The 72,089-nt window shown below is 39.0% G+C and overlaps 1 protein-coding gene across 4 annotated transcripts; it reads left to right on the top strand.

The window, feature by feature from the left end:
* The first annotated feature begins 18,896 nt into the window (after nucleotides 1-18,896).
* Nucleotides 18,897-70,553, top strand: MAEA (macrophage erythroblast attacher, E3 ubiquitin ligase). 4 transcript variants are annotated; one of them, XM_065633651.1, is made up of 10 exons: nucleotides 19,069-19,175; nucleotides 36,242-36,424; nucleotides 39,864-40,067; nucleotides 55,211-55,333; nucleotides 56,206-56,319; nucleotides 58,295-58,371; nucleotides 64,220-64,328; nucleotides 67,947-68,080; nucleotides 68,782-68,977; nucleotides 69,382-70,553. In XM_065633651.1, exons 1-10 carry the CDS (start codon nucleotides 19,107-19,109, stop codon nucleotides 69,475-69,477), a joined length of 1,305 nt encoding a protein of 434 aa, XP_065489723.1. In that variant the 5' UTR covers nucleotides 19,069-19,106; the 3' UTR covers nucleotides 69,478-70,553. The 4 variants fall into 4 exon arrangements, with proteins under 4 accessions (XP_065489721.1, XP_065489723.1, XP_065489720.1 ...); XM_065633650.1 differs by lacking the exon at nucleotides 56,206-56,319 and adding an exon at nucleotides 26,495-26,592 and having other exon boundaries at nucleotides 19,125-19,175; XM_065633649.1 differs by lacking the exons at nucleotides 19,069-19,175; nucleotides 56,206-56,319 and adding an exon at nucleotides 18,897-19,034.
* The last annotated feature ends 1,536 nt before the right edge of the window (nucleotides 70,554-72,089 follow it).

Here is a 72,089-nt window from a genome sequence, read left to right as displayed (position 1 = left end):
CCACGTCTCGTATCTTTAGAGCCCAATGGCAGAATAGGAAAAGCTGGCACGTTCCAAAAAGAGATTTTTCAAAAGTGACAAAAAACAAAACACAGACCACACCAACTCATTGACTGGTGCTCCTAAACAGCTGCATACTAATGTCCTTGCATACATTAGAAAGTATTAAAGAACACTCAGAAACGAACAGACAACTGGAATCTTAGCGAACTAACCCATAGCATATAGTTCTTATAGCTTCGTACCGGGAAGTAGTTAAATGTACTAGTTATTGCTGACAGCAAACTGCCCAAGAATACCTGTGCCAAACAAACAAAAATATGACTTGAAGTTACATTGTTCTCATTAAAAAACACGATGTTAAAAAAAAAAAAAAGTGAGAGGTACTGAAGCTTTTCATGGTTGCCCTATTTTATTCTTGGGTTCATAGAAAAAGAACTGGAAGGGAGAGCTCCAGAGGTCTCTGGCCCCCTCCTTTCCCTACGCTTCCCTGGTTTCTGACAGAAGTTGTCTAAACTGGAGCTTAAGGTCTCAGATAACAGAGACTGTGCAGGATTTCCAGGCAGCTGATCCCAGAGTTTCTGCATCATTCTGCTAAAAAAAAAAAAAAAAAAAAAAAAAAAAAAAAGAGGAGGTTTGATTTAATTAAGTTCCACCCGACTATCTCTTGCTGTGATCTAAGTTCCTTATTTCTTGTACTCTCCACCATGATTCTATAAAAACTTCTTGCACACCTGAAAGTTACGTCCATCCTTAGCAACCTTCTCTTCAGATTAAACTCTCATTAGTCCTTTTATTCCCCCTTCCAAGTCAGGTTTTCCAAGACTTAGATCTATGTGGCAATTTAATACAATTTAAAGTTTAGTACTATTTAATAATCTTGCTACTTGCAATGAAATCCAGAGTAAAATGGAGTACCATGAAACAAAAAATAAAATCTTGAAAGAATCCTAGAACAACCCCTAGTCAAACAAACATTTTATAAAGGCGAACATGAGAGATTAAAGGGCCTCTTGCTCTCAATATTTTAGCCAACCTCGAAAACATCACAGGTGGAATAATTTGTCACAATCTTATCAGTAACTTTCACGGATAAAATCATGAGCAAAGTGACAAGCCAGATGCTTTTTCTCGTATAACTATCACATTGGCAAGCGCCCTCTTACTTTCATTGCTCACCTTCCCTTACCCTAAAGTACTTGCACTGATGCTATATTACTCGATGTCATTTCACAGAAAGACATTTCTTCAAGTACAGATTAATTTCCTTTATTTTGTCTCGACATCAAACACGCTGTATTAGAAAAGCATCTGACCCAAATCAAAACAGAAAGCAGCTGTTATTTTTGAAGATAATTCTTCAAGTAATCCATCACACGGTGATAGAAAAAGCTACCAAGTTTCTTTAAAGCAAAAATGAAAACTTTTTTGGTAGATAATTTCCAAATCTTAGGTCACTAAAACTGAAAATCTGGTCTCTAAATAACAGGTCTAATTATTGTCTGTTCTAGCTGAGAAAAGTACTTTATGTCAGCTAGACATTGAAAACAACTTGCTTCAACACCTCAGTTGATTTCTTAGCAGTATTCAGCCCTGTATTTTTGGACACTAACAGGCAATACCAGAAAACACATCAGAAGGCAAAGTGCACAATTTCTTTCTAGTTGTTAAAAAAAAATATATATAAATATATAGTAAAATTAAACTGAGAAGGAATACAAAGGAATCCTAAAGGCATTATGTTAATTTTGTCCCAGTGATCGCTTGGCCATACCATGACTCACAACGCCACGTTTCCAGATCACCGAGATGATCCCCCACACATTGCAATGCAAGGACAAGGACGAAGCAACGTGCAGCTTTAAAAGGAATGAGCCATTACAGTACCAGTGATATGTTTTAATACCAGACAGATGTTAACAATGTTTTATATTGCCCGGCAGAGTTTTACTGTGCTGTAAAGCTGCCTAAGACATAAGACAGAGGTGGCAGTTACTGCTTTACCTTTCAGGTCTACGTCATCTTTGGAGTTCATCGACTATAATCCAAACCCATTAAAGCCACACAGAATGCAAGAAACAGCCTATAAATGTGACCATCAACTTAACCTATGACTTGATCAGCATCAGATATGACAATAGTTTTATATAACAAACTGAATCCAGCAGAAAAAACTTGGATGTCGTCTTTAAATCCTGCATTTTCTTACTGCTCTCTTAAAGTACAGAGATTTATACCGTACAAAAGCAGCAACCACTTCAGCCTGGAGCTCCAAGCCCTTTCTGGGATATCAGAGTCTTGTTTTAACATAAACTTCTGAAACATCTAAGAGTTCATCTGATGGGGTTTTTTTCAGTGACCAAAGAAGAATCTAAGTATCTTCAGCATCAATTTCTCACCAAAAAAGCACTTTCTCCTGCAGAAGTGTATATCTGTCTAAAGCACACACCCACAACCAACCATCTTCCTAAATTTGATCTAGAATTAGAACTAAATAATGGTTGCTCCAATGTTATAAAATCAAGTATGAACCTCATCCTCCAAAACCAGATGGGGGAGGGAACAAATGCCCTTTCTCCTCCTGTTCCAGAGCTCACTCAAACACTCAGAGCAATAAGTTATGTTGCTTAATAATTTGGATATCATAGCATAATTCTTAACACAACCTCCATGGATGCAGTGACCCACAATGAAGACTGTCTACATTAGGAACCCAGAGAACTGAAAACCGACAGCATCCCTTTTTGGGTTATTTTGCTTTTACACAGGAAGTATATTATAGGGTTTAACAAGGTTGACTAAGTTCAGTCTTCTTTCTATTCCCTTTCCTCTCTGACCTCTCCCTGCTAAATTAAAAATGCTTTATTATTATACATTATTGATCTTATACAACATTCATCTCCAAACAATCTACACCATGAAGTCTTTCTCTATAGGCATGTGTCTAGAAAGCAAAAATAGGAAAATACAAGTGATCGGTAATTTATTTCAAATCTTCTTGCAATAGTAAATCCTCAGTCTAAAAAGAACAGTAAAAGTGAATCATACCTAGTTTGATAAATAGCAGCCGCAAAAATAGGGTGGCACTTTCAGGCTGCCTCCTGCTCTGCGAAATAAAGAACTCTCCCATATCCTCCCCAGATAAGGGACTTCCAAATATCAAAGAACCTTCACTAACTAGAGAAAAGTCATGCAAAGAATGAATAGAGAAGACTTCTCACTGGGGAGGACGCGAGGCACCAACTCTCACTGTTTCAATGCATAATTGTATTTCCAGGCTCAGTGAATTTTCTGCTCTCCTTGAATAGGTATTAGGTCGCAACAAACAATCCATCCACACACCACACGGAAGGGAAAAGACAAAGACTGGAAAGTTTAGAGCTCTGGCACTAAAAGCAGTTGGTGAAGAGATGCCAGATGTTTTCTCTGGAGAAGAGGAAAGGTCCTATAGACCATCACCTGACTATGCAACTTGCTATAGGGCACTCTTTGCTCTGAAAAAGCAGAAAGATCCATTGAAACATTCCTCCCTAAGCCTCCGTGGGGTACACAGACATCAACAAGGCTGAATCTTCTTTCTTACCAGTATGACAAAAAGAAAGGTAGATGTTTTGGACACTACAGTCTATCATCATCTTACCTGCACTCTCTCTTTCAGTCCCCAGAGCCCATGGAAGACAGCCCCTCACTGCCAGTCAGCCCAGCACACCCACGGCACGTTCGCTGTACCTCTAAGTGTCACCACAGCTCATCTGCACCACACAGCAGGCTTGCGGAGAACTTTATGGTAATTGTCAGTTACTTAACTGCTGCTTGTGTGAATCCATCTTCTGTTTCCTGTTTCATACTCTGAAAGACTCTTCAGGGATACACTTTTTTTTTCCCAATGTCCAATAGAACAAAAAAGTGGTTTATAACTAGGTTTAATAGTTGTCTGGAGCATCTTTCTTATGAGGAGAGACTGAGAGAGCTGGGTCTGTTCAGCCTGGAGAAGAGAAGCTGAGAGGGGATCTCATCGATGTTTATAAATATCTCAAGGGTGGGTGTCAGAGGATGGACCAGACTCCTTTCAGTGGTGCCCAACGACAGGATGAGGGGCAATGGGCACAGACTGAAGCACGGGAGGTTCCATCTGAATATGAGGAGAAACTTCTTTACTTTGAGGTCCCAAAGCCCTGGAACAGGCTGCCCAGAGAGGCTGTGGAGTCTCCTTATCTGGAGACATTCAAACCCACCTGGACACATTCCTGTGTGATCTGCTCTGGTGAACCTGCTTTAGCAGGGGGGTTGGACTGGATGATCTCCAGAGGTCCCTTCCAACCCCAACCAGTCTGGGATTCTGTAATAAGGCATTATAACCAGGCTAAACATACATTCCGGATAGGTTAATCTCACACGGGATTTAGCACACATTTCTGAAAACATAAAACTCTCAAGTCCCTTTTTGGGTTGTACCAGGTTCTGTGAAACCTCAAACAATGGAAGCTTTTGGCCCGTCAATTCAAATTCCAGATTCTTGTTAGATCTGGGGTTTGCAATTGGCAATACGGCAAATTCTTTTCCCACACAAGAACTGTAGTAGAAATTCCCCCTGATGCTTACTTAGCATAACGTTCCTAATTACTCAAGAGTCAATGCTGAAGATGGAAACCTTCACCACAAAGTCTGCTCTGAGACAAGCGACTGCCCATTGCTGTGGCATGTCTGCTTTCGACAATGTAAAATATTTTTGGTTGAATGCAATGCCATATATTTTGGTAGCAAGACTAAAGAGGGACAGGGTGTTTGCTTATTCTGCTGACATGCTGCACCCATAAAGCTTAATAGACACATGGGTATTTGACAAGAAAATACTGCTGGAAATCACCTTCTTTGATCCATCACTTATTTGTTAGAACCCAATATATTACTCACTTTCTACAAATACCAGTTTCATTACTCATAATGGTTTTACGAAAGAACTATAGTCTTCCTTAGAGGATTAGCATACATATGATAAAAGACAGTTTCTTTGTTACTGTATAGTGATAGTTAATGTGCCAAAATTTTATTCTACTTAAAATCTAAACTGAATTTAGTTTTAATTTAATCTCAAGTTAACTATCCTACTCAGAGGTACGTATCCGGATTTTGAACAACTAACAAAAGCGGAATGTTGAATTATAATCTAATGCCTTATCCTAGTCTTTTTATAAAACCTATTTTTACTGTCAGTCTTGACATCCATGTGAACACCAACTCTAAAAAATACTGAATCAGACTTCAAATTGTGTAAAACTTTCACAGTGGTGAAACTAAATAACGTGGCCATTAGTATAAAGAGAAATCGATTATCTTGACAAGTAGGTGGGCATAACACTTTCTAAATTAAAATTTTACAGCAATCCCAAGCTTATGAAATACATATAATTTTTGCTATCAAAGTGCACCAAGTCTAAGCCAGAATTCTACAAATCCCTCTTAAAAAATCATATTAAAATTATCTGATCTTTATAATACCTACTGTTTACATCATGCCTTTCATTTCAAGGCTCTAAAGCATGAAGAGTGCTAATAGCAAAAAAACCCCAAGCAAACAAAACACAACACATCACCAGATAGGTTCCATACTGTAGGATCAACTTCTCGAGTTGACAGGACAAATTAATATCTGCACTTCATATTTTTAGCCGCTTCGCAGTTAATAGTCTGATTTGGATGTTTTTATTGCATATTCAATAATTACTGTTTGCAACAATAGTGATTGTCATTTTAAATTAGCATTTGGTAACAGCCTACTAACATAAAAGGCTTTCTATACTTACAATAAATAACCATTGGCTCAAAAAAAGCCTTCATAGCAACTTCAGGTACACGTTGGCTTCATTGACTTCAACGCATACACACAATTACTTCTTCCAGAACTACACAAACTTGATTATTGACAACTAAGACCAATTTTATACCAATTACAAATTTGGGAAAGAAAGCAGTGGGCATACTCTTAGAAATTAAGGCTTACGCCTCTAAAAAAGCCCCATGTGAATCGATTTACAAAGATGATAAAAGGTAACCTGTTTTAGTAATTAAAGGTTAAAGACAAGTGATGAAATTAGGACCTTTCAGGATACAAAGTTATCCCAGTCTGAACACTACAGTTAAGAGTCTGCACAAAATCCTTCACTTTTTATAACACAAAGCTACTAAATGTATCATGAAGGACAGGTACTCTAAGGAAGAGTTGAAAAATTGACACTGGATATTAAACAAGTTATTGTTCCACATCTAGATTATTTCTTCTCAAATATTAATTTCTAACTGTGACGTTGTCAGAATCCACAGTAAATCACGTCATGGAAATGGCTGTCACTCATACAAGTGGCTTCTAAAAAATGACACTAGTCCAACTGTTCATGCTGCTCCAAAACATACGGAAAAAATCCACAGTATGGTGCTCTGCACCCTTCAGCCTTGGCTTTCAATGGTCAGAATAGGTCACTGCATCTTCTCAAACCACTAGAAAGGATTTTGGACTCTACCTCCATCAATATAATTTGAGGATCTCCAGCTGAAAATACTGTATCTGATTATTATTATTATTATTATTATGGAAAAAGTCTACAAAATCAAAGCTTAGGGATAGAAAACAGCTGACAAAAGGTTGTTTCTTGAGACCGAAGTGAACATAAACACACCAAGGAACTTTCAAGACTGTACTCACAATTTTCATTAGAACATGCTGCCCTTATGCCAGGAGAAGGCTCAGTTCAGCATTTTATCCTATATAGCCCAATAACCAGAAAACACCCGCTTACATCTCCAGGCTTGCTAACTAAGTTATTTCGCCCAGGATGGATTTGGACAATGACAACCCATGAATCACCTCAAGACCAGACTGCTGTGCCTTTTCTTACCTAATTCAGACATTGTTCCATCTATAAGCACAAAGGAACAGAAAATCTTATTGGCATTTCTGGGAAACTCATGACTAGCAGGCAAAGGTATCAACAATGGGCTCTAAATCAGAGAAGAAAAAAAAAAAACAACGAAACACACACATACATATATGTATATATAAACATTTAGAATATACTACTGCAGGGCAAAACACTATTGAACAACCATAAACACTGAAAAAAATAATGAGGAATAGAGGTAAAGGAATAGTCAAATACAGAATAAAATAGCCAAAAATCAAATGCAAGCATCCAAAGCTTAGAATGACATAGAAGAGTGCTTAAAATACCTGCCATATTTACCTATGTATCTACTAATTTTGCTGCGCGATGCTAATTACAAACTTGAAACTGTTGTTACAACTTGTGCACTCTGCTGGTAGCTTCTTGTCCTCTCCAGGTTTCTACTGCTTCCCCAGTCACAGCAGGAACAGGCAATCTTGTCCATGTAAGTTTTTAGCGATGTGACATAGATTTAATTAAGCCTTATTCCAAATAAGTATCGATAAGGTCCAGAAACTTTGATATATGATCAGGATGCAAGTGTGTTTATTTTGATATAGTCACGTCAGGATAAGAAAAGTTAAATTTTTAATTGATCCCACAGAGATCAAGACATCACCTTGTTTTTGATGTCTTCACCAATATAACAACGTAGGGCTGAAAGAAATACAGTATATCTTAAATAGATCAAAGGACTTAATCTGCTTAGCTTTTATGGTGCAATGACTCTACCACAATCTTTACTTTCTTCAATCTGACTTCCCAGGAGGTAAAAATCCGCAAAACCAAGTTCCTGTCCCACAGTTATTGAGTAGAATGGGAAATGGCAGTTTTTTCTCCAGAGAATCTTTCCCAGAGACTTTGACCCTAAAAAGTAAACAGGATCTTTCATTTCTGTGCCAGCATTAGGGGAAAACACACCGACCGTGTCCCATGGCCTGAACTCCACTGGTCACCTTCTCTCTCAGCTCACATTGAAGGATCTCATGGACTTTGTTCTTCATATTTATTTCTACCAGCCAGCCTGAGGAATGATACACTGGCTGCATTGGATGAAATGCACATCATTTACACAGAAAAGCAGGAATTACTATGACACTGATTTCACTTCCTCCCTGCAGAAATGGAGGACGAAAGAAGAGTGGATGTTCACAAAAAGATACTATGCTTTAAAGTACTTGGAATAATATATTATTTAAATACCAAGTTCTATCTCTGTTTGTCTGTCACAGTGCAGCATAAAGAAAGTACCAATAAAGAAGAGGGCGGACACATACATTTGACAGTTTAAGAGGAGATACGAGACAACGCCATGCCGTACTCTTTCTGGAGACACATCAAGAACCGAAGCAGGGAAATGATGAAGGATCTACAAAAAAAGGCACAAAAAGCTTCCAATCCATCATTATTTCCTTGCAAAAGGCAGGGAAGATATTCCCATTTGCACAGGCATTACCAGTTCACACAAGTCTCACTGGTCAGCTTTCCTCTACAAAGCCCAAGCACAGTTATCTGAGAAAGGCAGAGAAATACATTAGCAAGTAGCATCAGTTATAACGATTACCACAGAAATCCACCTAATCTTTACTGTTCTAAAGGGAAACTGTCATGTAGCTGATGCTCTAAGATTTACCAAGCTAACAGATGACATAATTCACTAGATAAATCATGCACTCAGTTTCTCATAGTTAAAGGAATTCTTCACACGCACACACATTTCTTACTGAGAAACATAAACAGAAGCTGTTTGGATACAAAAACTTTTATTTATCCTATTATTTATGTGCTAAGACACATTCCGGGCAGTGTGTAGACAGAAAATACCACTGTATAAACAAATTTTACAAACTAAGCCATATTGGCTTGTTCTCCAGATGAAGAAAAATATTCCTGTCAAATGGAAAACTGTAGGAGAAATTTGTTCTTACGATTCTAAAGTTCTTTTTAGAATCAAATCTTTGAACAACGAAGTATATTTTTAGAAGTGTTTGGGGCTGTTTCAGCTATATCCAAGAACAGAAAACACCAAATGGCCATTTTCGGTAAAAAAATACTGACTCTTCTGTCTACAAAGATAAAGGTACCAGTAGATAATTGAAGCAGAGTAACACATGAAGGAAACTGTAGACATTTAAGATGCAACTTGTACTTCAAATTACGATTTCTTAAATTTTACCATCAAATGTAATATTTAAGTGTTCCTCTCTGCAACTGCTTAAACTGATCAGTCCTTGGCAAGTCACAAATGATAAGTGTTATTGTGAACTGTGATGAATAACTTGTACAGGCTGACAGTTCACCCTAATTCTTTTTAAACTTAGTTTCACACTTTTTCAGCATTAAGCTATTCCTATACCCTACATTGCACCTCAAACCAATTTACACAGCTTCATACGACGCGCGCATTGCAATGGAGAATTGCCATGACCACGCACAAAAAAACCAAAATAAATGCTGTAAACTTGAATCCAGCTGGTAGACCCAGTGACTTCAGTGAAACTACTCAGCTGTTTGAGATGGAGCACAAACAGAGCTGTTTGCACTGGAATTCTCAATCTTGAATTTCTTGATTTTGCAATCTACAAATATAATCAAGAAGGCCAGAGGTTCTCCAATACTAATGTAAATAGTTTCACTGGGGAAAAGGAGATATTTTTTTTTCCCCCAACATCCTAAGGTGCTGCTAAAATCGCACGTCTGGCTCAGTCAACAGAACAGCTGGAGAAGTCCATCCAAGGTCCATCTTTTGTTCAAAATTTTACAACAGAGATTGATAATCTGTCAATATTCAATATCAAGGTACTAAGCAGCCAGTTGATATTCAGCAACCTCGAAAACTTCTAAATTAGCAACAACAGTCTGGAAATACCTCATCAGTGCTATTCCTCAGCTTTTTTTTCTGGAAACGTTTTGTTATCAAATCACTAGTGATTTAAGTTTTTTTAATGCTTAATGACTTCTGATGCAAATATCACGTGAGTATCCACCATCCATTGGTCATGTCTGCTGCTGTAAGACAAATATTGCTTGTCTCAAAATCTCATCAGTAGGTATTGAGATACTTTAAAAAGGAATTACCATTATACCCCTTCTGTAGTTGGAAAACAGACACAGGAAGGTGAATTAATTTGCCCTAATCCAATAGCAAGGCGAGGAAAATACTATTTGCTCTGATTTCACTGTCCTATCCATTAGGTTGTACAGTGTCCTGTGCCTGAAATATCAAGTATATCGCTCTTAAACATAGTACATCCTAATAAAGGAGGATGATAAAACAATTTCAAAATACACTGAACAATGAAATGAATCGTCACGCATCAACAGCTATATCTGAAATTTGCTCTAGTTTATGGAAGCTTTCTGCTTCAATCTAAAATAGCAATCTTTATATAAACAAAAAATTTCACCTGAAATAATAATCCATTATTAATGTAATAACAATGTACCATTCCATTCAAAAGTCAACTCTAGCAACATGAAAAAAAAGGCAAAATATTGTCCACTGACAGCAGCAAAGGAATTAATTTTCCTGTTCTTCCTCCCTATTAGGGCAGAATACAATTAGTGAGTTTTTACAACTTTACAAGAAATGGCAATTTAAAAACAATCATCAATGAAATTTGAGTTGATCATTTCTACTGTGAGAACCACTTGTAACAAATGTGAATTACGTTGCTGTTGGATCTATTATTTACCATTTTGCCTTAAGTCCAAAAGAGCCCATTCCATCCACAGCTTTATCCCACACCATTGCACCGCAGAGTCAACGCCGTCTCTAAACAGGTGTCTGATAACGCACTCGAAATACTTGAGAAAGGCAAGTGTGGGATTATGACGCACAAAAAGCTAAAAGTGTTTCCCAGCAAATCCATAAACACCTTAAAACTTCTAACACCAAGTGTCCAGACTGTGCTGGACTATGGGTTGTTCCCCTGTGGACTTCTCATAAGACAAGTGTTTTCAACCCCTATGTTGGGCAGGGGAACAGGGAGGAGGGGAAGCTCAGAACTCAAAAGTATTTTATTGAAGATGTTTCTAATATGTCAAAAACCCAGTACACTTTATCTTCTAGAACTAGAAAGCTGAACATACCTCATATCCCCAATATGTCTCTGCACTGTCACAGTGAATGTACTTTTCGCTATTATAGGGGAATGATCCCTCTATACTGGAAACTAAACCTGACCTCTCCCCTTTCTCCTTCTTAAGCATGCCAAATAGCTAATCACTAATTAGTATCTCTGGTGGTTCTCTCAGAACATAAGATTTCCATGTGCAAGCAGGACAATCCTTCCCATAACCCTGTGAGCTGAGCATCATCTGAAGTTCTTCCCTGAAAAGCTCAGGGTAACACTGAACCCTCTCAACTCAGGGAAAATCAGAAACAGGGTCAAAGTCTCTCTGGCTGCAGTTCAAACTCTCCCAATATTTACCAGTGAAAACACTAAGCTCTCATTTTATTTTCCACTTGATATGACCACCATTTTTGAAGTTTTACAAAAATAAATCCTAAATACATATTGTATGCATGCTTAAAAATAGGAATGCTATGCAATCCAAATAAATCAACATTGCTTAATACTGCAAGAACCTAATTAATAATATCTGACTTTACCTGATTTTATGCTGTCACTTGGCAATGTAAAAATCTATGCTGGGTTCTGGTTTTGTTTCATTGGAGCAGGTGGATTATTTTAATATGGAGAGGATTGATTTCATTCCTGTGTGCATGAGCTACTGTTGATATCCCCAACCAGAAAGATTCCTTTCTAGAATTATCATTAATATATATTACAAGAGAGTGTTTACTTCCATTCTGCCTCTGTTCTAAAAGCCTTCCCAGTGTTAATTCCCAGAGCAAGGCTACAGGTCTCCTGCTCAAAATTTCTCTTTAGATTTTCTAATCCTTTTCTCCTTAATCTCCATTATACAAAAAGAAATCCACATATGCATGGTCTGTGAGGAGCTAAGTAACTTTACCTCTCACCATAGTTACCACATCTGATTTAACCACTGGCTCTGGACATTGAATCATTGTCCTTTAAGATCTCACATTTTATTTGTGTCTGCCTCAATGCATTCAACAAGCATAAAAATCCTAAAACCAGGCTGATTTTAATATCATTAGTAGACAATTACTTTTCAATTTATGCAAGTGTAAGATAACATATCCTCCACCTCTGCTATTTCTGTCCTGTGTGTGTTGTTTTCCAAGTAAAATGTTTAAACGTGTTACTATGCCTGTTATGAAAAAGATTTTCAGTCTAATTCAATTCTTCGAATGATTCTGAAACAATTTTACATTCAGATTTTCATTAGTGTGTGCTCAACTATTCCATTAGACTTTTTTTGTTTCTCATGGTAACCAATTTTATTTGACTTAACAGAAGCTGTTCAAATATTTAAAGGCACTCCGAGATGGCAGGAGTTTATCTAGGAGCATACATGTTGTGTCACAGATATTCCTTTCCTTGCTCTTACTCGCCTGGTTTTTTTCTTCTTTTTTTGCCTTCCTCCAAAACCAGCAGCAAACAAATGAGATCTCGACCAGCCACATTGCACCGGGAACGTGCTCACTTCATCTGTTTATGTTAATATTCAAGTTACAATGGGCACATTTCGAAATTACAAGCTGGGTAGTTAAAACAGATGCTTCTTACGTCCCTTCATCTGCGCTGGATCCCTTTGCCAGTATCGTCAGGCGCAAGAACTAAAGTATAAACATCTGCAACACCTCTCTGTTTTGTTAACATTCTTTCACACATTTTCTTGCTAACTCCAAAAAGGCTCAACGGTGTGGGGGGGGAAAAAAAAAAAAAAAGAAAAGAAAAAAAACCCCACAACAGTGAAATTGGAAACATCTGCGAGATAGCGACGGAAAACGGAATGAAACATGAATAAACAAAAACATGGCGAAAGTGGCCTGGGGTTGTTACACTGTCAGATCATTTTTCCAAGCCCAACATCAAGGCTTTTGTTACAACCAAAGCGGTCATTTGCATGGAGAACCAACAGGGTTTCTTCTTCTTCAGCGGTTCCCCGATCGTAACACACACACACACACACACTCGCTCTCTCCGGCACAGACAGAGGCAAAATCTCCCTCCTGCAAACACCCCCCGCGGCCAAACGCACCAGATCCGCAACTACGGCACCTCCAGATCCCCGACATGCCGAATACTTCGCTACCGAGACGTAATTTAGGGATAAAAATAACAGACAAACCTTTGGAGCGCTGCCCCAGCCCGGAGTTCCTCTCCCTCTGCTTCTGCTGTTACTGACAAGATCAGGCTGAGATTAACAAGTCCGAGCTCCTCTGACAGCCTAACTGCTCCGGCTTGGGCACACACACACCCCCGGGGGCTTGAAATCATGGGCAAAACTTTCCGAAAGTTAAAAATGGAATGAATTAAAGGAATGTTAAAAAAAAAAAAAAAAAAAGGCACAATGGCAGGAAAGGAGAAAACACCGCCTGGGCAATTATTGCAGCAGCACGCAGGGCACTGCTCAGGAGTTCAGGCTGTGTCAGCACTTTCTGCCTAAACCCCCCATTTTTCAGGGGGCTGCAACTCTGAAAGAATAATAATTAAAAAAAAATGGTGATGGCTAAAAAATTACACACAGGTAAAGCCCCTCCCCTTTGCATTTTCAAACTTCCATTTAGACCATGGAGAAAGTTAGAGGAGTCTGGGCACTTCGTCAGGTCAGTCAGTCCCACATGCCATTTTTTAAGCAAATACGACTCTTCTTTGTTAAATGAGATTTCACAAGATTTTGATCTACATTGTGAATTTCGCCCCCCTGCTGTTTGTTTGCTTTTATAAAAATTAATAAACACTTCAACACCTGAAAAACAGTTTGCATAAGCATGGCGTGATTTCTAAATAACATTTACACACACGCATTGCCTGAAAGGCACCAGATTAGGAACCGAGATATTAAATTCTCTGCTGGCAGAGCTGATCCAGCCCAGACAATGGCCTCTGCTGAGGTCTCAACTCTAATCCATGATGGCAACTTCGTAACCTCAATTGCTGAGTGCATCTGCATTTTCCCCTGATAAGGGAAGTGTCCTTATAATCGTGCTAGAACAAGGAAACAAAGCGTTTGATCTGCAATTACTGCTTTAAAACGATTGCTCTAAACTGTGGCACATCAGGGCTATCTCTCCTGCTGCTGTTAATCGCTGGGATTTGGTGGAGGTTGTGTTTTTGTGGTTTTGTTGGGGGTTTGTTTGTTTTTCTGTTTGTTGTGTTTTTACACTCTCGGTAATTCAGATACAGAAATAAAAACACCAACTTCTCCAGCCTGTTTACATTAGGCATATACACTAAAACACTTTTCAGTTATAAGCTTAAAGTTACAATACTAGAAAAGAACTATAGAGTCATAGTATTACTTCATTTTAAAGTAAAAAATATGCGCTTCATGTAAAAATTGTGCAAGAGCCTAAGTCTCTAGGGCAAAAAAAACCCAAAGCATAAGTTTTGCCCCTTTTGACTGACACGGAATAGCCAAGACAACAAGCAGCTCATTTGATCCTTATAAAAGTCAGTATATCAACACTTGTCCATCAAAAGGTCTCCCCCTGCTCTCTAGGAATGTCTTGACCCCACTGTACTGTTGCGTACTTATTATATAAAATCAAACAACATCCATTAAAATAGAGCAATGCATTAAAAACGCTTGGTTGCTGTGAGTAACTCAGTAAAGCAACAATTTCCCCAGTAGGAATTGTCTTATCCTCAATATCTTCTAAAAGTCACAACACTTATTGAGTATCTATCTCAAGGTATCTGATATTAGTGCCGGTCATCTCACATTTCTGTCTTACAAACACGGCTGCCTGGTGTATTTTTGAAGCTGTTTTGATATTAACATCTTATTCTGTCAATGCTATGCACAGGAGTTGTTAAAAAATACCAAAATTTCTCCCATTATTCAGAAGAAAAAAATAACAGATTAAAAGTAAGGTCCTAAATACTTCATAAACATAATAATTCACTGGAAGAATACAGTGAAGGCTTCTACTTCTGCATTATAAGGTGGACAGTACGACCAGCATCTATCTGCTCAGGGGAAGAGACGTTCTGGCCAGTGGGGCAACACATGCTCCCACCTAAAACCTGGGACTTCATGTCTTATCAGCTAAAATGAGAAGTGATGGTGACACACATTCACTTCTGTCACCCTGGCACAGAGATTATCGTGTCCACAAAGAGGAAGGAGAAGCAAGTGTAGTAAAAGGTCCACAGCAGTTTTCTTCACTGAGGTTTCTGCTTTGCTCCACCAAATAACATCCAGAGTATTTGTGTTTATGAAATATACATAACTCGCATGCAATGCTTAATGGTAGACAGATATATTTTCTCTAATAATTAATTTGGTGCTAAGCAGAAGACTATTGGAAATACTTTCAAGACAGCACCAAATGTGTAAGGCTCTCTCAAAGGTCTGGAGTATTCTGTAAGCGCTGCTTAATTTTAACTAATTGAGAAATCACATTAATAAGACATTAAATGAGGACAAACATTAATAGATTATTATTCGACTGGACAATGACAAGAAATACAAAATGGAAGCTGATTTTTATTCTTCCTTTGACACCACTAGGGGACAAGGAAAAATAAACAAGATACAGTACACAAACCCTCTTAGTAGATCCGAATTTGTATTTTCTATTTAAGAATAAAGCTGTAGTATTTATAAGAACTGTAAAAGCAAAGTAGCACTGGTAATTAAACAAAATTTAATTAAATTAAGCCTTGGCTTTATAACTTGGTATGGTAGATTAAGCAGAAGACATTTATTAACCTAATATTAAAGAACAAAGTATAACCTCTGTCTATGAATAACCATACCCAGGAATAAAAATAACCATATATATTCTGTTGAATTCAGCAAGAAACTACAGATTTTAACAAGTCCAAAAGATCATTAGCTCAGTTCTTACCTCCACATTTATCACAATGCTTATATTATAAATCAACAGCTGCAACCTAGAGTTGAAAACATGCCAGAAATATGCATAAGTTGTATCAATATTTGCACATGGAGTCTAGAACACAAATTAGTTGACACTCAATACTTAAAGCTTCCTCTCTGAAGTTGCAATATTTAAAGGTTAAAGATTAGACATGCTCCCTCTTGTGTTAAACTACGAATACACGGAATACATGCTGTTTTCTCTGACATGTTGGTTGCTTGGCCATCTGTTCCACTAAGCAAGCCCTTTAACTTTGGCTACTAATGTCTGACAAACCTTCACCGATAATTCTCCAGTTTAAAGACAGAGTCTAAGCACATAACCTGTATCCATAGAATAGTTGTGTTACATTAAATCAGTATTATCAGAAAGTATCGTTAAGAGATTACATATAAAACACCTACTGTAAATACGTGTTTTGGACAAATACAGACACGACTTGGTAAATTACATGGAAAGTCACACTTCTTTAGTCTCTATAAGCGTCACAGGGCTAAAGAGTCAAATATGCCAAGTTCAAGCTGTTCAGTAACATCAATGATATGGAATATTGAACAGCAAATTTCCCTCTAAATATTAGCTTACACGATATTTAAGACTCACAGAAACAAGAGGAAGAATTCGCAATGTCAGATAACTATGTTTGTGAGCTAAGTTTTCAGTCCTCCACTTGACAGGCTCAGGTGAACCATTCTCTGCCTAAATGGAGTCAAAATCCTCCTGACACAAATCCTCTTGCAGAATCTGGCCCCAAGATCATGTCTAGACATGAATGTTAATCCCAGGTGTAACTAACATTTTTTTTTTCTAGTATACTTTTTAAACAAAGGCTTTGCACCTGGTGTGGGCTTGGCAAATTATGTGTAGGCATCCATTTGCTCATTATGGTCAGTACCAGACTGAACGCTGGGGCAGCTGAGGGTAAACACAAGTAAATAGTTTGCAATCCAAAGCTGAAGAGAACCTAACACTCAACTACATGACTTCACACCTTTTATTTAGCACCAGCCCATTGTGGCGGATAGAAGATGGTCTCAGCACAACAGGGCCTGTGCATATTGGAAATAAATAACATTACCAAAGTCTAAGAAACACACTTGTTAAATCTTTCAAGCCATGAAAATTAAACATGTTTTATTTTCCTGGAAATATTTGTGTTTATTTTTCTACAGTCTTCTGCAGACCAGAAACAATATAAACACAAAGTTTTGGAAAGACAGCAACCCCCACCACAATTACTAATGGATACAGGTTTTGGGGTCTCCTTAAAACCTCAAACCACAACAGCACACTACCTGAAACACATCTGGTCCCACTGGCAAGCACCTGCATCAAGAAACAGAACTTTTGCCACCAACTTCAGCTCCTCATCGGTGTTGTTTCCACTTTCTCAGTGTTACGCTGCAGACCTAATAGCTTAAAGGTCTGCCAAAGTGTCTTCTGTCTCACTAAGGCGCTCAAATCACAGCAAGAAGCTTCTTGTACAGCACGTTATGGTTGACCCTCAAGACACTGCCCTCTACATACTATCAAGTGACTTTTATAGCAATAGGCAGAGGATTAATACTCCAAGAGTGGTTTTATTCCCTCAGACAAGCAGAGGCAGTCTGTAGAATCAGATCCCTTTATATATATACACGTATATGGAAACATTCCCATATGCACAGAAGAGGAATTATTGCTCATTTAAACCAGTGCTTTTCACCTTATCGTCCGCCAGCTCCCTCAGGGACTGAACAGGGCCCAGCAACACAACCCAAGACGTTTGAGCGCAGCTCTAACGCCGGCCAGAGACCCGCAGCTCCCTCCGGCCACAGCCGGCAGCCCGCACACCCAACCGGCCAAGAGATGAAAACCCCAAAAGCTGCAGACCCGCCGCTCTAAACTGCACACGCCGGGACCTGGAGCAGCAGCGGCGGCGGCAGCTGCTCCCCAGCCCGGCGGGGCTGCCGGGGTTGATGTCTCCGCCCGGCGGGAGCTGCGGCCGGGGCAGGAGAGCACTGGGCCGGCGGGAGAAGCTGCCTCCCTGCCGGGCACCATCCCTCAAGGGCCGAACGGGAGCCAACCCCCCCTTCCCACCCCACTCCCCCGCGGGGAAGGCGAGCCCGGCCCGGCTGCTGAGGGAGCCGCTCCCGTCCCGCGCCTCGGCTCGCCGGGGAAACTCAGCGCCGGCCCGCCCGGGAGCGGGACCCCGCCGCGGCCTCGCGGCCCCTCCACGGCGGGCTGGGGAAGGGAACCGGCGGCGGGCGGCTCCGCCTGCCCGGCTGAGGGAGAGCGGCGGAGCGCGGGAGGGCGGCCCAGCGCCGGGGAGAGGGAGCTGAGGGGAAGGGGACTCACGCTGTCTCCGCTATTTAAACCTCTTCCCGCCGCCTCCGCCTCACTGACTCTCACTCGCTCTCTCCTCCCCACGGAACTTACTAGGGGCGGCCCGCTCCCCTCCCCGGCCAATACACGCACAGCCACACGCCGGGCCGCCGCTGCCCCGCCCGCCCTCCCCCGGCGCGCCACCCATTCGCTCAAGTCCCTGCCCGTCAGCAGAGCGGCGCGACAGCGCTGGCTGGGCAACCTGTCCATCAAAGCGCGCTCCGCACCCCCTTCCCCGGGCTCCGCCCCTCGTCCCGCCCCTCCCCTTCCCGGACACCTCGGGGGGTGTTAAAACGGCCGTTTTAAGTCACCATCAAAATTTACTTTTAGGACCCACCTAGTGGAGATTCTGATTGGGCAAGGGGAAAGCCGTCTATATCGTGACTGGGTGGATGGATGTCCATCACCCCCCAAAAAATCCCGCCTACCTCGAGCCATCGTTCTACTTGATTTGTCCGCGCACTCGGGTGGCCCCGCCCACCTCCAAACCGCTGCCCAATCAGACGCGGCTCCTCCAGCTCTAAGGCGGTGCCAACGCGCAACGGGCGGGGCGTGCGAAAGGGTGGTCTCCATTGGCTGGCGCCTCTCGCCCCGCTGTCGCTCTTCCGCCACCACCGCCGTCCTGTGGAGCGTACCACGGCGGCAGGGGTGAGGGGGCGGGCAGGAGCGAGCGCCGTTGGTTCGTCCCGTCTCCATGAGGGATGGGGCGGAGGAAGGGCGCTATTGCCCGTCATGCCGCGCGCGCTGTAGGTAGCTCCCTCCGGTCCGGGCTGAGGGAGGCAGGGCGGGGGAGGGAGGAGGTTGGTGCCCAATCCAAGATGGCGGTGCAGGAATCAGCTGCTCAGCTCTCAATGACTTTGAAGGTGCAGGAGTATCCCACTCTCAAGGTGGGTGCCGAGCCTCCCCCTCTCTCCCCCCCGGCACGGAGGAGAGGGCTGAAGCCGCTGCCGTCCCCACCGGTGCAGCGCTGAGGGGGAGATGAGGGACCCTTTCCTTCCCGCTCCCCGCCTCAGGAGCCCCGGGGGCAGCGGGGCGGGGGTGGGGAGGGGTCCCCGCCGCACACTTGCCCGCCCGTTCCCGTTTTGCTCCGCTTGCCGTCTCGGCTGGTGGCCGCTCCGGCTCTCCCGAGCCCTCCCCCGAGGGACGTGCCTGGAATCGGCCGCTCTCCCCGTGCCCTGAGGTGAAGGGGGAGGCCCCGCGGGCCGCGCCAGGGACACACACACACAAAAAAAACGGTCGCTGAGAGCTGGAGGAGCTGGGAGAGGAGGAGCCGGGTCCTTGTGGTCGGAGCGGGGTGTGATGAGGAGAGAGGGCTCGGACGGGGCCAGGCCGGGGAGAGGGTTTGGGGTGCACGGACGGGGGCTCAGCATCGCCCAGGGATGCTGGAAATGCTCGTCCCGGATGATCAGCTCGATCTACGTGGCGTTGTTAGGAGACGTGTTAAAGGGGAGGGAGTGGAGGTGGTAGTAGAATATGGTTCCCTGGCTGCCTGGTCCCCCGAAGATGGAGATGAGCTTATATATATATATAAAAAAGACAAATGTATTGGAAAAAGCTGGAGGCCCGTAGAGGTGAATAAGAGAGATACTTACGGTTTGGTAAAAGCACGGGGTGCTGGTTGAGGTGGTGGGTCCATCTGGAGGATGGTAGTTTCCCAAGACTGCATAGCTGGTCTTTGACTTAAGGTATTGAAAAGCAAATGAAGGACTCGGTACTGAGCGGTAAGGTCATCGCCTCCAAGAACTGTTGAACTGGAAGGATGATGCTCATAGGAATCAATGGAAACCTTTGTTTGAAGTCTTGTGTTGTATATACAGTAGATCTACCACATTAACAGCAATGACTGTGGGAGGGAGCAAGGAGAAGGATCTCTATTGCAAAATGCTTATTTAAACATCTCTCATGTCAGCATATCAACGGGGTTTTTTCATCTATAGAAGGTGTTTATGCAAGGTAAACTTTGTGCTGAGATCATGCAGCACTTTCACACACAGACTGCTGTGTGCTCTTTTCAGTGTTTGTTTTGCAGGCTTTCTAGCCATGTTCTTGTGCATGTCCTCCTTCTTCACTCCCTTAGCTTCATTCTACTTAGTTCCAAGAAGCAGAAGGACAAAGTGTTGATTCCCATGCTACGTGTGAAGTCTTATTTCTGTCATAGAATAGTTTGGGTTGGAGGGGACCTTCAAAGGTCATGTACTCCGACCTGCATCCTGAGGTACTTTAAAGCTGACAGCATCAGACTTAAATTTTAAAATAGCCGTAAAGAGTGCTCTAGCACTTTCCACAGCCAGAGCAATGTGAAGGCATTTAAACTTAAGATAGTCATTTTAAGACTGCATTTTAGATGTGTTCCAGTTGTTATCACGGCTTTGCTTGTTACATTCCTGAAGAAATTACTGGCAGTGAGGATCAATGAGTTTTTGTTTTGCTGCTTATGACTTAGGATTAGTTGTCAAAGTGCCAACCATTTAAAAGGTAGATAATATTTTGGACTAATGCTTTTATTTCCACAAGCATTCTTTTTCCCTGAAAAATTTCAACAAAAATATACATAAGAGAATGGAATGTTGTTTGTAAAGTTGGGAAGCTAAATAGTAAGAGGGTGAGACATCCTTGCACTGGAATTCTTAATTTCCTAGCAAAGGTGATGTTTATTGATTCATCCCAGCACCTATTCAACTTCTGGGCTGTTTCTGTAATCTTTAATAGCATTTTTCATTGTTTAAAAAAACCTGCCAGAACAGTGTCTTCTCAAATCTTTTGAATGTATCCTTTTAAATGTTCTTAACTATGAGTCATATATCAAAACATTTTAGTGGTGGAAGTGAAAAAGCAGCAGGGAGAAATGAACACTAAGGCTCAAGTCTACCGAAGTAAGTTGATACCAAATCCCTTTTTGCTCATTAGGAGGCAGAAGCCTAACAGTTTCTGTGGGACTGATCCTCTGTGAATTTTCACTTCCAGTTTATTCAAACATTGTGAGATTAATGCATATCGCTTTTAATTTTTTAATTTTCTCCACCAACACAGGAGCTCAGATATTTGTCTTGGAGCTCTGGACACTGGTGATTTTCCCTGATGGCAGTAAAATATAGAAGACTGTAGATTTGTGTTTGTATCCTTCCTGTTTCCTCATGCCAACATCACTAGATAACAGTTGTGTAATAGCTCTGCATTTACAGTATGTTCCACAGAGTGCCTTTCATGTGAAAGAGTGCTTAAACTGCAAAGGGAAATCCCTTTTCCATAGCCGAAATGTAGTTGCAGGACTGGAAATGCTTCGGCCATTCTTCAACAGTTTGGCTCAGGGGAAATAATTAGACTTCTTCAGCTGAATCTAGGGAAGCTACAAAATAATACTTGAACATTCCCCCCTTCTCCAGTCTCTTCTCCCTTGTCAAGGACAAGAAGGTTGCCAGCTATTCTTCCTCCAAAGTGTTGTGGATTTTTTTTTCTTTTAAAGCCTACCGGTAGAGAATTATGCTGGTCTCATCTGAGAGCATGCTACGTGAAAGCTGGCAGTTTAAAAATGGATGAATGCGAACATTGTTATCATAATTCTTTGCTGAAACGCTAATAAACAAGTGATGACAGGAAACTAGATGATTTATCTGTATCATTTGAAGTGTGAATAATTTTTAAATTGAACAAGGAAACTATGTGGACTAAGACCCTAAAACTGGAAGATGGAAGACCTGAAAGCAGAGATGATCACTTGTGAAAATATTATTATCTGGGCTCTTCATTGGTAACAGTTTGGGGCTAGCTGGGCTGCAACTGCTTTAAAAAACAGCTGCTGAAAAGGAGAGCTGTAGAAGCACTGAATACTTGAGCACCTTCTCAGAGCTGCTGTTTGGCTTCTTTTGTTACCAGCTGTGGTAGGAGAAATATTGGCAGCAGATGTAGTAAGTTACTAATTTCTCATGGAAATACCGTATTTACCTGATTGTTAAAGAGAGGAATAGATAGGAGAATAGGATTTTATGAACTGTATGTCCTGAGTCCACAGAACAGCAACCAGCTGAGGTTAGAGAGGCCCTCTGGAGACAGTCCAGTCCAACAGCGTCCCCTCAGAGCAGGGTCAGCTGGAGCAGATTGTTCAGGGCCATGTCCAGACTGTTTGTCATTATCCCCAAGATGGAGACTCCAGCCTTTCTAGGCAAAACCGTTCTAGTGTTTGACCGCTGTTATGGTATAAACCAAAAAACTATCTTTTGTTTACATGGAATTTTCTGTATTTGAATTTGTGCCCATTGCCTATTGTCCTTTCACTGGGCACTTCTGAGAGTAGTCTGGCTCCATGTTCTTTACTCCCCCCATCAGGTATTTATACACATTGATAAGAATTTTCCTGAGCCTTTTCTTCTCAAGGTGAAACAATTCCAGCTCCCTCAGCTTCTTTTCATATGTCAGATCATAGAATCAAAGACTGGTTTGAATTGGAAGGGATCTTCAAAGCTCATCTAGTCCAACCCCTGCCACGAGCAGAGACATCTTCACCCAGTCCACCAGGACCCCCAAGTTCTCTTCTGCAAAGCTGCTTTCCAGGCTGTTGGTCTCCAGCATGTACTAGGGCACATGGTTGTTTCTTCCCAAGTGTGGGGCTTGACATTTCCCTTTGGATTTCATGAGGTTCTTGTTTGCCCATTTCTCCAGCCTGTCGAGGTCCCTGTGAATGGCAATGCAACCATCTGGCATATTAACGACTCCTCCCAGTTTTGTATCATCTGCAAACTTTGGAGGTGCGCTGTGACCCATCATCTAGATCACCAATGAAGATGTCAAACATTTCAGGTCAACTTCTTTTCCCACTGAAGCAGAAAAGATGCAAGATTCTTTTTTTTTTTTTTGCATAGTTGGTTATACTGTTGTTTTTCTTTTTCTCCTGATTATAAGCTTCACTATAAGTTGTTGGTTTTGAACATAGCTTTGTACTTTGAAATGATGAGCCACAGAGGACTTTTGTCAAAACTTTGAACATATAGCAGCAAAAGTTGTTCAGTGCAAGTGGTTCAGGCAAAACTTGAGAAGGACAGAAGTAACAGAACTTGTAACATCTGATGCACTGTCAGTACATCACTGTACAAAAAAGAAATGTCTGTATGGTCCTTCTAGGTTGTTACCTGATTTGTAAGTACTTTTCAAGTAGAAGCTAAACATGGATATTAGTAACAGCTCCTACGTCAGATCCATCTTCAAGCTGGGTGCTCTGACTCACTGTGCGTTGAATGTCCATACCACACATTCATGTGTTGCTGAATAATGCGCTTCCTGTTTTGGTACGTGTGTGTCACCAAACAAGTGTGACATCTCTTCTGCTGCTGCTGTTCTGCACTGTGCTCTGCATGCCACTGTCTTTGAAGAAAAATCTGATACTGTGGGACTTGAGAAGAAGTTTGACTTTGGAAAGCAGCTAAAGTAGGAGTTAGGTCCTGTGGGAATTGGTCTCTTTGGCACTCCTGCCCACTCCCTGTAGAACACACTTTAAAGTGATTCATCAAAGAAGAAAACACAGTAAAAGGCAATAAGTAACAGTGTGGCCATGAGCTAGAGATGTTGCTTGGTTATTGGTACTCCATTGTATCTGTAGGAAAATATTTCAAGAAAAATGCTCTCAAACTTTACAGAAGACCTCCTGTTATAATCTCTTTGAAGTGAATGCTTATCTGATGTTGCAATTCACAGTTGCATAATACTTGATTTGTAGTGTTTTCACAGGACATCACCCTGTGATGTTGTGAGTTTGGTTTGTGTAAGTTTTCTGGTATAGAAAGAACATGTTTGTATGCTAGCAACATGTTGGGGTCTTTAAATGTTGATGTACACCAAGAATATCTGTGAAATGTTTGATTTGTTGCATAGTGAATGTCTTGGAAGAGCTGGGAAACAGGAGTAAAGATGAGCTTTGAGCGTTTGCTAGATATCCTAATAAGAGGGGGTGGAACTTGGTGGAGTAGGAGTGGAGCTCTTAACTGGATGTTATGGACCACCCAGTGTCAATTTTCCTTGTCTCTCTAAACTGCTTCCCACGGTCTTTCAGTTCAGTAGTTCTGATATTAATCAGTATATTAGTGCAGCTTTTGGGCCCATAGATTTAGAAAAGTACCATTGTGGCAGATGGGTGTTTGCTGTAAGGGCATGCTGGCAGAATCTATCTGTCCTTGTGAGCTTAAGAAACTGCCTTCATGGTACACTTGGCCTTCTGTAACTTAAAGCCTGATGATATTAATACACTCTATATTTGCTAACCCAGAATGTGAAATACACTGTATTAGTTGATTACTTATAACACATTGTTGCTTATTTAAATAAAGCAAGTTTTTGTTAGGGTATCTTTATTATCATAGCCAGTAATTTACGTGCTCCACAACCTACTTTTGGTTCACCTCAGCTGTTTTTGAGTGCTCTGTGGATTACCTTGAGTTGTAAACTAGTGAGAGCTAAAGTAAAAGAGCTAATATATTATGAGTTGAACTTTGGTCATTCATATATTCTGATATAGGTCTGCTGAATCAATAGTCCTTAATGATTTGTCTTAGAAGAAATGCTGTCACTGCAGCTGGAATAGGTCATTTTGGGAGCAATCTGATTGGAAATGGGATCTCTAGCCTAAAGGCTCCAGCCACTATTGTGGTGCCTGGACTGTGCAAACACAAAGTTTTATTTAAAGAGGTGATATTGTGATTAAAATGAACAAATATTTGGAGAAGAAAAAAGGATCGAAACAAATGAAGGGACATGCTCAGGACACAAACCTGCTGTGTGACCTTAGTTTAGCAACCTCTTCAGACAGGGAGGAATGCTTAAGTTTCTGTTGATAGTCAAATATTTCTACTAAAAGAAAAGCAAAGAAGCTTCTTTTGAGGCATGAAAATAACTGGTCTCTGATGTCCTCAGTGTGGCTCTAGACAGGACTCCAAAATGGCTGTCAATTTGCTTACATAAGGATGCAAGACAGTTTTATGTAACTGTAAAATGGCTTTATAAAGCACTTTTGTTGCTGGAAGCCTTGTTCAGAAGTTCATCATGTATTCAGTAATAGGTTACTAGCAGTTCGTGTAAGAGGATAATATTTTGAAGGATTATCATTGCTTCTGTTGAGTAAGTATGTGTGTAGCAGGTAGATAGTTCAAGAAATTTGCGCCACTAATTCTCTCCTGTGTTGAAGCAGCAGCTTTTAATGTTATAATGATATTTTCTTTCTAGATATAGGTGCTCTAGAATATTGCAGGACTGTCTTCTTGAGTTGTAAAACTGACATGTTTTTAACTAAGGAAAACTACTGGGCTTTACACTTCAAAACCACTGAAAACTGTTTTTAAAATGAACTATTTTTTTTTAATCCAAATGTAACAGCATTTAGACTTATGAAATCATTTTGTCTGTTTTAATCTGTAGCTCTCCAAGAGTTTATATTAAGACTTGTACCTAATTAAACCTAAATCTAGCCATTATTCTAAGCCTCTCATTCCTGAAATATACTGCTTCTCCTTTCTTCTAGCTTTCTCTTCTGTTTTTGCCCATCACAAGGAAAATATTACTATTTCAATGGATTGAGAAGAGCTACACATCAGAAGAATTCATTCTGTGAATAAGTTGTGATATAATTTACATTTTGGATGAGTTCAGTGACAAATAATGATGCTGACTCAGTTCCGAAATAATCCAAGTGTTATAGAAGGTGAAATAAGATGTATAAAATACAGAATTTCAGTAATTCTGCATAGAAAAGCCTAATTGTTATTAGTTTGAGGGAAAATTTGCAATAGCTTTTTGTACTCTGCCTCATTTTTCAAACAGAATCACATATAATAGATACTCTCGACTTTCCTGTTTTGTTGAAGGTGAGCGTGGTGATCTAATTTAGTCTCAAGGAAACAGCTTAATGCTCAAAGGTGTTTCTCGCTGCGTTTACCTTTTCTTTTGACACTGTTTTTTTATTAGAACTATGTAGGAGATGCTTATTTTTCCTTCCATATTCCTATAGTTCCTCTTTCCTCATGCTTAAAGTAGAGCTCAATTGTTTTTGAAAGACAGTTTCACTGCTGCACTTCTCACTTTCTTTCCCCTACCCATCGTGGCTAGGCTTAATTTCATCTAGTGGCACAATATATGGTGTTTGAAAAAGCTTATTTATATATTAGAGAGTCTTCAACTGAATCATCTTGGAGACCTGTAGATTCACATAAATCTCTGGTGCTTTCAGGTGTTATAAGCTAACACAGTTGAGGAGAGGAAGCACATCAGTTTTCTGACCCTTGAAAGGAGAGCATAGTTCTGTAATGGTTCCCCCCACCTAATCTGGTAGGACTCTTATTTTATTTTTCTTGAAACTTTTTTTTTCCTTCCCACTAATTATCTGACTTTATGGATTAAAAAAAAAAAAAAAATTCAGGTACTTTTCAAATTCCCTCCTGCCCATGATTCAATTCTGTTGACAAGACACACAATGTAGGTATTTGTGGTTTTAAAAGTCTACACTTTGTGGCAAGGAGTTGTTTTCAGCTATCCGACTGTAACTTCAAAGAAGGATGGTTCACACAGACATCAGTAAAGTCAGGATACATAGTTAGACCTGATTAACTTTTCTCCCAAATAATGGATGAAATCTGATGTTCTTTTACAGAATTGCAAACCTATGTAAAAGATAGCTGTTTCTGTTGTCTATACCGTTTTCTGTGAAAATCAGTTTTTTAGAAAATAAACCTTTGACAATTCCTATTAACAGGAAGCTGGGGAATGATTAATGGTCTTACCTGCACCACCAAATAATTCTTCCTTCAATTGTGATGACTTTTTTGAAGTATCACTCTTACCCTATAGTTTCCAACAACCAAATGGTAGCTATACAAACTGGGTTTTACTTTTTTTCCTTTCTGCTGCATCTGAACTGGTTTCCTATATGCAGTCACTGTGGGATAGAAACTTTTTGATTTATGTTGTGGTCTGAAGGAGTTTGGGTTTTAGTTTCCATTTTCATTTGGAATTCTTTAGGCTTAAGTCTGCATAAGTGAAGAAGGAATCCAGCCCGTGTTGTAGGATGTGACCAGATCAGATTGAGAATTGGTGTGCTAAAGGTCTAGTGGGAGGCTAAGTACTTGTGGGAGGATAATGGCATAGATTTTTCACAAAACTTTAATTATGAAAGAAACATGTGCAATTCAGTCTTTTGGTATTCCTGTGTACCAGATAGGAAAACTTGTGGGCAGCATCAGGCTGGTAACTGAAGCTTCACGCAGTAACCACTTTGGCTTAACATCCTACACCTCTAAAGAAGAAGAAATGCAAGATGTAGCACTTTTTATAAATAAGCTTATTTGGCTTAGGGAAAATCCCTTTTTCCTGTGTCCAGTCCTCCCATAAATTCTCTGGTAAATACATTTTTCCTGAAGTAGTCTGAGGATTTTTTTTGACAGCTGTGGAAGAAAGACAAAGTAGAAGACTTTGTTTCAGTGCTTCTATTTTCTTAAGTAACATTTGAGTGAGATTCTTGATAGATGTAATTGATTTTTCCCTTCTAACCAATGGCTTATTGATGCAGAAATACTATCCTGACTAATCAAATATGGAATAATGTACATCAGTTAATGTGACGTTTAAAAAATAATGGCATGCCATGCAAAGATATTGGACTTGTATGTTTTTAAAAATAAAAGAAAGGTGGTGGTGGATTTAGTTGATAATTTCTTCATATTACTGAATACTTTTTCTGAAATATCCCTTACCGGGTTCTCTTGAAAATAAGAAGGCAGAATTCCTTATGTGGATGGGTAACTGGGAAAGATAAGAAACAAGCATCAAGATTTAGTAGCCAAGCTCTGTAACGGAAGAACAGTGGCATAAGGGTTTTGCTGGTGTCTCTGCCACTAATGCTGATATTCAGCTGTTTGAATAGCCCAGAAGAAAGAGTGAGTGCGGCGGTGATTCTTTGATGGTACAAAGACAATTGAGGTAGTGCAGATACAACCCGAGTGTGAAGGGTTTAGAGAGGAATTATAAGAGATTGAATTAGTATTAAAATAGTAGATGAAGTTTGAAATTTAGGGTAGACAAGTATAGTGTGATACGGTTTTTAGGTATGGTGGAAAGAAAAACAATCCTAATCTTATATACACAATAACTGAGTGTGAAATGATCATCGTTGCTCAGTGAGATCTTGGGGTTATAGTGAATGTTTTCTAGGAATGATCAGGTTAATGTTGACAAACTGACCACAAGAGTGTCAGGAAAAGGAAGAATGGAGAACTCCTTATGTAGCAGTGAAAATCCATGGTTTTTTTCTTCTTTCAAGTAGTGCAAGTTACTCTTATTTTCTTCTCTCATCCTGAAAAAGGATGTAGTAGAACTGGAAAACATGTACAACAGGGCAAGAACGATTAGAGATACGGAATCTGTCTTCAAAGAATGGTTTAGAAAGAGCCTCTTCAATCTCAAGAGACAGCAGCGGCATAGAAGAGAGTGAATGTTTCGTTTTTTTCTTCCAAAACAAGAACAAAAGGGTTTCAAATTAGGCTAGTAGTTGATGAGTCAAAACCAAGGAGTGTTTCTGGACCCGGTGTGTGAGGCTGTGAAGTGTCTCTCCACAGGATGTTGCAGTGTTGCAGCACTAAAATTCTACAGGTCAACAACCACCAGCAGAGTTCATGGATGAGAAACACCCTGTGGTGTTTCTACTATACAACTCCCACCTCTGGCTCAAGAAGTCCAAAGAGACTTTTTGGGATTAGTAACTTTATGTTCTTGCCTTTCCCCCCCGCCCCGCCCCCCAAGTGCTATCCCTTTATGGCTGTTGTCAGAGAAAGGATAGTGACAGAGGAGGGACTTCTCGCCTTACCTGGTATGGCTACTCATATCTTCATGTGGAGATGAATTTGATGTCCAAATTAGCAATGGGAATCTGTGATCCAGTCTCTTTCTAGATCAATTCATAAAAGTAAGGTAGGAATGGGCCTCTGCAGACAGTGTAGTTCAGGCTTCTTCTAATTTGATTTACTCGGGGTCCTGCCTAGTTCTTAAAGCTTCCAAGGATGGACATCCTACCACCTTTCTGGGCTGTCATTTCTGTGCTTACTGACTCTCCTGGTTAAAATATTTTTTTCTCCTTATGTCCAGCTGGAATTTTCTTTGCTGCCAGTTGTCAACTCTGCCTCCTTCCTTCTTGCTCTGTAACTCTGAAGAAAAGTCTGGCTAGCTCTTATCTATGACCTTCACCTTTAGACAGCAGAAGACTTAAATCAGATTGTGCTGTCCCAAACTCCCTGTAGCCTTCAAATGAAACAAGCCTGCCCCTCTCAGTCAGTCTTTGGATTTTGTATCTCCAACCAGCTGACTGTCATGGTGGCAGCTTTCTGGACTCTTTCCAGTCTGTCAATGTCTCTTCTTTGGTGGAGGGGTGGCCTGAAAACCAGGCTCCATATTCCAGATGAGTCTGCGCGAGTGCTGAGCATAGAGAATAATCACTTCTCTCAACCTGCTCCCTTTGGTCTCGGCAATGCAGCTGTTATGTGGTTAACTTTCTTTACCGCAGGAGTCTGTTGCTGATTCATGTCTGACCTGCTCTCCGTCAGAACCTCTACATCTTTTTTTCAGAAGGGGTCCTAGCCAGTTATTTCACAGCCTTAGCTAATGGATGGGGTGGTTTTGTGCCAGGTGCAGGGCTCTGGTTTTTACCTTGATCTCATTTCAGAAAGTTCTTGGTGTGTTTTCTCCAGCTTGTCATTTCTTCTGGATGGCAGCTCTGCCACCCCACATTATCAAGCACTCCACCAGTTTGTTGTCCTATGTGAGCTTTCTGATTGTGTGTTCTGTTCCATGGTGCATATGGTTGAAGATGTGCATGTTGGAGCTGATAACATTCCTCAGGAGTCAAGCAATACTTGTAATTGGCCTTAACTAGCTTTTGAGCCACTGTTATTCTTTGAGCCTGGCTGTCCAGTCAGTCCATAACCCCTGTTGTATTCCAGTCATTCCGTCCACATCTCCCCAGTTTGGCTGCAAAGGTGGTGCGAGAGACCATGTCAAAAGCCTCGTGAAACTTGGCATGAAAGACTGCTGGTGTGCTCCTCTCATTCAGAGGTAGTCAATTCATCACTGAAAGCAAACAATGTTGTCAAGTTTGATGTGCTTACGGCAGATTTAGGCTGACTATTCCCAGTCAACTTTATGAGCTTGGAAATGGCTTCCATCTGACTTTATTTGTTTTTTTTTTTCTTCCTCCCGTGTAACTTTCCCAAGAACTGAGATGAGGCAGACCAGCCTGTAGTTTCCATGATCTTCCAGCTTCTCTTTTTGGAAGAGAGGCAAGAAACTTGCCCTTTTCATTCACTGAGGACTTTCCTTGCTCACCATGATATTTCAGAGGTGATAGCAGCTTGATAGCATCATTGGTGAGCTCCTTCCCTTCAGTCCCATGTACCTGTATATCTTCAGCTTGATTTAGACTTCTTGTATAACAATACCTCTCTCCGTAGACTCAGTTGCTCATACAATCAGGAAGGCTTAGGAGAAGAGCTTACCAGTAAATACAAAGAAGGCATTTAAAACTGAGACTTTGTTGTCCTTTTTTGCTGGGTCACAAACTCAATTCTGTAGATGCTTTTCTTCATCTTCCTTATGCTGTTCATCTGTCTATAAAGCCCTTATAATTACAATTGCTTATTAGTTTGAACTCTAGTTGAATAAACTGGATATATACGTTAGCTGTAGTGGTAATGAGTGCTGGATTTCTAGCTGTGACCCAAACCGCTTTTCCTCCATCATGGCTGGAGGACTAGAACACCTCTACAAAGATCTTGTCACAATTTGTATTTCTTTTGTTATCTTGTACTTTCTCCCAAGCAGGGAGCCCTTCAGCAGTGTATGTCTTCACTTCATTTGGAAAGTCCAGGTGTTTAATGAGTGACTGTGTCTGTCCTGGAAGCCGAGAGTGTGTGTGCAGGTTAAAACATTGCCCTGTTCTCGAGATGCCATTAAGCTGCTTAGTGGAACTCAAGGTACTAAAACCAGCAGGAGAAGTCCAGTCAAGTTGTCTGACTCCCGCCACCATAAATACCATTGAGGTAGCAGAGCTTTTTAAGCTATAATTAATGAACTTCTGTGAGGGGAAGATAATTTCCATTCTGCTCTCCCTTTCTATATTCTTAAAGGCTATAGATGGTATGTTCTCATGGCATGTTTCTTAAAGCCATTTTTCTCTGAGCCTGTAGAAAAAAGCATGGGCTGAGAGTACTTATGGGCAGTCTGTTTTTCTATATTCGCTTTATGGATGGAGTACAAAGTGTGTGCATGTAGATACATTTGGGAAAAACTTAAGAAAAGAAAAATTAAGAGCCTTATTAAAATGTTAATGAACGTAAAAACAAAGGTAGATGTGCATTGTGGGATGCTCTGTAGAGGATTGACTGGTTTAACTTTTTATTATTTATATTTCTTTAAATATTTTTTACAGACATAATAAACACTTGGGAAGTAAAATAGATAGAGTTTGGTAATCATCAGGGTACAATATATACAAGCATTTAATACTTGCTTTTTTTTCCTAGTTTGAATATGTATTCAGAAAAATCAAGAAAGTGGTATCACTTAGTAAGTGAATGGCTTATTGAAAAAATTATTTTTGTGGAAATATGTTTAGTAGATAATGTCACTTTATTTAGGGGTATTTCAAGCTGAATTTGATGTGTCTTATTTAGAGAAATATTATCTACAGTTGCACAACTTGAACAGATTTGGGCACTTCATGATTTTAGAACTAGTCAGTCTTGCTTTGGTACCTTATTGGCATTCATGGGCTGGAAAAGGACTGTGTTTGGGCTGAAGGCCAGAGAATTATCATCATACTTGAGCTCCTAAGTGTAAGCTTAAGAACTGCCCCTGGTATTCTCAGCCCTGCTGTTTTCTACTCGCTCCACTCAGCCGAACAGCCAGGCTATAGCTCTCCTGGGCAGTTCTTCCCCTTCTTCCACCAGTTCAAGCTTTTACATCCAGAAGGATCCTCTCCTAAGTTGTCACCATGGCTAGAGGTTGTTGGAGCGTGTTTGGGACAGCACTCCAGAGTTTTCGGGCCTTCTAAAACCAGAGCGAAGCAACTCCTGAAGTTTAAAAAAAAAACAAAAAAAACCAAAAAAACCACAAACAAACCCGGACCAGGTTTTTCAGTTGTTTCTGCCACTCTGATAGCACTTAGCACCTGTGAACAGTCATACACTACGCTTGCAGAAGCTTCTAATCAAACAGACTGACCTTCACAATTTTCATCTTGGAAAAACTCATGTTACTAATTTTACCCCTTGTGTAGGCTGTTCTGACTTAATTCAAATTCGTTTTCATTAGGTTTAAGTTTGACCTGGTTTAGTACATGCTTAAGCTGAATAATGTGTCTGCAGCTGTGGAAGCTGGCGAACAAAAGAAGCAGAGTCTATTTGGTGACACTGGATTTAAATGCGCCGCCCACTAATATTTTACATCTCTCCTTTGTATCATCTTGTATGCTCATGGTATGAGCCAAATGAGTTGTGGTTTTTCAAGCTCTAATGAATGGGACAAGTTGGTGTTGTGCTTTTACAGAATGTGTTCTGGTTGGTTCTTCCTGCTTTAGTTCAGTTTAGTAGCTGGTTATCCTTTTTTCCTGAAGGTAATGCTCCCCTAGGCTGAGTTCCATTGGCCACTCTTGTTGTTAAAGAATAACTGTAATCCAGGCTTGGTCACAGAATGGTACTGGCAGGAAAAACTGGAAGTCTTCAATAGGCTTGGGGCAACTAATGATATGTAAATTTTGCAGCTGTCTCTTGGTCCAAAAAGTCTGGTGTCCACTGTTTTATCGCTATGGTACCTGAAAATAGAAGTAAATAATAATTAAGAATGTCTAGAATTACATTTTCCAAAGCATTTTTAAATTTTGCTACATTCTCCTTCCATTTTCTTTCATTATTGGAGGAAAGAAACAAAACAAAACCACACACAAACCAAAAACAAAAACAAAAACAAAACAAAAAAAAAACAACAAAAAAAACCCCAAAAAAACCCAAAACACACACACACAAAAAAAACCTCACACAAAAAAACCAACAACAAAAAACACACAAACAAAACCCACACAACTTATTGGTACAGTGCCTGTAACTTTTGAAGAGTTCTGTGGTGAAGCAAACTTCTGCTGGGGAATGGAGTCTCTTTTGGAGTGTAGGAACTGTATGAGCAACAAAAGAAACCGTGGATCAAGATGCAGTGTCTAGATAAGGTGCTTTCTCTGTAACGGGCATAGCCGTTGGAATTTCTAAATTTTTGGCATCTGTAGAACCTAGTCCTGTAAAGTTGGTGTAAAAGCCGGACCTGGATATGATTTACAAATATTTTGTAAAAACTGCTGGCTCTATAGTAAGAAAAATGCAAATTATGAAAAACTCTGGTAAAGGGTATTTACTGTCAGTTTCAGTTGTGCAAATAATTTCACTGTACCTTTAAAGTAATTTCTCTTGTTATGGTACACTAAAATTATGTTTAGCAATATATTTATTTGTATTTACTTTCAGAGTCTATAGTGAAACAGTTCAGCTCCTAGCCTCTTCCACACAGGATATTCAGATCATTTATGAGGGAGGAAAAACAAATGTGGGTAAAACAAAATTTGAAAACCTGTTGCACCTAGACAAGATATAAATGATATATAATGATGCCAGCTGAAACTGAAAGTCGAATTGTTCTAAATGTCATATGAACACAAACTGTGCCAGAAATTTGCACGCTACAGAGACAGAGCATGGGAAACGGGAAATGTTATTGCTCTTATGTGGAGATAAGAAACTGGGGAAAAAAGAGATTAAAGCTGAGGTTTTTCTTTTTTTCAAGCTGACTAGATCTGTGTGTCCAGTTCAACTGACTGCTCAAAATTTAAGAAAAATGTCAAACAGACACCTCAAGTCAGTAGGAGCTTGTAAAAGTCGTGATTGATTGAAGCTTTTCAGTGTGGTACAGAAAGCTTATTAGCAAAGTGCTTGGAGAAATTAATTTCAGTAAATGCAAGTGACTGAAGGAAACGTTTTTCAATGAAAAATAAGAAAAATGCAGGGGGGAAGAAAAGAGAAGTTGAGTTAATTGTATTTGGCATCAAGTCTTGGAGTTGGAAAGAAGCTTCTATGTTTAAAAGCATGAGATGTCAAAATAATGCCCTCCCCCCCAACATCCATTTTATCTATGGGGGTTTTAAACTTTTTACCATTTTGTGGAAATGGAGAAGGGAAATAAGAGCTAAAGATGGAATAAAAGATGGTTATATAGACAATTAGGTGTTGAAGCCTATTAATTGTAATATTTTATGAGGTTTGAGTTTTGGGGGGTGTGGTGCTGGGATTTTAGGGGAGGATGTATAAGGAAAATAACTGGTTTAGCTTGATACTTCTTGTGGTAAAGGCTTATTCTGTCACTTGTTTAGGTCTTAGTTTGAGATGCCAGAAAGCATTAAATAGATCATTTCAGTCTTTTTGAGAGGAAAAGGGCCCTTTCATATCTTATCAGGAATATCCTTGTGTTATACTTCTACCACAAATAAGGCCAACCTATTGTAGATCATACAAAGTCTTGGAAAGCAAGTACTTTGCCTCATCTTCCTTATTCTGAACCTAAACTGTTTCTCAGTGCATCTCTAATAGTGAATTGCAATGGTTATGTAGTAAGTGCTCTCCTAATAGAGCCCAAAATGAGAGCGGACCCTGGGGAGAATTTCTTGCATGCAAATGATTAGAAGGAAGGAAAATGGAGGCAATCTTGATGTAATTGATTAGAGGTGATAGACTTAAAAGATTTGTAATCAAACATAGATGTGATACGTACCAAACAGAACACTGATTTGCTTTTCCTGTTTTACCTTTAATACGTGTAATCTGATTGCTAGCTAAATTACGCCTTTGATTAATGGAAAAGCAATCAAGATTACCACAGCTACATGAAAGAAGTTCTTGTGGACTTTTTCAAGATCAAAGATATGAATGAATTAAGTGTGTAACACTGGAATGTTTTTAGTTCCAAAATTCCAGTTTCTGTGAAGTAATAGAACTTCCTGCCTAAATAGCTCATGCTGTCACTAATGGAAGCAACATGATAGGAGCAGCTTAATAGTCACTGTAAGCTTTCCCCAAATCCTTCAGCACCCTAAAATTTGACCAGGCTGTAGGCTACTCCCATATATGTTTTCTTAATGGCCACCAGTAGCAGTTTTGATGTGGCTGTCCCATGGAGGCATGGGACAAGTAGGACAGGAAACCTCCAAGACTGGCCAATCTCTAAGCTAAGGAATGGAGCCCTAGAGGAATCTAACAAACTTAGTTCTACAGGATAGGCTTTTTTCACCAAAATTAAGCTTACATGGAGTTTCTCTTAGTGTTCATTATAGTCCTGCTGGAGTTAATATTAAAAAGTAGCCCTTCTGGGCAGGAGTAGGTAGGAAACCCATTAGATTTCCTGAATAACCATTGGTGTACAATGTATAAATTTTTCCGTAACCCATATGGATTATACATGCTTCCTCAAAGGTAACTTTCTCTTCCTTTATGAACTCCTGAAGGAAAGAAATGTAAACTTTAAAGCTGTGTTGTGAAGGGTCATCTCTTATTTGTAGTTAACTTGTAGTTTTCCTGTTTGCTTTGTTCTCCCCGAACTGTTTCCATCTGTGCTTGCTACAGTCAAAGCAGGATCAGTGAAATCGGGATCAGAAAAGACTCTACCAGCTTGTATTTCCTGTCACTGTTTTTTTATAATCTTTGAAGTGTGTTAGTTCCTTGCTGAGATGACTTAAATAAGGGCTTTGATATGAGAACTCAAGTTCAGTTAATGACCTCTAGTGTCCTGGAACCCAGGTGTTCTTCTGGCTGCATCAGATAAAATCATCAGTCTCTTTAAACTCTAGAAGACCTAACTTTATTAATGTAGAAATTCTAATGACTTGATATTTCTCACTCAGGTGCCATACGAAACACTGAACAAACGGTTTCGAGCTGCACAGAAAAACATCGATCGAGAAACCAGCCACGTTACAATGGTTGTGGCAGAGCTGGAGAAGACGCTGAGCAGTTGTCCTGCTGTGGATTCAGTTGTTAGTCTCCTGGATGGAGTAGTTGAAAAACTCAGTGTTCTGAAACGAAAGGTAAGTGGTATTCTACCTTGTGATTGCTTTGTCTTTGCAAAGTTAACAGAAGTAGTTTTCTACAATGCTGTTTGCTTGACTTTACTTTTCAAGATAAAGGTATTACTGGCACTGTAAACAAAGGCCTTAGATTGCACAGCAAAACACCAGAACTCACTGTGTCTTGCTTCACTGCACTTAAGAATTGGTGTTCCATGACTAAGTATAATAAACCTCCATTGAGAGGCAAAATTTAACTGTATTTATGGTCCTGAAAATTAATTTATCTACCCACAGAAAAGAAATAGCAGCAAAATTAATTGATTTGTATCAATTCCTGCTTGTCTAATGGAAAGGTTTGTGCGGTTGCTTTAATTGATCACTCGAGGAGGGAAAACGGGTAGAAGAGTCTGAAAAATATTTGCACTCCAGTGGGGGTAGTTGCATGTGGTGTTAAGGCTTCTTTGCAGAAGAAAGTCTGAGTTGTGCTGGATTGCAACTTGAACATTTTTTTATAAACACTAAACCTGTAGTTGGGAAGGTTCCTAGGGAATATTACTGAAAGCATTTTAAATGAAGTTTAGCAGGATGACCTGCTTCTAGCTGTTAAGCTTGAATGCTTGTATGAAATACAGCCAGACTTTGATACTTTTACCACATCTTTTAAGAAGAATGAGTTAAAAACAAACTATATAGTATAAGCCATCCTTATTTTGGACAGGGATATTACTCACGCTGAGAGTCATCAGAACACTTACTCAAAACAAATATTGCAGAAAAATGAAAATAGCTCTGTCGCCTGCCTTTAGACCAATGCTTCTCCAAAAATAAACAGGCAAAACAAATGGTAGCAGAGTCATTTCATTAAAACGTAAATGAAATAACCAACAGATATAAATCTTGAGACTATATTAAGTGAAGCGTCAAAATACCTTGGAGGTTTGAAACATGAAAATAACACTGTCATGTTTGCTGATTTGGGGTTTTCTGCTTGAACAGGTTAGCTAGGTGTTGAAAAGCTGATTTGCAGAAGACTTCATAAATCTAATTGCTGTTTTCATCTTTGGTTTGTGAGACTTAAAGGTCTTGAAGGATATATTTTCTTCACTTCTCTGTTACTTACAGAAAGAAATTACTGCTATTTCTGAAAGAGGTGTTAGATTTTGCTTGTAGGTGTGTAGTAATGATGTGGAGGAGTAAGTTATTTACTTGTTAAATCTTTGCTGACTGCGGGGGTGTGTCTGAAGGCATTGCTGAATGTTTTGAGTGCAAGGCTCCATTTTAGTGTAATTGCTCATTTGTTTTTTGCTGCCTGAAAGACCGTGGAGAATCTTATAGCTGCTTAGAAAGAACAAAAGGAAAAAAAAAATCTGTTTAACAGTAGAAGTCGTCTGAAATACAAAGGTCTTGTTTCTGCTCCAAACCATCATCTCCAACTGTCTTTGTCATCTCTGCCCTGAGCAAAATGATTGTTTTCTTTAGGGTCTTTGGACCTATGTGGGATCTCTGTTTCCTCCTGTGAACTGCTGACGTGGCCATAATAGAATTAGATGGCTGCTTGGTTTAACACCTTACTCCCTCTTAAAGAAGAGGTTTTCAACACAGCAGGTTTCTTGGGTTCTGAAACTGATCCTGAGGAAACTGAGGCCTTTGTGTTTTCCCTTTCGTATCCTGTTTAATATGCTTGTTCCTCAAGTTCGATTGATGTCCAGCAGGGCAAGTCCAGATAGTCTCGACTCAGAGGGTTTTGAAAAGGATCTGTAGCCTCTCTGAATGCACTAGAAGGATCAAAAAAACAGCAAGAGCTGTATAAGTCCAGATACAAAACCATATAAGGGGAGTCGTTTGCAACAAGAAGGTGTTCATCCTTTGTGCCTGGCTGCCTTGAATTCTCCTAGTTGTACTCAGAATCATTCCTGAGGTTGCCTTCACATCTGATAATACTGCAGACATCTAACATGTGAAAGTGAGTTTTGGCTTGAGCTGGTGGTTGCTGAATAGGAATAGACTCAGTTTATAACTGAAACGAAATACTGATCTCCACATCATATATTACAAAATAAAGATAAATTCAGTAACAGAAGTAACTCGGACTTCAGTGATAAAAATAACTCACATTTACATGAGTTTTACTAAAAGATGATCTTGGATAGTGACTAGAGTTTTAGGTACTTGAATTTTATCAAGGGTCAGGTCAGAGCCAGGCTTAATTGGGCCAAATGGGGGGGCAGCTGTGCCAGCATGGGCTGCGAAGGGGGCAGCCAAAAAACACATAGTTTCTTTGGTCTGTGCTTCCTTGGCAAATCTGTGTGGCATTTCCTGTTGCCATAGCTGTGCAGTTATTCAAACACAAGCCAGCGAGTTTGAAGTCACCACAAATAAGGCAGCCCAACCTGAAATTGCATCACCGGTGATATATTGCAGATGGGAAGGGTACTAAGCCTCCATTGTCTCTGGGTTTGCTTTTTCCTTAGTAAGGATATAAAAGTACTGCGGGCTTTCTTGTGTTCCGTAGCCTGGCATGACCCACAATTGTCACGTGCTTTATCCTGAGTCAGCTAGCTTTGAATTGTGATACATTTGTAATAAAATAGCCTGGTAAAATTTGCAGAGTAACTAATCGATCATCTGTCTTTAAGGTTGAAGGAAAATAAGTATGACCTGAGTGTTTGGGTTTTTTTAATTAAAAAACCCCCAAATGTTGTGGAGATATTTTGGGGTGTGTGTTTTGCACTGGGCATGCCAGTATCTTGGTTTAAAAAAAAAAAAAATTAAAAACCAAACGTCATTCTGCTTTGTCTGGACAAATTTATTTTCCCAAGTAATGCTTCTAACAGTAGATCCGAAAGTAGCAGAGGTAAGTAAAATAATACCAGCCTAACGAAGCTGATTATTTTTTAAAAACTACTCTAAGATCCTTGAATTAAAGGTGCCAAGAGGCCAGATGTTTATATAATTTGCATTATTGCATGACTGATTAAAACGGCTCCAGTGTATTAGAAGTAATGTGAGTTTACTCTGCATCGCTCCTTAGTAGAACTAATTGAGTTGGACAGCTGCTGGAAGAAGAAGCCATGCATAGGTTAGAGGTGGAAATTCATTATTTTCAACTCCTTGGACCAGATAAATGCAAACCTTCACAAAGCTCTATGCAGACCATTACAGCAGTTGCTGCTGTAAGTGATATGTTGCTGGTTTAGGACTAACTGCACATAAGCAGAAAAAATTGCATATACTCTTAATGTCAAATAGTCAAAACTTGTTTATATGCAAGAATATCTCACAACTGGACCAGCCACACTGAAACTTGTGCACTGTCTTTCTAAATGGGAGAAATGCTATTGGGAATAACTGTATAATATGTAATGAATGCCTGCAAACAATTCTTACTCTATTTTGCTTTAAAAGCAAATTGAAACTGTATAGCTCTTATTTATTCCTGTTAATTTTTACATTTTAGGCAGTTGAATCAATCCAGGCTGAAGATGAAAGTGCAAAACTCTGCAAACGTAGGATTGAACATCTGAAAGAACACAGTAGTGACCAGCCAGCTGCTGCAAACATGTGGAAGAAGAAACGTATGGATCGTATGATGGTGGAACATCTTTTACGCTGTGGCTACTACAATACAGCCGTAAAACTAGCGAGACAAAGTGGTATTGAGGTTGGTAGCAATGTGCACTCCCTAAAAAAATGGTAGCAAAGAGGAAGTTGGCAAACAGGAACAAGCTGGTTTAGCCCTGTAGCAGCTATTTTTACGTATTAATGTGCCTTTATTACTAATGTTTATCTGTTAATCTTCTTAGGCCTGAGTTTATTCCCCTTCCTTGACATGAATTTTATTTCAATGTATTAAATAAGTCAAAATTGAAGGTATAACTTTTAGTCACAAATTAAATGCTTTTAAATAAACACCTTCCCCTATTAAAACTTAAAATAATTCTCAAATGTCACACAGAATTTCTTGTTAGAGGCCTTTAGGCTGCTGATTAAGCAGTTGTTGGAGCTTCCCATCTGTCTAGTTATGCTTAGATGATACATGTAGGTGACCAAACTGAGCAGAACAGCATATCCTGATTGCAGGAACAACTATTTTATTGTATCATCCTACTTTTTAATGCATCCAAAGGAAAGCTGACTTATAGTTTGGAAAACAAATCTTCTTACAACTTGGATTTTTTTAGTACCCAGTACATTTCGCATGGTCCACAGCAACATTTTGCTCTCTTGCTTATTTCGCCATCTATGATTTTGTGGTTGTCACTTTCCTTTTCACTGGTTATCTAGTTGGTTTTGCTTCCATCTCATAATTGCTTATGAAGTTTTCTGAAATGTCTTGTCAATAATAGTTAGGAGTTTGTGCACCTTGGTGTAGCCTCTTTGTGCAGAGCAGTGAATCCACACTGTGGTCCTTTGACTGCCACAAAGACATTAAAGCTGATTCTTTAAGAATTCGCTGTTTATTTAGAGAAATCTTGGTTGACTAATTTTGGGTAGCATTTGCTATTTGATCCTCAGTTATTCTTGAATATTAAGTTCTTTTGATGTTCCTGATTCCAGAGGGTATGCAACTCTTCTGGTTGAAATCTGCCAAGAGTTTAGTTGTGTTATGCAACTTATGTGGCATAGTTGAACACATCTTTCTGAGCTAGTTGAGGGAAGAGATTTTTGTTACTGATGTCATACTACAGCATATGTACCTGTTCTTTTCTTGTACAGTGAGCATATCTATCATGTGTCTCAGTTACTCCTTGCCTGCTTTACCAGTCTGGTCCTGTTCAACCACAGCAGCGATTTCAGTAAATATCAAAAAGGAAGCAGCATGTAGAGGTTGAGTGGGAGAGGGGAAGAAGTGGGTTACAAACTATAAATAGGAAATAGTCCTGAAGAAACTCACTGAAGAGGCTGCGATGCCTCACTAAAGATAGCCAATGCATGGCAATCAAAACCCAAGACCATTATTCTGAGATGGCTGCAGTTGAATGGTCGCAGCTCTTCCATTTGTGGTAGATGTTTCCCTCTGTTTTGAGCAGGAGCTCATCTACTGCTGAATCATCACGTTACCATCCATACTAGGTCTGCTGAAAAAGCACGATGGAAATATTTTCACTTTCATAGCAAGTTCTATTATGCCTGATTAAGTAATGCTCAGCTTTGGCTTAGACATGAGCATGTAAGTCCATCATGATGTGCTGCAAGACTGTGGTACGAAGTGTTGCACTTGTGAAGCCTCAGTTTTTGATTCCTTTTGCTGAACAGAAGCTTTGTGTTGGTTTAAAAAAAAATAAGTTTTAAATAAGCTTATTAAACTTCTGCCTTCAAACTTCAGTATTTTTATTTGTGTAACATCAAAGTAACTTGAATAACACAGGACTTTGTTGCACATGTTGACTGTGCTGAGGCCATATTTCTTCTAGTTTGCTGAAATTATGTATTTTACTCAACATTAAAGTTTACATTTTAGCCAAATGAGAAAAGGCTTCCCTCAGTCTCTTAGCATTGTACTCAGTTTTTCTTACTATATGGTGAGTGTTACTGTGAACAGCTTTTACAGTGGTAAGATACTGAGACTTGATCATTATACAGAATGTCTTTTTGCTGGTTTAATTAGACAACTTTTCTGTTTCTTTTTGTTCCTTTCTTGCTGAAGGATATGAGCACCAAAATGTTTGCTAATGCTTATAAATGTGACTTTGCTGTGGAGATTACAAAGTATCATGGTATTTTTTCTCATCCAAAGTAATCTTTCTGTTTACTGTCGTCTCAACTGTAATTTTGATAAATGTCTCCACTACTACAGGTTTCAGAAATGTTTTGCTCTGTAGTGGACCTGGTCATGTCTATTGGCTGATTTATTTATTTAATATCTATGTCTATCAAGCCAATATTTTTACCACTGGGTAGGCACTATAAGTAAGAACCTGTAAAGAGGTGAGGTTTTGCTCAGTTTACCTACCAGGCAGGGGTGAGGCTGGCAGATGAGTTGAGCCTGACCCAGCCATGTGCTCCCATGGCAAAAACAACTCACCAGCACTCTGGGTTGCATTGGGATGAGCATCATCAACCAGCAAAGGGTGGTGATCCCACACTGGTCAGCCCCATCTGGAGAACTGTACCTAGTTTTGGACTCCCCAGCAGACACACTGGGGTGTGGAGTCTCCCTGTACTGGGAAATATTCAAATCCAGGTTGGACTGGGCAAGATCCTAAGTCACCTGTTGTAGATGACCCCACTTTGGGCAGTGGGACCACACAACTTCTGGAGGTCCCAGTCTCAACCATTCTGTGGTTCTGCTTCTGTGATTGCAGGCCCAATGGGTAGGAGTGCCCTTTGCCTCTATTTGAAAAGGGTGAAGGAAACAGCTCTTTCCATTTCAGTTGCATTTTGTGAATCCCAGAGTAAGCACCTTTCCATAGTTGTTAGACCAGTCTTAGGAGCATGTCTCAGCCTGCTTGTTTTAAGTTTCTTGCATGGGTTCTGAATGCTAAGAGACCTGTGGAGCTGCTAAAGTACTTCATGGGTGGAAACAGTTCAGAAATATTCTGTTTCAGTGACCAAAAGCAAATCATTAAATCATTCCTTTGTTTGCCAATAATACAGAGCAGACAGTTTGCTCAAAGACTGACTGTGCACTGTAGTGTCCAATTCTAATAGTTATTGATGGGCTGTGACAAAATCTAGTCTGCTTTCTAAATTAACCACCTTCAGAGGAATGATGTTCCTGAACTCTTGTCATGGAAGATAAGCGCTTAAAAGCCGTGGTTATAAACGAGGAAGCAAACAGCTATGGAAAGAAATGCTGGATGTGAAAAATTATAGGGAAGTTTAAATATCAGAGTTATGAACTAGCTCAACTTAGGAATAACTTCTGGCATGCAGTATATATAAAGCATAATGTTATATGGCAATATAAGAAATAAACTACAAATATGGAATGTGTGCAATATGTTTTTAAATAAAAATAATGCTGCTTGGGAAATTAAACCAAGATGTGAGTAATATTAAAATAAGAGCTGACAGTCAAGGACAGAAATGTCATGTTTGTGCCAAAGTAAATATGGAGTGGAAGGGATTCTATTGTGGACTTCTTGTTGTCTTCTGGCTTGCTACTGATGTGGAAAACAGTTTGGATTGAAGATAAAAACTACATGTTAAGTTTTTGTTATTGCATACAAATTAAGCTCATCATGATCAGCTCGTTACACTTAATAATGATCTTATTTTGACTCTAGTATGACCTTGGAGTGCAACACCGATATAAAAATGCATATTTTCACCTGCAGATTCATATATTCAGCTAGCTGGCAGGGTTGTCTGTTAACTTTGTTATTCATGTTCTGCTGCATTAAATATTATCTCACTTCTGTGCCATTAATTGAAAGGCAAATCTAGTTTTGGAAATGTGGTGTTCCAGTACGAAGTAGATTGCTGGTTGTAGATAAGTTTTATAATTAGGCTAGGTATATAGTGCTTTGTTTGCTGTTCTTAGGGGTGGTTGTCTTTTAAATTTCATACTTTTTCTAGCCCCTTTTTTAATAGGCTACAAAAAAACCCCAAAGATGTAAAGTGTCCTTATGTTATTTACTTAATTACATGATAGCCATAGTGATTTTTGCCTATATGATTGAAAACAAACCCAGATTCTGAAGCTGCCATTCTCTCTTACATAAACTGTAAATCCTCCATCTTTGCTTAGTTTATTTTAGTAAAAGAATGTATGTCCTTGCCTTGATGCCTATGCTATATAAAACTTGTACAAATGGAAATGTTGGAGTTTTTTTCTGTGAAGAACCACTTACATTTAAAGCAAGTGTTTGTGTATTAGGGCGGGGAGCAAATGATTTAGAGATCTATGAACCCCCGAGGGAGAGAAGAACTACTACACCCACATGTATAAGGTTGCAGGTATATAAGAAAGCTTGAGTTGAAATAATTCTTTTAACTAGCTTAAAACTAGTTAACTTGATCTTGCATCACAGATTATGCATGCCAATCAAAGCTTTGCAAATTAGTATTCTTAGATCAGTAATTAAGTAGGTGCATCATCCTTCAGAGATACTTAACTAGCCATTTGCATTAATACCACAGTGTGCTCTTTGCTTTTGAGAAAAAATTGAGTATTTCATTGCCTTCAACAGTTCTGTGCAGACATATGACCATTGTGAACATTGAGCTGTAGTAGAAGGGATTCTAGACACTTCAAGCAGTATTAAACCAATTGACAACGGTCCCAAAAAGATAAGTGTTCTTGAAATGAGAGTTCAGATCTTCAGTTTTGGTCAATGATTTTCTTCCAGAGCAGAACTTCCAAATCTGTGGTAATGGTTGTTCCCTGGAGCATATCAAAACAGGGCAGTTAATGCAAAGCCATTATGAAAATATTTCGTTATCTTTCAAACTGGTATAGTAATTTTTTTAAAGTAAATTTTTGATTAGTGTAAATGAAAGGAATAGTAGTCACTGAAAAAGGCTGATTACGCTTTGTTCTCCCCTCTCTCCAGTTTGGCCCAGTTTGTCCCCTCTTTCTATTGCATAAACACAGCTTCAGTTTTCATAGTTTGGAAACCTTTGAATAGATTATACTGAGTATTTGTAAAGATAGCTGCAACAGATTAAGGTGTGTCATTCCATCATCTTAATTTTGTTATGGAAAGTCATGAAATATTATTTTATGTCCTTTGGAATAAGAGAAACTTCAATTCTTCAAGTCAAGCTGCATGGCTTTTAATTAAGTACTTGATGTCTTCTCCAGACTATTCTATGTTGTTGCTCCTTTTTTCAACCCCAAAGTTAAAGGTTCTTTCCGTGCTTTGTAAAAGTATTCTTCAACACTGTGAAACGGATCCTTCAGCTGAGACCTTGGTAGAAAACTGCGGAATGATTTGTGTATTATAGGACAAAATCCCACTGAAGCTGCCATTTCAGCATCACAAACAGGAACAGCATTAGCTCAAAGTGAATTAAAAATGCTTTCTGGGAATACTGTCCTGATGAAAACACGACAGGCTTAGGTTTGGTTAGGTCTCGCTGAAGCTCACCTCCTGGCTGTTGATAGAGGAGAGCAGATGGTATTGAACCCGTAGCTGCCTGGACTTTAAGGAAAGGTTCATATTTAAGAAGCTGATTGTCTTTGCCTGTCCCACTGGACTGCAAGTTTCTCATGTCTTCGTAGCTGGTATTCTTGCTCTGGGGGATGTGCAGGATAAGGGTGGTTGTGGTCAGTGAATGTCCACCACTGCAGGCAGATGCTCACACCAGGAGGAATGTGCAGGTAGGACATTGCCTCTGTGTTTCTGGAGATTGGTCTGTGCTCCTTCGAGGCTTTTAGCTCTGCTTGAGCTGCATTCTACTTTGTAAACGAGCAGACTATCACCATAGCAGACTGGTAGTGGTAATATATGCATGGAAAAAATAAGCATGTGCTTTTATACAGCTGTGTTCTACCAGTTTTCTCCCCAAAAGCCTGAAATGGCTTTTCAAATTTAACTTAGATGGGTAGGTGAATTAGGAGTGAAAACTTTAGAGCAAAACTTAAAATCTACGAGTGAAACTTAAATCTAAAGTTAAATCTAAAATAGTTATAACAAATAAGCCACACAACATGGTTCAAGAGCATTGGATCAGTAAACTTTTAATACTTGAGCAGGATGGATGGTAGTAATATGTGATTGCTTCAGTAAGAAATATGAATGTTTACAAAAACTTGAGTGAAGGAAACTCTACGATCTTAAAGTTAAAAGCTGAATAAGTACTTCTTTTAATAATCATACCACTGTACCCATAGAAATCTTCCTTGTTAAGACATGTAGCCCAAGAATGGCTTGTAGGCAAACACTCAAATATGTATTACATTAATTAATCAAAACAAGTTTATATTCATAACACTTCAATTTTAAATAGCTGAATAATGTTCAGCATAATGCTTGCATGTATTTTTTTCTTTCAGTGTCACACAGAACCCAGACAAGCTGACTTGCTGAATGGCAAAAGGTGTCTTTTTTTTTCCAGACCACTTTAGTGTGTCCCTCTCCTATAAATTGCTGTTCCTATGCTACAGATGTTTGAGAAGATGACATGTGAAGAACTCCAGAACTGGCACACCTTATTTAAAGGTGCCAGGGTGTTAACTTGGGCCTGTTGTGAGTTCCCTTGGAGTACTAAGCTGTAGATACAACTCAGAAACTCCTTTAAATGTGTTTGGGCTGTTCTTACTGTAGGCATGGCAGCTTTTACTAGATGGGTATAATGAATGTCTGGGTGTCATCATCTGAATTTCAAAGTGCTCTAATTCCTGAACGGCTTTACATCTGCAGTTTGTCTCGAGCATCTCTGGGAATTAGAATTATGTACACGTGAAGTAGCCAAGATTGATGCTGAATAACAAACTTTTTCATTACAGATGACTTGACTCTTCAAAAGCCAACAACATGAAGTGTGCTGTGATGTTGAATGTCTATTTCTTCATTCCTTTTAGTCAAAATAGGTTACCTGTAGTGTATCATAAGAGTTAATTTATTACAGAATACTTAGTCTGGAAGGCTAGTGATTCAGGAAAGGTTCTTGAATTTAAATTTTATCTAAAGGAAGAATGACATAGATTGCCTAGATATAGAAGAGGTTAGGGTTATGTTTCAGTTTTGCCTCTGAGATTTTTTTTTTATTGTACATTCTTCCTGCCAGACATTTCTTCAAAGTGTAAATGTTACTTTACATTTAATGCTTTCACTTATTACTGTACTAGATGACAGGAGTTCGCTGCTTGTGAAAGCGTGGAGCTCGTAATACAGACAGATCCTGCTTGGACAAAAGCTGTGGGGCTTATGCCCGGTGGCAAAGGATTAGTTGCCTTTACTAGAGGAGGCTACAACAGAAAATGGCCACGGTAGAGCTGAGACAAGAGCCTGGTTTTGGTTTTTTGTTGGTTTTGGTGGTGATTTGTTGTTTGTTTGTTTTTTGTTTTCTGCCCAGTGATGCATCTTAAGTCCCAGAGGCTTTGTCGCACTACTCTAGCTTAGTCATTTATTACTGTACTTAGCGTGGTATAATGTACTGCTGGATAAGGTGCAGCCATTTACTGAGCGACAAAAATTGCTGAGGCAGGAGTAGAGGATGCGCCGGGCAAACAGCTTGTTAATAACCAGCTGAAGCGCCAGCTGCAACCGGGAAGCTCTGCCCAAAATGGCTTATGTGCATGAGCAAAAGCAGGCAGAGAAAACGTTTCTCTTTATGTGGCTCTGGAGCAGTCGATACCAGAATATGTATAGTTTTGGTGAACGCAGCTTAGGAAAGCTGTTAGAAAAACTGGAGGGAGAAGATGACTGGAAAATGTAAAGGGCTGGGGGCTTTTGTGAAGTATGAGAGCAAAAATCACATACCACGGAACTAAATAATCTAGTGCAGAAGGATAGAGGGAGGAAATGGTACACGGAATCAGAAGTCAGAAAAATTCAAGTTTGAAATCAGATACAAGGTTAGAACATGATTTAATCATTATAACCAGCCACCGAAAGAAGTACCAACATCTCCTCTTGTTAGGTAAAGACATTGTTCTTCTGACAGATGATCGGTGTAAGTTACTGAGGTCTTTCAAAAATAACCAGGTAAAAGTAAAAGGTCTGCGCTAGACAGAGGTCATGGAAGATGCTCTCATGTGAAAGCTCGGCTGTATACACCGTGGGATACTGTGTTTACTTTGTAGACAAAAACTTTTCTGGCTTTTCTGTTGATGAGTCTGTGGTTTGGCGCTCTCTCTGCTTTTTTAACAACCAGCTCTGCAGCTGGCTTTGGAGTAGGACAATCTGTCAATTACTCTGTTTGTTTTTTCTGTAATCCTGTTAATATGTGTAGCATTATAACACTTAATAGTAGCTTAATGAACTTCAGACAACATTATTTTATGAGCAGAGAGTAAGGAGGCCTCTTAATGTTAATTTGTGCCTAATTTTAATTGATTTTCACTAACTGCAATGTTGCTGTATTGTCACCACCTATCCACTGTTTTCTTGGTAATTTGTTTCCCTCTAATTTCAGTGCAGTTTATACATACTCTGCATTCATTCTGGAGGATCTATTCTTGTAACCAGCAGCTTTTTACTCCTCCCCTTGTGTAAGGCAGAGGAATTGACTGTAGGGGGAAAGGTCTCTCTTCATGGTACTTCCATCAAAACCTATTGCCCTGCCCCGTTTTTCACCTGTGCCTCATTTTTTCTTTCTGTGCATGTTTCCAATTCAGCGGTGTTTATTGTATTTCATACACAAGTCGTTTGAATGAATGCTTACCAGACCGCTGAATGCTAAAGTGCATCAGCAAAGCCTTTTTAATGTGAAGGTGGAGCTCTTGCGCATGTAATGTGTATAGATAGTCAATCTTATTAAAACTGTCATTGGGACATACACTTGGCAACAAGCCACTGATAGCTTGAGGCATACTGGCCTATTTTCAATTCCATATTGATGCTAGTAAGCAATTAAAAATAAACCATTTGCATGTTCAAAAAATACATAAACAGCATCTTATGATATTATGAATCACCTGTTTTTTACAACTAACAGCCTATTGTATGGCTGGTTTTTTCCGCTAAGGACGCTTTCTTCTCTGCAAAATGCGACCTTTTTTTTCATCTAAATCAAATATCCTTTTTTTAATCCAGTCTTCAGACTAACTTTTCATTAATTATCTTGTTTTGAGGATAGCTCATGGGGGATTTGAAAATATCAAGTATTGCTTTAATCATTTCTATTTGGGTTTGAGCCTTGTTAAAGATCCACATTTCATATGTGAAATATTCTGGGTTTTATTTTAATATATGAATGCTCACGTGAACTATAAGGGATTTTATCACACATTCCTTCTCATGGCTTTCCAGACTTGTGGCTGGAGTTGTCGTCATAAAATAAATACTTGAGCTTGTGTGCAGAATGGAGACCGATGGAGAGGAGTGACTATTAACCTGACTGCTCCAAATGTTAATATCTGTTACATAAATTAAAACCCTCACGTGAACACTACAGAAATTTTGAGGAAAAGCTGTATTGCTACTGTGGAAAAGATAACTTTTGTTCTTTTTAAGCAATTTTTGACATAGGATCAAATGCAAAGTTGCTGGTTTGTGGTATTTGGTACTGAAATGTGTGAGCAGTTTTCTCGGTGAATTTAAAAAGCCACACACCTATATCTGAAACTGTATATTGAAGAGTTTAGGGTTTACATTTGGGAATGGACTGATCAAAACATTGTCTTATATTTTAAACAGATAAAATCATTACTGACTCTTTAATAACGATTTGTAGCGAAGTTTGGATTTTGACCTTCTGTGAAGCAAACTCTACCTCTCATATTCATCTACATATTGCTGTCGTGTAGTTATGACTGGAACCAATGAATGCTTGGAATTTAATCAAAAAAATGAAATTTGCTTGATGTGTAGTTACAATGTAAAGATTTTTTCATTTAAGAAAAAAAATTTTGGAGGCTTCTGCATATGTGCTGATGCCTAAACAGAAGGTCAGAGCTTTCTGAAGGCATCCAGGGACACTCTGAAATTGCCATGTTTGAAGAGCTCACTTCTAGTATGTGACTAAAACAAAACTCACAGAACTCTAGGCTGGAATTGCTGATGTTGAACTTTGATACCTTACTTTGACTGCTGGGATGCAGTTAGTCTGCAGTGAAGTGCATAAAGTTTGCTTGAGGTCTTTTGGAATAAAGCAATTCTTAATAAGCATTCTTAGTAAAGCATTCATTATTTTGAGCAAGAATCTGCTTTTTTTGTATTTACTTAGTTTCTGTAAATATGTGGAACTGGTTTTTTCCAATTCACTACTGAATTCTCTTAACTATGCAGGACCTTAAAATTACAGGCTTTTAGACTTAAATTTAAGGTAGTTCCACACTTCAATATATGATTGCCAGATTATCACTTGGTTCACAGCTTTGTAATAGACATAGATGTGTTTAATTTCAAATTAATGTGAAGCTCAAATATTCACCAATTAGAAAAAAATGCCCTACTGCTTTCGTATGTCCTTCTCATTATTTCACAGGTATTATTCTTCATGTAACCTTCACTGTATTTTTGTGAATCAGTTTTCTTCCTTTCTGTAGCACAACCCTATGAATTCATGAAATTCTTGGCCCGTTTTCACTTTCCTCTTGGTTTTGATGCCTGAAACTAGTGTTTCAAGCAGTGTTGTTCATTACAAAGCTGTTCTTCTGTGATTTCTAGAACTCAGAGAGCCTGGCTTGATGCAGATTTCTCCTATAGCTGATATGAGCTTTAATTCTGAGTTGCCTGCTCTGTGGAGAAAACCTGCAGCAGATCTCTCCAGCATTGACTCTGGTGTCTAAATAACTAGTCAAAGAATGAGATCTGAGAATCTGACCCCTGTCAGCTCCCACTGATGCTGGCCAGAGAGTCCAAAAGCTGTTCAAAGGAGGGGACGTGCATATACATGTTTGAGATGTTCTTACTAAGAAACCCCTCTTGGAAAATGGAAATGCCATGCGGGGATGTAGCTTTTATGTTGGTCAGTAGTATAGACATACTAATAATCATCATAAAGGAATCCTTATTCTTCATAGTGGTTTATACCTTAATAAGCGGAGTTCTGTGCAGAATCGTAGGGTTGGTAACCTCCCTCCCTGGAGGCACTTGCAGCTTAAAAAGTGGCTGCGATATTTTAAAAGCCATCTAGATATATGTACATATATATAGCTATAAATCAGGCAGAGCACAGCGTGATGAATAGATGTATTCTTTGCTTAGGTAAGTCCTCCTGATTTCACTTAAGTGTCTTCAGCCTTCACGTGCAGTTTTCTCTATAAATGTTTTTCTCTGGAGTTTGAACTGTTGTAATGGAATTAAATAGTCCTTTTGTGGTCAAGTTCATGCAGTGCTTTTAAATAGGTGCCCATCTGATACCTGGTTAGTGACTGTTAGATGGATGGGACGGTTAGTTCACCTCAGTCGAAGAAATTAGAAAATCTAGGTGGTACTTCCTTGCTTGTACTAGAAGGAAGAAGAATCCTTATGCTGTGTTCCCCCTCTTTAGAGTTCAGATAATTGTCAGTAATACTTAGGGACAGAGTTCTCGTCCTTGAGCCATTTGAAACTATTTTTCAGTACAATTGTAGAAGCCTGGCTAAATGAAAGCTTGATGTTAATCAGTCTTCCTACCCAACATCAGGTATTCTGCATTTGTCAGCAAGTTAAGGCAAGGTAATTTAGGCAGAATTATCATAGCAATGCACAGGAGGCTGGGATGTCTGCACTGAGTTATGGTTTGATAACAATTCTGAAATAATCTGTATGAGGTGCAAGGTTCTCCTATACTTCTGCAGTACTGGAAGTAAAGTATTGCAATCGCTTTTACAATGTGAAAACTGGAATTGTGCAATGAAGGAAGACTTTACAGTGTTGCAAAAGGTGGTAATTAAGGACTTTAGAATTGCTTTTTAATTTATATACAAGTCAGAAAATGTTTGCCGTGATGCTGAATGGGGAGGGAGTGTGCAGCAACAGATTTCTTGCTTCAGCTTTTCCTCCACCTGCGAAAACTGGTGGCAATGAAATTGCTTATTTACATTCACTCACTTTTATATGTAAACAAATTGCATAAGAGGCTCTTTTCGTAATAGCACATTAAATCTGAATGCTGTTTTGGGAACTGAGAAAGACAATGTTTCTGTGTGGTCTGCAGCCTGTGCGGCTCTGAAATGCAGAATAACTTCAGAAAGCTATTCAGGATTGGGGTTTCGACAGGGATTTTTCTGACCTGAATGTGAGATATTTCTCACACCTGACAGGACTGTTCACTGGTTCCGATCTGTACAAGGTGTGGCAGCGGGGTCGTTTTCCAGTACTGGCCTGTGTAGAAGAGCTGTGCTGGTTTTGGTAAAGCCAAATAATCCTCTGGTACTCTTTTCTTCAATTCCATTAGTCCTGGCTAGTGAAATAGAACATGGAGAAGCATCAGGAGTAGGCAGCACCAAAAATGGAAGATGAGAAAGCATGATCGGATTAAAAAAACTTGGGTGACAGGAGCATGTCTGGGTTTTCTTTAAAGTTTTATTGCCTAATTGTATCTTAGTATTTTTCTTCTATCAATCTGCATGATTAAGACTTCTGACTACTTTTTATCAAATGCAAAAGCTATTTCTTTCCCTACTAATGGATTTCTTAATGCTTTTTCTAATATTGTTTCCTTATTTTCTATCTAGTCAGCAGAGAAGAAAATCCTATTTATTGGTGCAATTTAAATGTGACCATTAGTTCTGAAAGAAACTCTTTTAATTAAAAATGTTCTCCTCTGTTTTCTGGATACATACTGTCTACTTAATAGAGACGACTGCTGAGCTTTGACTTCTTTTGGTAACCACAAATCTAATTAGCATTTCTGTACCAAATAGAACCTTTTTATTTTAAATTTGAAAAAGGAATGTAGGAATTCTCTCTTTGAGTTTTGTCTGCCTCTGCAGCAACTACAATCTTTTTGCTCATGTTTGAGGGTTGCTGTACTAACACCTGGTTGATAAATGCATTTAGTTGGGATTCTCTCAGCAGCTCATTGACTTAAAACAAATGCCTCCCTTTTGCTTCTTTAAAAAGTAATTTTTTCTGTGATGAAGCTTAAACAATAAAAAGCTAACAAAGGAGATGAAACCAATGATTTGTTGTCTGCATAGCATATCTAGTCCTTTTTTAATGTAGGAGAAAATGGTTTTGTTTTCATTTGGTGTAAAAGCAAATACTGTTCATTAAGAGGACACATAGTTCAAATAAGCTTGAGGAGATGTATGGAGATGTTATTATTTTTAACTGGAATTGAATAGTCTTTCCGTTCAGCAGCTATGTGGAAAAATACGCAAGCAAGATAATGAATATGGTTGTATTACATGTCAAATTACTTATACAGATGAGTTACATGGACAAGAGGTTGTTTTGTGGTCACCTAGTCATGCCCAGGGAGGTGACCCAGTTCTTTTTTTTCCTGATCATATTCTCAAGTGGAAAAACTGCAGAAAGGCAGATTACTCTCATGTTCTTGGAGGAAAACTTAAATAAATAAATTCCTTTTGTGGAATAGGTTGGCATTCTTTCAGTCCATTTGCCAACATGTTGATAAAAGAGATTATTTTTTTAAATATTTAAGGGAATGAGAGGAGTCAGTGGAAGTCTGATCTTAATGTCATTCTATAAACTTGTAACTGTTTTGGCTCAATTTGGTGTACCTGGATTTAATAACACTAGGGCTGCATGATGCTCTTTATCCTTTGGATGGTATAATGGTTTTGTTGCTGTGGTCATATAATCTATAAAATGTAATTGCATGTCAACTATCTTTACTGTTTTGTTTTTAAACCCACATTCAAGTTATAAGAAAGAAGGCTTTGGTAAAAGCTGCGGCTCGTGCTGCACTTTAGAAATACAAGTGGCCTGTTTACGTTTTTGTAGATTGCCATTCTGACACGCCTAACATGATCTGGTCCATTTTTCCAATACTGTCAGACTTCTTGAGTTTATAAGGAAGAATTGGCTAATGAAATGCAAGATGTGAATGTGATATGCCTCGTGCTACTTCTATTTTTTATCTTTGTCTCGGGGAGGTATAAATTCTAAGACTAAGTATATTCAGCTGTTCTAACAGCTGAAAATGCCATCTATTTCTCAGAGCTGTTGTGTTCACTGGAGCTGCCGTAATATTTGTGATATTCAGCATTACAGTTGTGTAATTTTCAGCATTTTGCTGTGAAGTCTACATAAAATTCTTCAAAATTAGAGTACATATTAAAGATTAATACTTCAATACTGGCTTTCCGTTTGCCTGTTGAATTATGGTTTCCCATGGTGTATTTTTGTCAGCAAAGTATGAACTGTCATAGCATGACATATTTCTGCAGCTCCAAAATAACTTCTGGCGATGCCGATTCCAAATGGATCCAGTTGATATTGTTTGGGAACATCTATCCAAGTCGTCTTTTTTTTCTTTTTCTTTTTTTCAGCAGAAATATAAGAAAAAAAATAAACTCTTTGATACTTTACTAGATCTTCAGCTGTATTCTGTCTCATTTGTCTCAATTGGTTTGAATGTGTAAAGCTGCTGGTAATTATGGATTACCACAGACGTATTACAGGTATATCTGGTTGTGATAAGCACTGGAGGAATCTTGTGGCCCACCCATGGCCTAACCGTTTTTAATACAGTAACTTTGTTTTATTGCCTCAGTGTCAGATGTTTTTATACAGAACTATTATACCCAGTTGAAGGTCTGGAGCTTAGAATATTAAACAAATGAGAGAAAATATATTGGAGACCTCAGACTGTTGTAGGACTTTGCTTAGAACTCAATAATTATCAATGGCTGGGTAAAGTAGATTGAGATTGTCCTCTTTTATGTTGCTCTTTCTCACTTTAGCAAATGTTATGACATTGTCGTGGTCCAGTTGATGTAGTCGGCCAAGCTTTAAGGAAACCAAGTACTCCTGGAAGTGTGAACTGCACTGAAGTGATCACGGGATCTACTTTCTGTGCAAAGCTCCTGGGTTTCATCTTTACACTTTTTCTTTTTTTTCTAGTTCTGCTGTATAAGTAGGCTCAGGAAAATATTGTCACTATGTCACTATCGGAACATCTCAGTGCATGGAAACACAGTCTTTAAAATATACTGTCATATCTTTTTGTAATGTGCTATCCCAAAAACCAGAGATCTATAGATCTTCCTCTGCATTCTGGTTCTGTCAAAGAGTGGATTTCTGTTAAAGTATCGGTACAATTAAACAAGACCTGCTTTCCTTTTTCTTTTTGAAGGACTTGGTAAATATCGAGATGTTTTTGACTGCTAAAGAAGTGGAAGAGTCATTGGAAAGACAAGAGACTATGACTTGCTTGGCTTGGTGTCATGATAACAAATCCAGGCTTAGAAAAATGAAGGTATGAAAATTTAATGAGTTTTGCTTAAACTGTGATTTTTTTCTAAATTACTTGGATATTCGATGTGGTCAATTTCATTTAAATTATAGGTCTTCAATGAGGCTTTGTGTAAAATTCAGGATGGTAAGTACAAAATTCTTCTTTTAAGAAGACACAGGTAGTTGGAGCTAAATGAGCTCATGCAAATGCCAAACCTGAAACTGAGTGATAGGTATTCTTATGGATGCAAGTGTTGTCTCAACAAATTATGCTCAAATAAAATAATAGTATTCAGTTGTTTTTAGTGTGATTTACAGACGTCTAAATGCAGAAGTATATAGAGTCTTGCTGCATGTGAACTTACGTTTATAACTCTTTGCATCCTACTGGGAGTGTAACTCGGTTTATATGTGAAGTTATCTTAAAAGTGAGATTAACTGGTAAACTATGGCCTCAGGCTTAACACTGAGAGAAATTTCATACAGATTTTCCTTAATATTTAAGTGTTATAGATAAGAAAATAAAACTTGAGTAAAGAACCAATTTTCTATGAGAAACTACTGTTGATTTTAAAAAAAAAAAAAAAACCAAGTCTAATCAAGAAATAAACACAGTAAGTCTTTTTCTAGCCATTGAATACCATGACCTGAACACACTAGATACTTATTTCTTTGCAGTTGGTTTAAATTTCCGTGTCTTTTAAATTCTGCATTTCAAACCATGCTGTAATCTTTTATAGGGCTTGCAGAAATCTGTTTTTAAGTGATATTAACCAAAATCCCTGCCTCCCTCCAAGTGTTTGTATCTTATTTTTTAAACTAAGCATTTTCTTTAACCAAAAATGTTTGCGTGCACTTACCGATAAGCAGAGAGTGACGTTCTCTGTCACTCAGGAACGCCAAAATGAGAATGAACCGAAGATGGGACGCAAAAGTAAATCGGACAGTGATTACTCTAAAGAAAATGATGATCTTGTTATGGAAACCGTTAAAGGAAAACCAGAATTGGTATGTAAACGCTATTGCATAATTATACTGCTGAAAAAAAAATCCCCTTTGTATAATCTTAATATGTTAAGTAATATAAGAAATAAAATCTGAACGTCCTGCTTTTTCATCACCAATCTTCAACAAACAAATCAGGAAAAAATCTTCTCCATCCTTCCTTTTGGAAAACAATTTGAAAAAGAAAAAATCTATTTCTGCAAGCCCTACTTAAAAAAAAAATCTGAGACTGTGTGAGATCAGAGTTGGAAGAAGAGAAATCACTATGCTGCTTCTTGAAACACAAACATTTCTTTTCTTTCTGGTTGCTTAGCAATGAAAATGTTCTAAAATCCCAGTCACCATCTTAATGCAAGCTTTATCTACAAATTAAATTGCATTTTGGCCTGGGAAAGCATGCAGGTCTATAGTCTTTAGGGATGTGAACAAGCTCAACTCTTGTGAATAGCTGCTGTGGAATTGTTTGAAGGTGGACGAAGTTGAAACGTGTGCAGGACTCTTTTCTTCTAGTTACGCGTGTCTGCAGCACATACACAGCCACTGGCTTGTAGTTTGCTTGAAGATTCAGAAAAACAAAACACAAACTCTGAAGATCGTCTTGGGATGTCTTGGTTTTTTTTGCTGTTGAAACACTTCAACAAAATTCTAAGCCATAGGATTTAGTATTGTTAACAATTAAAAAGCTTGATCAGTTTTTTTAATAGAAACAAACTTAGCTAAAATTCTAAATGAGGGGTTTGTGTAGATTTGAATAACAGGGTATTTTAAGATACTTGAAAATTTCAAATGAAGTATAGAATAAATCTTTATTCTCTGCTAAACGTGGATTTGAGTATAGAAAAATCCGTAGTTAAAAAAGAAATTATTTTCTGTTCCTTAAGTATATTTTAACATATGACAGAATGCATAATTTTTGTGTTCAAATGGCTTATATTTCAAATCTTAAAATAAGCAATTGTTGCAATGTGTGCATTAGTCACCCCAGGCGGTTAACTGATACAAATTTGGAGTTGCTCAAATTCCTACTGAAGTCACTAAGGAATTTTGATATTACTGAGCTGATGGACAATAAACAAAAGACAACTGTTCTCTAGAATCATGAGGGAAGAAAGAAAAAGCCTAATGGAGCAGGATAACTCAAGAAATACATTTCTTTTCAAAATTCAGAGGACTTGGGGTTCTCTTTGTTTTCTTAAGGTAATAAAATAGTTGACTGTGTCCCTATAAAGAAGCATAGCGACTTGTTCTTTTGCGAGGGGAGAATCTTTTTCTTTTTAATTCGACATATTCAAAGGGGGTTTTTTGTAGATTTTTGTGAACTGGTGATGGAATTTGATTTAAAGGGACACTGTCAACTTCATTAGGCTTCAAATTTTACCTTTTACAAAAAACAGGTAAATGCCACTTGGTTTTCTTGTTTGAGACTTTTTTCCAGCATGGCTTTTTGGATGTTTGACAAGAAGAGCGGGATAGAAGTTTGAAGAAAGGGAGGGAGGGGATTGCAGCAATTTAAACTCTATGCTCTTTTTTGTTAATATGGGGGACTTTCAAAATAGACGTGTTTCTTCCTTGCAGTCTTCTGGGTAGACCTATCATGTCTAAATTATCACATAGCCCCAAACTTCTTTTGAATCTACTGCTTTAAATTGTTAAGGAAGTACAAAGAAACCACCTCTTACTCTCACTTGCATCTCAGGTAACAATGTTTTCAGTCATTAGGAATAAGTTCCTCTGTGCTCAATACTGAAGTTTTGAAGGAAGCAAGAGGAGGAGGTTTTGTTTGCTTTTAGGGAATTCTGTGCTGGTGTCTTGTCCGTAAAGTCAGCATTACAACTTCTGTTGCATGAATGCCTAAAAGCAAGCAAACGAGGTTGCATGTTATTAACACTTTCTTTTTTGTTGTGCCCATGTAGTGATTAACATACTGTGCAGTGCAGTTTTGGCACCATCTAAGACCCTGTCTTGTCTTTAATCTCAGAGCTGTCTGGAGTTCAGCCTAAGGATTCAGGAGTTCATTGAACTCATTCGACAGAACAAGAGACTGGATGCTGTGAGGTATGAAATTAGGATGCTTACCAAACAATTTTCTTAACGAGATGCTATTATGCTTAATTAAAAACGTGTGGCTATTATTGCCACACCCAGATGCCCCACTGTTGTAAAGGATCTTGTTATTGTTGTGACCAGTCTTTGGAATTAAACTGGGGTTGAATTATTTTTTGAAAGCAAGTTGTCATTCCACAGATGTACCCTTTATTATTATTTCGTGTTGTTGCTGAAACTCTGCAGCTTCTTACTTTTCAAAATCAAGGCTTAGAAAACTAATCTGTTTTATAAAACAATTGTGTTTTCTGGTGGCACACGATGTAATGAGCATATTTACACTTAACTAATTTTCAAGAGCTACAGTAGCTTCTCATAGGAACTCACTGCAGTTTTAACCACAGGAAACACTGAAAGGTTAATGAAACGCCCATATAAAGCTTAACATTTCAGTTTTGGCTGAATCTCTTCTGTTCTACTGTCTTGTCTTCATTAAAGTTTTTTCTACAAGTTATGCTTTAGGCCAGGTTCATCTTTTGTACTCGCTGGATAATTTGGCATTCTGTATTGTCATGTATGTGAGAATAACAAGCTATACTATGTTAGCCCTGCTCCCTTTCCCTGGCCCCAAGTGAAGAAACCAACCCAATATCCAGTTTCACCTCTTTTGAACTGGTCCTGTTGGGACTGCTTTGAGGAGAAGGTAAAACTGCCCAAAGCGGTGTGAACCGATAACTGGAGTCAGACTTGGTCATTGCCTGGCCTCAACCAAAGGATAGTCTTTCTGGTGATACTTGTATTAAGAATATCAGTGCCTGAAGCAGTTTATGCTGTTGTTAGTAGTCCTGATTTCCAGTGTTGGAATAGTGTTCCCAGATAATACAGGAAACCAGTTCTGCTAAAATGAGTGAAATTTTGATACTGGGACTGTAAAACGTGTTGATAATTGTGATAAGCAGCAATCTTGCCAGCACCACAGGGTGTGATGCAGGTTGCAGAGCTACTGGAGCTCCCACATGGACAAGGGAGAGAGGAACTCACAGCAGGTTCTTTTGTAAGAATATTTAAACGTAGGGAGAGATTACAAATTTTATGGCCAGACTTGAAGCTTTGCTTATACATTCTGCTGATAACACGATTGCCACTTAACATTTCTGTTAAGTTTTATGTTCAGGAAGCTGCAAGTCTTATTGCCTTTAAAACCATACTAGGTACTCCAGAAATCGGAAGCAGCAGGAGGCTTGTTTTATGGCAAGGCTGCTTTTTGGTCAGAGGAGCACAGAGCTATAGAAAACATACAAAGTATTATAACGTAAGCACAGACTGAAAGTGTTTTATTGCTTTCCCAAGTTTTAGATGTAGAAAATCTTCTGCAGAGCAAACCACGTAACTTTTCTTGAATAGAATGGGTGAAAAAGAGCTAGTTGTTTAAAAACAAGAATAAAGGAAAAGATAACACAACTATGTGAAGAGGCCACTCTAATACTAACACCACCCCCAGAATTACTCACCTTAAGTTTTAGGGTTATTTCCAGTTGTTAGTTCTAATTTCATTCAAAAGTGTTGCTTGCTTTGAGCTAAGTCATATCATTCAGTTGGCTCTGCTTGTGCCTAAATCCTTGGTTTGGTCCCAGCCAATGTGAATTTGCAATGTGATAAACTCCAGCTAATTTTAATGTTAATTATTAAAAACAAACCAAAAACAAACCACTCACCTACATGCTAGCATTTATATATGTGCACTTACCCTTTGATGGAGTTCTCAGATCCTAAGGAATTGTCAGGAGCTTATGAAAAGGATGAAAGACACTCAACGACGTTGCCTGTCTTCTGAAGCCCATGGTGCTCTTTATATCCAACAAATACTGTGCCTTTGTGCTTTTAGCTTTATTCTAACTTTGCTTCTTTGCCAAATGTGCAGTCATGCATCTTAACAATGAGTAGTCCTTGCTCTGAGAACTATTTTCTTTGAGCTGCACCTTCCTTATGTAGCTTGGAAACCACAGGGCAGGCATAGAGCTGAATAAGGAGACAGGCTGACAACTTGGACAAAGTAGATAAGGGCATTCTGTATCTTATTGTTGTTACTGGATGTTTGTTTCCCTCTGATCCTTTTTCGGCATTAGAACTGGTAAAATTTGCAAGTTGTCAACCCTCAAGGGGACCCAGCACTCTTGGTGTGGAATGACTCGTAGTATCATAGCCTCTGAGGTTTAAAGCTCACAGCTTGTATCTACATGGATATATAATATATAAAATAATATTAATAGGCATCCATATTGCAGGCTAGAGGTGAAGTGTGTGTATTCCATATACCTATTGAAATTCAGGGCTGACACACATTTTATACTCAGCAATTATAACTCGCCAGTCATAACAATGCTGTTTTAACTTCCTAACTTCTTGTAAGATGAAAAGGAGCTATAGAAGTCCTTCTATATCTCAATTCGCTTCTTTTTAACAGAGTGAGTTTTGATAATTTTGTACATTCAGAGTTCAACATCTCAATGCTTTCCTTAAATAATCTGGCTTTAAAATGTTTTTACCATTTCATTCTACTTTGTTTCAAAATAAATACATAATGAATAAAGGAATATATTTTGGGAAGGTGTAGCATAAACCTCATTGTTTCTAGCAAACTATTGCAACTTGTATTTTTATTAGCGTGCTCCTGTTAAGTGCCTGCAGCAGGATTCTTTCAGTATTGAGTCCGTGGTGCAATAAATAGGTCAGGCATCCATTAAAAAGCAAAGAAAGCGGCTGTTTACCAAGTAGCTTCCTGTACCAGTGGAACTCGGAGAACTGACATTTTGTTGAAACGCAGCTGGTGTTTAAATAAGTTTGAAAGGTTTGCGTACTGCCTGCTGAGAACCTCTAAAGTGACGTGTTGCTTGTAGGTTAAAATTGATGTGAGCTTTAAAATTATACATCTTATTAAATGTGTCTGAATTTCCATAGCTTTTTAGAATATGAGTGCAAACGGACCTTCCTCTAAGGCAGCTTATCAGAGTAGTCTCGAAAGTACAAGTTTCAAGAATGTACAAAAACTATTTCTTGAATACAAAGCTTAATTCTCTTAAGCTTAAGTACATCACAAAGTGTTTTGCCCGGTATCCCACAGTCTCTTTAGCTTTTTTGTAAAGCTCGTATCTATTACAGTAACAATGGATGTAACAGTAACTGATGACACTAATTTCACATTTTGAGCGCTCTCACTAATTTCGCCTTGATGTGCTCTTAATAGACAGTAAACTGTAAATCTTGAAGTCTTCATAAATACCCTTTCATTCTTGGATTTGTCAAGTACAACATGTCTGCTGTAGCTGCTTGTGCTATAGGAACACTATTCAAACAAAAGGGGATGGACTTTGTCCCCACGGAGTTTACAGAATCACTCTGAGATTTGAAAACCAATATTTTTCTACCTATTACTTTGATCTGTTATGAGAATTTAGTTAGTGGTTTCAGTGATGGTCTGGTGGTCATGATTTAGAGGAATAATGTGTTAAATAAATTTAGCCCCTTGCTCTAGCTACACTGACTAGGGTGGGCTAATGGTGGTAAAAACATTGTGAATAAGCATTATAAAGTTAATAAATACCTCCAAGAACCTAACACTTGCATAAAGAGATGGAAATAACCGAGTGAAAAGGCAAAAGGTGAATAATGGCATGAGAGCAAGTCAGGTGTTATTGAAGTGTTGTGCATTCATGAATACTCACATAGTACTGTTTCTGGCTTCCCAGTCTGAAAAAGACTTCAGAGTGCTACGAATTAACAAACTTGCTTCCCTTTTAAAGGATGTCTTGCTTCGTTTTAATTTCTGTGTGCTGGCACTCCAAGGCTGCAGCTCAGACACTGGCGGGGCCGGCTTTGTGGGGAAACTTCCTTGGTTTCTTAAGGGGCACAGGTGGAAGGGAAACCCAGAGGTGAAAACTAACAGAAGGTCACGTTAGAAAACCTAATTCCTTCTGGCCGAACCTGCAATGGGCACCACATCCCAGCGTGTTCAGCGCTTTGGAAATGGTGGAAGCGTGGGGTTGCTGAGCACTCCTCCTTTGGATGGCTGGCACACACGTAGTGATTATATATCATGCATATATAAAACAAAGTGTTCTTATAATTTTAGCTGCTCTTGAACGTGTACAGTATGTGTGGCCAGTATTTGCCTGTTGCAGCTCAGGGTCTTCCTATAAGTAAGGGGGATGTATAGTTGAAATGTTCTCTGGAAGAGCAAATTCTCAAGGTCTCATGGGGAGTATCACCACAATACTAACAGGGCCAGTACAAAACTGAAGTACCACTTCTGTTTTAACATCGTAGGACACAAATGCACAGTGATCAGTTATTTTATTTTTTCTCTCTTCTCCCTCATGCGTGCACACAGTCATTTAGCTTAACTGGTAGGTCTGAATATTTTGCTTTGCCTAAGATTTCTTATATTAATAGCTGTCGCTTTCATCTGCAGCTCTGGCCTAATACGTATTTTAACTTTCTTCCAGTACATCCAGGCTGCCTTGTCTCTTCTCTCAGGCCATGGCTTTTGTACTTCTGCTCTCATAATAGTCATCACCTGGGGAACAATATTTACGTTCCTGAATTGCTCACCCAAAATAGGAAGTTGGGTGGAAACAGCCTGTCCTACACAACTTCCATTGCTTCCTGCTGAGGGTGGGAGAGGAAGCGGGAGCACTGAAACACTGCACAAGAGACTGTTCTCATGGTGTTGGGGACCTAAGTGTAGCTTGTGGAACACAGAATTGGAAGAAAGCAATATTTATATATATTTTTTTTTTTAATCCAGCCCATGATTTTAACAAGCCTCTCTGAAAGTTAAAAGGAGCAAACACTAGAGTACTTCAGTGATTAGAATCATAGAATCACTTGATATCTTGCCCAAAATACAAACTGTGGAGAAGATACAGTAAAGGGAAGACTTTTCTACGCTTATGCAATGCCAGAAATTCTGTGCAGTTCTGATTCTGTGCCCAGTCTGCTATGCAGCACATGTGCACCACTGAAAACAGGAGCTTTTAGCAGAAATGCTGAACTAATCATCCCGTTTAAAACCTGGAGGGTTTTCCTGCACACACAAACTCCAACTTGAAAATTGAACTTGGGAAGACTAGATAGAGGAGGCTTTCATACAGGGTTTTGAAGTTCCTGAATATCCTTGTAATCTGATACATTTTCAGCCTTGTGTATCTCACATAATCAGTATGCATTACAGTACAAAACTTTACTTAAGTTCTACTTAATTTTTATTTCCCTGGCCAAAAAATTTGCTCTTAATGCTTAACAAAGTGTTTTCTGCTACATTACCCTCTGATTTCTTGTAGTCTACACAGATAGTGATATTGCCCTCTTGGCTATACCAAAAAAAAAAAAATCACTTATGCAAAAGTAAACATTCTGTCAAAATTCAGTATAAACAAGATAGATATTTGAACACTCTTGATGTTTAATGGTTTGGAATAGCTGATCGTCAGACTGCTTTTATCTCACTTGCAAGTGTATACCAAAGGAGTAAGTGTGATACATTGAGTTTGCATAAGCAGGGACATTTCTTCTAATAATCATGCATCTGTCATTCTAGATGTAGGTGAGGTAAGACTTCATGCTACAGTAAGATGCTCTGGTTTCTGAGAAATCACAGTACAAAACTGTTAATTCTTGAAGTCATTCTTATACTCACGCTTAGCAGGCTGTACTTTTTCAAGCCCTGTAGATGCATCGCCTTTTGGAGTTCATGTGTTGGGAGCAGAATCTAGAGGTTTTCTCAGAAATCTTACATAATTATGTAAATTTACTTGATTTAGGAACAAGGCTATCTAATAACGGTACAAACTCTGTATTTCAGACATGCAAGAAAGCATTTCAGTCAGGCTGAGGGAAGCCAGCTGGATGAGGTTCGACAAGTAATGGGAATGTTGGCCTTTCCTTCAGATACTCACATCTCCCCCTATAAGGTAATGTTATGTTTGAAATTCAGTGGTACAGCAGAATAATAAAATACATGTTACAGTTCTTTGTCCTTACAGGAAAATGACTTGATAATCTGAAGATCAAATGCTTTTCTAATTTTACTTTCTAAAATCCACCTTTATAATAGTCCTTAATTTTAATAACCAGTCCTTCCCTTTACATTAATCCAGGTATTATTTGTATTGTTGCAGTTGGATCTTAATAGTAACAGACAGATTCACACTGAGCCAGGCTTACCACAAACCCAGCACTAAAGCCCTGTGGGACTGGCAGCATGATGTACAGATAAACAGCAAGAGACAGAAGATGAGGAAATAGGAAAAAAAAAAAGCAATTAAATAGTCGTGTTCAACATACATACATATGTTCAACACATAAGGCCATGGCCTTAATACACTAGTACCAGTCCTTAATTCTACTTCTCAAATTACTGCTCTTGCGGTGGTTTGCACGAAGAAAGGAGGCAATATCTACATCTAAGTTTGACTCAAGCAAAATTCGTAGGTAGTTACTCGTTCTACAGATTTTGAGTTTGTTCTGTGGTCATGTGCTAATTCACTTTTTTTTTTTTAACTTGGCATTGCAGGCAGAAGGTAGACAAGAGTTGAGCTGGTAAGGCAAAAATCCTGTGAAATGCCAAGCCAATATGTGGCAATGCCAGTATAAACGTGGTTTTTAAACAATTGATGATGAAATCCATGGTTTAACAAAACAAACAAAAAAACCCAAACCAACAACCCACAGAATTAATGTGAATTTCTTTGCTAATCCTGGAATCCTGGAAGGATCCTGGTGTTTTGGATTCCACATTTGATGTGAATTACAAGCATAAATAGTAAATGTGTTACGAGACTGGGTGTAAGATAGAGCTTATCATTGGTTTAGTAGTTAGAAAGAAACGGGCAGAAATAAAAGTCCTGTGTTTTGTTTTAAGGGCTAGTTTGGGCAGAGAAAAGCTAGTACTGTTTCATGTACAACCATACAATTGGAACAAGTATCCTACTACTTTTTATAGATCTGACTTAAAACATCCTAGTTTATGGAAGTTATGTTTTGGATCTTCTAATAATTACCTAAATAAACAGAATCATAGGGTGCTTGCTTGTTTGGAGATACCTTTAAATTGTTGACTTGTTGTGCATAAATGGCTTTAAGTAAAATTACTTTTAAACCTGTGAGAAAGTTTGTCAGATCATAATATCTCTAATCAATTAATTTTTATTAATCCAAGGGAAGAAGCATCTTCTATAACCAATGAATAAAACTGTCTCCAGCTCATTGTCCTATCTTTTAGGGCTTCAAGGAAAACCTGATTAATGTGGCAAAACAAGCTGTTTTCTTTTGATATCTTTTGACTGAGCTTGTTTAGCTGTGGCTGAAATTATTCCAATGGGACATGTAGTAAGCTGCTGCTTTTGTTTCGCATCACCTAGGCCCTTAATCACAGGCTTTTCTGAAACATTGGCAGGACTTTATCTCTTTGTTAGGGATCTGGTTTGGGCTCTGTCTGTTACCTCTTCTCAAGAATTGTCTTAAGGTCAGAACGAAAGCTTCATCCTGGATCTCCAGGAACATTCTGGTCTTAGATGGGGCAGGTGATGGTGCAAGCAGATGTGCAGTCTGGTGGCAGAAACGGTGCTTTTTGCTTTAGTTAAAGCAAGAGATGTATGTATTTACTTTTGCCCTCATCTGTATAGATCTTCTGCCAAAGGTCTCCGTGTTGGTTTGGAGCATTTAGAAGTCAGACAAATATTGGTTATGCCCAGGATTCTTTCCTTTCCTGTGGATTTGCCTCTGAATCTTTCTGCCTCTTCCTCATGTGATCCAACTGTTTCTGGTGCAAGACTTTTTCCTTTTTCTCTCTTGTCTTAATATTCCTGGTGGCTTTTTTGAATCTCGTGAAGTCCGTCACTTACACTTGCACCCTGTTCCAGTTTCTGTGTAATTCCACTTTCGAAATGTTTCTCAGAAAAAGTACCAGGTCTGGTTTTTGTGAGCCGTATCTCTGCCCTCCCTCATCCAAAGATGTTCCCAGTTTAATGGGAGCTGTTAAAACTCTGATCCTGCCTCCAATTCAACAGTTGTTTTGTCTGTATTCATGGAAAAAGGCAACTTCATAATCTCAGTGAAGATTTACTAGTTGTACATAAACCATTCCTACCCACTGTTCAAGTAGTTGGGTTTTAGGGAGAAAGAAAGGATAGGGAAATATTTCTGCACTTACTCAGACAACTGCTGTCAAAATCCAGTTCAGCGCTTCTTTACGTGTTGGCTTCTTGTAGTCCTGCAAGGTATTTCCCAAGTTTATCTGAAACACAGTTCTGTTAATGTATAATTTTAGGGTAATGATGAAAAATTTATTCATAAAACTAAGAAAATGTACTATGGTACCATGAAATCATTTGGATAAAAGTTCTCTGGCCAGTCTGATCATCTTGGGGTGAGGGAATTCCAGAGTACAGGCTACAACAAAAGGGAATGCTGGAGTCCGTCCTTCTGCAGTGTCCCAAATTAACGGGGAACTGAGGAGAGGCAGAATGGGCCAGGGTGGTACAGAGCAAAGCGTAAAGACAAGTCTCTACATCATGGTAAAATCACTGCCTAGTAATTTTGGTATCACATGTTTGGAATTTGATCCTGCCGCTCAGCATATTGGCCGTCACTAAGTCTTGGATTTTCTTTAAAAGCCTGTTTTATAAATTAAACAATATGCTAAAATAGTATTGTTGCTCCTAGTTGCCTCAAAGAGTAGCATGCACAGTTGATGATATGAACTTATTTCTAAGATAAATAAGTGCTGTCACTTCTTGTCACCAAAGTACAGGTTATGGACACAAAGGAGAAAAGGGATGCTAGCAGAAGAAAGGATTGGGTCTTTGCCTTATATATAATATAACAAATATATTTTCCAAAGGTCTTCACTTCTTGCATGACTCTTTCACAGCATTACTTTCAGGGTTCAATATATCCTTGACCTGTGGGTTTAGTTCTTGCTTCCATGAAAAAAAACATCCCTACTTCTAACTCCTGTTCTCTGTTTTTTAGGTAACCCAAAGTATTACAATATATATTATTTTGTCCTTAAATACATAGCTAAGCTTTCTCTAACCTGGGGTTGTGCCAGCTCCTCAAATTAAAACCTCTTTACAAAATTCTGTAAACATGGTGTATTGCAAAGAAGTATCAGCAGAATTATCCTGACTAGAGGTTAAAAATGCTTCTGACTTATGGATGTTAATGGTTCAGAGAGCAAAAATTCCACAATACTAACATTGCTTCCTAAGTAGGCCAGCATTCTGAAAAACTAAATACAAGAAATACCCTTACCAGGCTATACATACCTTAATTAGAACATTTGGTAGATGACAGAGGGAGATTGAATATTGTTATGCCAGCTATTTTAAGTAATACTTGATTTAAATTGAATTTCTAGTAAAGTAGTACTATAAGGTACTTTATAAACAAGTACATACTGTGCGATAGCATATGTACTTTTATTTTGTGCTGGATTCAGTCTGGTGCATTTTGCACGATTTACCACTCCCAGGCTTTTTCCCCTGGGGACAATTAGATAGAAAACAACTTGTGTTGTTTTTTAACAGGATCTCTTGGACCCTGCTCGATGGAGAATGCTGATCCAACAGTTTAGATACGATAACTACAGACTACATCAGCTGGGAAACAATTCTGTTTTTACTATAACACTCCAGGCAGGCCTTTCAGCTATAAAAACACCGTATCCTTTAATGCAGATACTACTGTCAAATGCAAAAAAAGCTTTGCGGGTTTTTTGTTCTATGGATGTTTTTCAGAGTGCTCAAAGAGAGAATGTGACGTGAATATTTTTGCTCATGAGTTGATTAAATGGTGTATGAATTGGTCTCTCTGTTAAATTAAGGGGAGAGTATAATAAACAGCTTTATGGTTTTTAAAAAAAAATCCAAACGAAAACGTTAAGGTGAAATCTACTTTGTGTTTGCATACTAGAGTATCTTGCCATGTGTCTTAAGTTGATGAATACATCTACAGAAGTTAATGAGCTGGGTCAGAATGATTATTTTTTAAAGCACTTACACACAAACTGATTGTGTCTGTCTTTATGTGAACAGTCAAATATATCCTGCATCTTTTGAAACTCAGTTTGATTTGCTGTACACTACAGTGTATTAGAGAGGCCTGGTGCTCCTGGGGTGCTCTACATTAGAAACGTCACCTGCAGAGGGTGCCAGACGCTTGTTGCTCACTCTCGTTCCTCGAAACAAAGCAAGCACTTCATTTTTTTTTATATGCACATTAAAGGTGAATTAATTATCCTGTACATTCTAAAACCTAGGCTGTATTTGCACAGTTTACTGTATTTTTTTTTTTCCAAGGTACGTCATTAACTAATTATTGTCGCTTTCTGTGGGGGTTGTTCCTTAACTCGCTGTTCAACAGACAGTGTTATAAAGAGGATGGGAGCTCAAAAAACCCAGACTGCCCTGTGTGTAGCAAATCCCTGAACAAGCTGGCTCAGCCTCTGCCTATGGCACATTGTGCCAACTCCCGACTAGTCTGCAAGATTTCGGGGGATGTAATGAATGAAAATAATCCTCCTATGATGTTACCAAATGGATATGTCTACGGATACAATGTAAGTGTTGAAATCAATGGTTTAAGTCTAAAATATCAATGGTTATAATAACTTTCTATATTAAAATAAGAACTTTATAAACTCAGAAGGCTAGAAGTATCTGCTATGTTAACAGAAGAAAAGTAACTTCTTGCAGTAATTTTTAAAGCACTATATACTTATGTGATTAAATTGGGCTTTAAAGAAGCTAATATCTGAATAGATGAATTTATAACATGAAATCAAATGGCATTCAAAACCTTTTCTTTGGGAGAGCGATAATAAGTAGCTTTAGTGGGCAAAGATATTTTGACCTCAGATTATAACATCATTTTTTTAATTAAAAAAAGTTTATTTGCTAAACAGTTAAATAATGCTTGAAGTTATTACTGTGACTATCACCTTTTGATTTCACTCTTTTCCAGTCTCTGCTTTCTATTCGTCAAGATGACAAAGTAATTTGCCCAAGAACCAAAGAAGTCTTCAACTTCTCACAAGCTGAGAAAGTCTACATCATGTAGGTCCATAAAACACACGATGAAGTGCCGCTGGAATTTTGACACAGTGTATATTGGCATACCCTGGAAAAGGGGGGGGCCTTAATGTGTGGCAAAGAAGCAAAACCTGCCACCCTGGGGATCAGACCTGTCGGTGGCATTATTGTTTCTTGCGACCAAAGATCAATGAGCAACAATAAACACTCTTTAAAAGAGGAGAAAAAAAAAAAAGAAAAAAAAAAGGAATTATGACTTAAGTTTGTACTTGAATAAAAACAAAAACAAATTTTGATTGTTAAGGTTTTGTAACATAAGGTCAAAAATTGGACTCTTCTCAAAAGTACTTTCATCTTCTAAAGGATAACATTCTTTAAAGATGGATACTTGCACTGGGGGAAAAGTTACAACTGATTTGAAATTAAATCCATTTTTCTTCCCTCTTTTTCACAATTGTCCAAGACCCTTTTGTTATCAAAGATTTCAGTACTACCAATATGTTCTCCTTTAAGCTCCTCTTTGCCTTCTTTATGATCCTCTTGGGAAGTAATCTGGAACGTGAATTGCGTAACTTATTTCCATGGGAAGATATTGATGTCTTGGACACGAGACTGGCTTCTCTGGAGGATCAACTAGGGACTGGTTTGAAGGAGTATGAAGTCTTTTTCCAAACCCAAATATTTTAAGGAGGTTGCATAAGTATCAAGAGGAACCGAGAACATTTCAGGCAAAATCCGATGCTTGTTTAAATGTTCTTTTTCCAGTCTACCATAGTGTTAAAGTCCTTCTAAAGTTATTAGTTATGTGCATAGGGTTCAATATGAAATCATTAGTGCTACTGCCTTATTTCTTGCTTTGAGAATGTACTCACATGAAAATGAGCTGGTATTCTTAAGTGTTGGGCGAAGTTTCTGAAGATGCCTTGCAGGATGATTACATAATTTTAGGGTCTAAATAGTATTCATTACTGAAACTAATAGTTCAATTTTAACAACTACACAACACATCCTTATGACTTTTCAAAAGAATTAAACCATCGTAGTTTAAACAAAACCATATTGTAGAGGTTTGTATTTAGCGCTTATTTTTGCATGTTGATGTTGATTAGCTAATAAAAGATTGTAAATGTAAAACATGTTAATAAAAATTGTTTTCCATTTCTTGATTATATAAAATTAGAAAGCTGCTTTGTATTTAAGTGTAAAAAGCATTAACTCTTCTCAGGATCTCTCTTAAAAGGAGTGCAACTTCCAAGTGCTGTTTTTTGGTGTTCTGCAAGATTAAAAAAAGAAAAAACAAACAAGCAAAAAAAAGCACCAACACACACACAAACCAAATAAACAAAAAAACCCCACAGCTGACAAGAAAACCCCAAGACACACACACCACTTCATCAAAACCATAAATGTTGTTATTCAGGCTCCAAAATCAGAGCATCTCAGTCAAATAACTGGTTTTGGTTTCAACTTTTCATATACAAACACTACAGTCCAAATCTATGTTCCTGTCAATTTTTTTTCTGTTGCTTCCTGGAAGATTGCCTGATGTCCTAGAAACTTTCTGTTTAAAAAAAAAAAAATGCACTCACTGCTGGAACAGCCCATTTCCCTCAGCGTTTTTCTGGTGTCCTGGATTTTAAGATTCCTTAGCACAAGAGCAATGTGCCAAGAGCAGGTGTAGAGAGTTAATGAGAGAACTTGCCTCTGTAACTGGAGTAATTGGCTGTTGGTTAAGCAGTAACTGGTCTCTTCCTTCCTCATGGGGCGAGAGTTGAAGCCTCATCAACTCAGAAGGGGAGAGGACATCACCCTGGGGAGCAGTGTTGCTGAAACCCAAGTGGAACAGCGGCTGTTTTGCTTTGGCAGACTGTTCACAGCATCAGAGCAGAAGGGCGTAAAAAGCCAAAGCGTGGAGGAAAGTGTAGACTTCTTACCAGCCCTGAGGAAATGTGTGGTAACTGCTTAACGATTGTAGGGCATAGAAATTGCTGCTTTTGCTTCTCTAAGTACTAGTCAGAGCTGTGGTTTCCTGAGATTTCGTCCTTTTTTTGCTTTTGGTGGCTGAAGCAGAGTGGTGGAGAAATCCACACTCCCAAAATGTTTCGTTTGGGACAGGAGGAGAGCAGCTGTCCTGCAGCAGGAGGGCCAGGGCCACCGGGAGGTCCGAGTCCCTCATGGTGTGTTACAAAGAAGGTGTTCCAGAAGCAACCATGGGGAGCTTCAGCTTTTTGCAGCCACGACTGAGAAATCTGCACTCAAACGACCTGTTTCAACCACAGGGAGACCTGTTTGATGTGGGCAGTTGTAGTTTCCTGGGTGACTCCAGTACATGGACCTCTAGGCTGGCGTTCGTTCCTAGGCTTGCTCAGGCACGGCTCTAAAAGCCTTTTGGTTTGTATTCCCTGACTTCTTTCTGCAGCCTTGAGCTCGGAATCCAAGATATGTCAGTTCATAGCTTGTATCATGGGTGGCTTCAGACACCAGACCCAGAGCAGTAGGTGACTCTCAGTAAATACGAACGTATTGCCTGTAAGTGTTGTTTTAATAACTGTTCTCTCGCTGGGTTGATTCCTGCCTGCGAGTGTGCCGAGGACTTCGGAAGTGTGGTTTGTGTAACCGTGGTGGAAGCGGGGCAGGGTT

The sequence above is a fragment of the Caloenas nicobarica genome, chromosome 4 (assembly GCF_036013445.1).
Source record: "Caloenas nicobarica isolate bCalNic1 chromosome 4, bCalNic1.hap1, whole genome shotgun sequence".
Lineage (NCBI taxonomy): Eukaryota > Metazoa > Chordata > Aves > Columbiformes > Columbidae > Caloenas > Caloenas nicobarica.
The sequence above is the reverse complement of the archived record's forward strand: the minus strand, read 5'-3'. Positions and strand labels throughout refer to the sequence as shown.

Coding starts and splice junctions, on each gene's coding strand:
- MAEA (XM_065633651.1), top strand. CDS start 19,107: ATGGCGGTGCAGGAATCAGCTGCTCAGCTCTCAATGACTTTGAAGGTG. Junction 58,372..64,219: donor AAGAGACTGGATGCTGTGAG/GTATGAAATTAG, acceptor TCTGTATTTCAG/ACATGCAAGAAAGCATTTCA. Junction 64,329..67,946: donor CTCACATCTCCCCCTATAAG/GTAATGTTATGT, acceptor GTTTTTTAACAG/GATCTCTTGGACCCTGCTCG.